The 70,511-nt window shown below is 52.1% G+C and overlaps 1 protein-coding gene across 1 annotated transcript; it reads left to right on the forward strand.

Moving 5' to 3' along the window:
* Positions 1–5,100: 5,100 nt before the first annotated feature.
* Positions 5,101–48,549, forward strand: STK35 (serine/threonine kinase 35). Its single transcript, XM_032419634.1, has 4 exons — positions 5,101–5,594; positions 6,188–6,785; positions 18,878–19,627; positions 43,791–48,549. Exons 1-3 carry the CDS (start codon positions 5,289–5,291, stop codon positions 19,588–19,590), a joined length of 1,617 nt encoding a protein of 538 aa, XP_032275525.1. The 5' UTR covers positions 5,101–5,288; the 3' UTR covers positions 19,591–19,627; positions 43,791–48,549.
* Positions 48,550–70,511: the final 21,962 nt, after the last annotated feature.

Here is a 70,511-nt window from a genome sequence, read left to right on the forward strand (position 1 = left end):
CCATTCCTTCCACACTCCTCCACTCCACCCAACCTTCCCCTCCTGGGCCAGAGCTCCCCATTTTCCCATGGAACCACCCCCATGGCTGCCCCTGGGGTATGTTTCCTCCCCCTGAAATACGGGGATGGGCAGGGAGCATCACCACTCTGCCTTCTCCCTCTGGACAGTTCTCAGAGTAACAACATCTCTGAGCCTCAATTCTCCTGCTCCTTCGCTTTCTGTGGTGCTCCATATATCACAAAGGCTCAGTAAACCCCAAGTCCTCATCACTGCCCACAAGCTGCTGCCTCACCAACAGCCCACCACATCTCTCCCTATGTCCTGCTTGTCTTCCTCCATTCCCTGTGCTCCAGCCACACTGGCCTCCTTTGCACTTGCTCTTCCCTCTGACACAAATGCTCTTCCAGTAGATAGGCATTTGGCTGCCTCTTACTTCTATCAGGTCTCTGCCAACGGTCACCCCCTTGGAGAGGTTTTCCCAAACCACCGTTCTCAAACGGCACCTGCTCTGTCCCTTGCTATCGCTTTACAAACTGCTTTAGTATCCTGTGCACGACTAATGTTATTCAGGACCACGCAATTCCATGACATCTTTAAAAACCTTTTTTTAAAAAAAAAAGATTTTATTTATTTGACAGAGAGAGAGTGAGCAAGAGAGAGCACAAGCAGGGGGAGCAGCAGAGGGTGAGGGAGAAGCAGGCCCCCCGCCGAGCAGGAAGCCCGATGCGGGACTCAATCCCAGGACCCCGGGATCATGACCTGAGCCAAAGGCAGATGCTTAACAACTGAGCAGCCCAGGCGCCCTCCATCACATCTTATGTTCTATGTCAGCCCCTCAAAGGCAGGGGCCTGCTGGAAGGGCATAGACCTCACTGCTGCCCCTCCCTTTTCCTTCATTTCTTCTGTCACTAAATGTTGGGCTCCAGTCATATGTCTGGCACCATCTGAGGCTCCGGGGATATGGAGGCAGGCAGACGTGCCGACAGAGTAAGGCGTGGAAGGCTTGCCATAATTTTCACATAAATGCTTACCCTGGGGAGGGTTGAGCAGGAAAGGTAGAGTGAAGAGTCTGGGGTCTCAGGTCCAATCCTAGCTGGGCAACCTCCTCCCTCCTCAGTCTCTTCATCTATAAAATGGGGCTAATGATAGTAACCACCTCACGGGATTGGCATGAGAATACTTTGTTAATTCCTGGGGCTGACAGACAACTTTAGTAGCTGTTGGCAACTGATTAAAATAAGAAGAGGGTTCCTTCTGTAACTTAAGAAAAGCCATAAAAAAGGGGGGAAAAAAATCAGTCAAGCCACCAACAATGTTTCAAGCAGCCCAGCCCTTCTCACACACACGAAAAGGTTTATCCTCCTTGTGGTTCTCCCAGAACATCAGATCCAACCTCTCTTCTAAGACTCAGGTCGGGGAGTGGGCACCTGGGTGGCTCAGTTGTTAAGCATCTGCCTTCGGCTCAGGTCATGATCCCAGCATCCTGGGATCGAGCCCTGCATCGGGCTCCCTGCTCAGCAGGAAGCCTGCTTCTCCCTCTCCCACTCCCCCTGCTGTGTTCCTTCTCTCTCTTTGTCTCTCTCTGTCAAATAAATAAATAAAATCTTAAAAAAAAGAAAAAAAGACTCCAGTGGGATCACTAGCTGGGAGAAAGACTCCATTGGCCTTGCTCAACTCTGGAGCCAGTAATGGTGGGAACCGGGCCAGCACCCTGCAGCTTTCCATCCTTGGAAGCTCTGAGTAAAGATACAGGTGCTCATGGCATGGCAGGATTTTGGTGGGTTTTTTTTTCACCTTTTAAATCAACTTTATTTGCAGTATAATCTCTGTACAATAAAATTCCATCACCCAGAAAATGCTCTTGTGCCCCTCAGCAGTCAACTCCCACCCCAAAGATAACCACTGATTTGTTTTCTGCCGCCACAGATCAATGTTGCTTGACTTTATATTAATGGAATCATACAGCATGGACTCTTTTTAATCCATTTTTTTACAGCTTTAATGAGGTAAAGCTGTAAAACTGATGTACATAAACTGCACCTATTTAAAGTGTACAGTTTGAGGTGGCTTTAACATATTCCCCAGCCCCGGAAACGATCATGAGATAACTTCAAGATAATAAACATATCCATCAGCCCCAAAAGTTTTCCTCATGTACCTGCCTCCCCACCCCAACTACTAATCTGTTTTCTGTCACTGTAAATTGGTTTGCGTTTTCAAGCACTGTAAACAGAATCATGTAGTCTGTACTCTTCTGTGCCTGGTTTCTTTCATTCAGCATGATTATTTTAATTCAACCATGTTGTTGTATTCCTCCCCATCCCCCCCAACCCCCCATGCCAGCAGCATCTCACCGTATAGGAAGACCCCAGTTTGGTTATCCATGCACTTATTGGTGAACATTAGAGTGTTTTACAGTTTGGGATTCTTATGGAAAAAGCCACTATAAGCATTCTGATGAAAGTGTATTTGTGAAGATAAATTTTCATGTATCTTGGGTAAATACCGAGGCATGGAGGTGCTGGGCCATAGGGTAGATGTATATTTAACTTCATAAGAAACTGCCAAACTTTTTTTTTCCAAAGTGGTTGTACCACTTTACACACTCACCAGCCGGCTGAAGTTGAACATCAAGCTTGTTCCTGTCTCACGGCTTCTATACTTCTTCCTGCTTCCTTAATGCCTTACCACTAGTTTTAGCATGGCTGGCTTCAGGTCCCCCCAAATTCATATGTTGAATTTATAAGCCCCAGTACCTTAGAATGTTACATATTTGGAGATAGGTCTTTAAAGAGATGATGAAGGGGCGCGTGGGTGGTTCAGTCCCTTAAGCCTCTGCCTTCGGCTGGGGGTCTTGATCCCAGGGTTCTGGGATAGAGCCCTGCGTCAGGCTCCCTGCTCAGGGAGGAGTCTGCTTCTACCTCTCCCTCTGTGTGCTTGCTCGATCTCTCTCTCAAATAAATATATAAATCTTAAAAAAAAAAAAAAAAACTAAAGAGATGATTAACACAAGCCCATTAGGGTGGGGCCCTAATGCAATATGACTTGTGTCCTTACAATAAGAGGAAACGATAACCCACACAGAGGAAAGATCTTGTGGGGACACAGTCAGAAGGTAACCACCTTCAGGCCAAGAAGAGAGGTCTCAGGGGTGAAACTAAACCTGCCAACACCTTGATCTTGGACTTCTAGCTTCCAGAACTGTGAGAAAATGAATTTCTGTTAAGCCACCTGGTCTGTAATATTTTGTTATGGTGGCCCTAGCAAACCAACACAGAGGACTTCCCATCACCATTTTGCAACCATTATAGTAATAATTGATTCAGGCAAGAATCATCAACGAACGTAAAACCAGTGGGCAGACAGTGAGATGAAAAACAGGATAGTCTCAAAATATCTTCCCCCAAGATACTTATTAATTACAAAGGGAAAAACAGCAACTTTTCAGTGGAGTACGTCGGCAGACATCATCTTAACTAAATGATCAAAGTTAATATCACTAATTTTGGGACAAACCAAGCCATGTGCCTTCTGATGTGATGCACTCATGACATAAATTTCTTTCAGTGGCATTCTTGCCAAAAATGCATAACCTGAATCTAATCAGGAGAAAATAACAGACAGAGTCAAATTAAGGACATCTACAAAATAACTCACCAGTACTCTTCAAAAATGTCACAGTCATGAAAGACAAAGGCTGAGGAACTAACTGCTTCTCCAGATTAAAGGAAACTAAAAAGACCAGACAGCTAAATGAAACCTGCGATCCTGAGTTGGATCCTGGGGAATGGCTACATTATTGGGACAATTAGCAAAATTTACATATTAAAGGTGTATTAAAAGAATCATATCATTGTTAAAATTCCTGATTTTGATCATTACCCTGAGATTCTGCAAGAGAATGTCCACGTTCTTAGGACATAGACACAAGAAGTACATCAGATAAAGGGGCATAATGTCTGGAAACCCACTCCAAAATTATTTAGGGAAAAAAAGTATATGTACATATTATATACACATACACATACATAAGAGAGACTATGATAATGCAAACATAGCAAAATATAACAACTTGTTATTTTGGTTAAAAGTATATCAGAATTCTTGTGTTCACTTCGGCAGCACATACACTAAAAATTGGAACAGAGATTAGCATGGCCCAAAGTATATGAGAATTCCTTACTATTCTTGTAACTTACATGTTAATTTGAAATTTTATCCCCTCAAAATTACAGCCTTTCAATGACCACACTATCAGAAGGGGCCTGCTCCCAAACCCAAAGCACTTTTTCACTCATTCTTTTTCTCCATCATACTTATCCATGTCAAAAATTATTCTATTTGTTCAGTTAATAGTATCTAACATTTACTGTGTGCAAGGCCCTGTCCTGTTCTAAGTGTTTTAACTGTACAACCACCGTGACTCAACTACTGTTCTTCCCATCTTACAGATGGGAACTAAAAGACACAAGTTAATTAACTTGCACAAGATCACCCATATCATCTGTCTCCTCCAGGGGCGTAGACCCTCAACTAAGGTAGATTGTCTTGTTCACTGCTATTTCCTCAGAGACTCAGAACAGTGCCTAGCACATTATAGGAATTCAATAAATACCCAGATTCAGTTTAAAAACAACGGGTACCTACTAGGCATTGGAGTACAAAGCAGTGAACAAAATAGCACTTTCAGCCTTGCACCCAATTAGCCACTTATTATATATATTCATATATACTTAGCCACTCTTAGTATATGTATTTATATATTTATATATTTATATATTTATATATATATATATATATATATATATATATATATATATATATGTATTTCATTTAGCGCTATTAACACTGGGAGGTTAAGGTCCAATCACCCCTTTTGCAGAACAGAAAACTGAGGCACGGAACCGGACAATGATTTGCCCAGAATCAAAGCGGCTATTGGGAGGCAGGGTGTGGATTCCAGCCCAGTCCGGAAGGTTCCCAGGCACTGCCTATGAATCAATCAAACCGACCAATCCAATCAACCAATCAGTATTTATTAGGCGCCTACTGCGCGCAGCCCCTCTTCACACAGCGAAGGCGAGGAGGGAGGAGGCCGTGGTGGGCAGGCAGGCGCGGAGAGCCGGAGCACGCAGCGGATCGCGGGAATTTGGCGCCTATTTTTTGTTGGCTGCGTGTTCTCGCCTGTGATTGGGCCCCGCGCGGCGTGCCCGGTGCGCCCGGCTGCGGCTGCTCTGTCGACCTTGGCAAGACCCAGGCGGCGCCGTACGCGACCGGCCTCCCGGGGGATGGGCCACCAGGAGCCCCCGCTGGCCCGAGTGCGGGCGGGAGGTGCGGCTTATATAAACAGGTTATGTAAAGGGCTCAGCTGGCGCGAACACGTGGAGAGCCGCGGGAGCCCGGACGCCCGGTTCTCCCCCGCGGGCGCCGCCGCCACCACCCGTGCCGCAGCACGCTCTGAAGCACACTCGGCCCCGGCCGCCGCCTCTCGCGCCGCTCCGTACCGGAGGCAGCCCTGTCCCGGAGCGGACCATCCCCAGCCCGGGGCGCCAGGGGGGAAACGGGCCGCCCGGAAGTGGAGGGGCGCCAGCCAGGTAAGGGCGCAGTCTGCGGAGTCAAAGAGCGCCGAGGCTGGAGCCACCGCCGTCCCCTCGGGCGCTTGAGGAGGGCAGTCGGGCCCCCTGTTTGGCGGGCTCAGGGACGCGGAACTTTTAAGCCAACCTCCTCCACCCGCCGCCCTCGGGGACTTGGGTTGGTCCGCCGAGCACCGCTCAGGCTTAATTCAATGGACTGTTTACACCCGGGAGAACCCAAGGCGGGATGGGGGGAAGGGGACCCCAGGGGGGACCAGGCAGGGAACAAGATGTCCACAGTCAGAGTTGCCTCTTAAGGCAATTTTCTTAAGTCGTAAAGACTGCTGGTCGTTGTTTTTCCTATTCTTGGGCGATAAATTAACTGGGAAGCTGGGGGTGTTTTGCTCTTCTTTCCGGTTCCCCCTCTGAGCCACAGCCTAGTGGTTTCGTCCTTCCCGCTTTTCCCCTCCCCTCCCCCGTTCAGTCAGCGGCGGCGGCTTCCGTCTTAAAGGGGCCGCAGCCGCCGGAGGAGGTGGAGGTGGGGCGTTTTGCGGCCTGCGCTCCTTTCCTCCCCGCTTCGGCCTAGTTGGTTAAACCGATTCTTTCGCCCGCAGGTCACAATCCAAGGTCCCGCCTCTCCGCGTCCCGGGGCCGGACGGAGGGATGAGGCAGGGGGGACCCAGGCAGCGCCGTTGCTGCTCCCCCCGCCGCCCGCAGCCATGGAAACGGGGGAGGAGGACGGCACCCGCAGAGGTACACAAAGCTCCGAGCGGAAAAGGCGAAGCCCAGTGCCGCGGGCGCCCAGCGCGAAGCTGAGGCCGGCGGCGGCCCAGGCCATGGATCCGGTGGCGGCCGAGGCCCCGGGCGAGGCCTACCTGGCGCGGCGGCGGCCAGAGGGCGGCGGCGGGTCGGCACGGCCGCGGTACAGCCTGTTGGCGGAGATCGGGCGCGGCAGTTACGGCGTGGTTTACGAGGCAGTGGCCGGGCGCAGCGGGGCCCGGGTGGCAGTCAAGAAGATCCGCTGCGACGCCCCCGAGAACGTGGAGCTGGCGCTGGCCGAATTCTGGGCCCTGACCAGCCTCAAGCGGCGCCACCAGAACGTCGTGCAGTTTGAGGAGTGCGTCCTGCAGCGCAACGGGCTAGCCCAGCGCATGAGCCACGGCAACAAGAGCTCACAGCTTTACCTGCGCCTGGTGGAGACCTCGCTCAAAGGTAAGAGCGCCGCCGGCCGTCCCGCCCACACGGGGCCTGGACCCGCTGCTCTGGATGGCTCGGCCCCAGCGGACCCCCAGGCCCGTAGGCCCTGGTCCTGGTCCTGTCAGCCTGGGCCCAGACACGCCCTCCTAACCGGGGCCCAGACTAATAGGCCCTCCTCTCATCTCAGGACCCCGGATCAGTCCCTGGCACAGACGGGAGCTGGTATTTTCATAAAAAGGGGCTCATTAAGTGCTCACCATTATTTTAGTTAAGTGCTCAGTAAAGGTGAACTGTTATTATCAAACTTCTAGCACTTTGAGTTTCCACGGGGGGAGTGAGGGGGATTGGGCTGAGTTGGTGGAAGAACTTCAGAGCCCCCTCTCTAGGGCCTCTTCTCTTTCCCTCCTAAAGCAAACAAAAAGAACTTTACTGGACCCACCCACACCCCCTCCCTGTCTGGTTCCAAATGTCCTGACACCCTTCAGCTCCACCCCCAAACTCTTGCTTCCTAGTCTTCCGTTTTCCTCTGAGACCCCCAACCCCAAGGCAGTCAAGCAAACTGGCAGGCTTCCTGGCTAAGTCCTCTGGGGCCTGCTGAATAATACCCCCCCCCGCCCCCTCCCCCCCCGCCGTGGGCCTAGAGCTGTCACATAACATGTAACATCTTTTTTCTTCCTTTCCTCCGTTTTACATACTTCATCTTTTTCTAAACCCCCTGAGGCTGGCTGGCTTGGGTGTTTATAGGGAAGATGGGCCTCAGGGAAGCAAAGGGGCTTTTGCAGTCATGGGAGGGCTTATCCTAATTTCTGGGTTTTAGCTGCAGTTAGGGAGTGAGTTCATCTTGAGTGCCCAGTAGTCGCATGTCTTGTTCAGACTTAAAAGTAGCCAAGGATCTCTAAAGAGAGGAGAGGGCCAGGGGGCTAGAAAGGTCTTAGGAGACTTCCTCAGGGGAGAGGTTACTAATCTGAGTCCCAGCTATGTCCTAGATGTCTTACAGAGTGACTTTAGGTAATAACTTTAAAAGTAAATCCTCTCCTCTATAAATGGAGAAACTAAGGATTAGAGGTAAACAAATATAAGTTGATGAGGTTAATCAGCTTGTAAGGGAAGTTGGGTTTCCTTACAGTTATTCAGAGCTTAAGTGACATAAACCCAGACCTGTCTTGATTCAAGGCCTAGATCCTTTCAAAGGGTAATGATGCCCTCACTTCCCCAATAAACTGGAACTGACCTTTAAGAATGGGTAGGATTTGGGGTGGGGTTGGACAGGGCATTTTGTTTGGAGTTTTTGCCCAATTTTAAACTCCTGCAACCCATCCCAGGAGATACTCCGTCCCATTTCAAGTCAGTTGTTTTGACAGTGGATTGAGGGATATGATCAACATCACCTGGGGTCCTTTTTCAGCCCTGCCTCATCCTTTCGGAAAAGCCCACCCTCTCTCCCCAGGGTGAATAGATTTGCTTTGAAAAGACTTTCCACGAGAGTCTTTGAAGCTTACCTGTGTCCTAAAAGCTCTTCACTCCCATTCTCAGACTGTCTTCTCCACTGTGATTAACGAATAGTCTGGACTTCATAATACATGACTGCCTTGGGATGTGGGAATTCACTTTGCCAATGATCCCCTTCTACCCTCAGTTCATTGAGGCCAATCTTGAAACTTCCACCCAGGTGTGAAGTCTTGGCTTCCCCTCCTTACATATTGTTCAGATTCTCACGTGTGTAGAATTTGTCAGAACTCCACAGTAAACAGTGGCAGGATAGCCTCGTGGTTAATACCATAGGCTTTGCGGTTAGGCTCACTTTAAGTCATGGCTCGTCTGAACTGACTACATGAGGCATGGGACAAGTTGTTTAAAACCTGTGGGGAGCATTCCTTTATCCATAAGATAAGGGTGCCTGTGTGCTCGAGCTGCTGTGCAGCCTGGGAATGCCCCTAAGTGCTCCGATAAGGAGGAACTCAGCAAGTTCAGTCCACATTTGGAGTCCTCTTTCATCATCCCTTTTGAGAATTCACTGTGTTCTTGTTCAAGTTTGACGGTGGAGCACATCCTATTGTCTGGGTTGTCAGTAACACCAGGTTGAGAGAAACACTGGTATTTTCTGCCTCTCTTTGTGAATTAAAACAGGTCTAGGGAAACAAAATAATTTTGCTATAGGCCACATACACTTCAATCGTCCGTTTCAGTTGTTGGGAGTCTTCAAAATACTTGAGCCTCTACTATGGGTCAGGTAATGTTCAGGGCTCAGAGAGGGAGCAATAAAGGAAATGGTGCACAGCCTAGCTGATGAAACTGACATTGAAATTTACATGTCAAATGTTGATTTAGCAAGCAGTAAATAGGCATTGTTTTCTGCTATTAGTATTAAAGTTAAGAACAAAAAGACCCACATTGCTCTTAGGTTAAGTTTTCCTGCCTTCAGCTTCCAGAATTGAGCAGTCTTAATCAGCCCTGGGGCACTGGATTTACAGCATGCTGCTATCACTCAGAAATGTTAGAGCTGGAAGGAATCTTAGAGATAATCTGGTTCAACCCTGTCATTAAACAAACTCCTGTGCAGTCACCTTTTGCCCCGTCTTCTGCAATTTAGAATCATTTTGAAATAGGCCAAAAAAGTGTTAATCTGCCTTAAAGTCTCTTTTGAACTAAATTTACATAGTTACTGAGTCCTCATAGTAGCATTTTGGGCAGGGCGGGGAGGGGGGTGGCCGGCGGGCTGCAGCCTTTCCCCCAAAGGAACTTAATTTGTAAAGTTTGAGGACCTGTGGAAGACTTAAGTGCTCATCAGAGTTATGGGAGGAAAGGCAAGTTGTCTGGTTAACAAGGACTTTCTACAGAGTATTGCACAGGATTCACAAGAATGATAATCTAGAGTTAGCTAGGAATTGGCAGAGAAGATAGGCTTGAAAGAAGGGTGCCTAGGACCATGTAGATAGGTAGAGAAGAAGTGGGATTTATTTTACAATGGGCCAAATAGGGAATAGTTGGGTTTTTTCCCTCTTCGGTATCAGCGCTTTATTGAATATGCAGAAGGCATCTCTATAGTCTTAAGAAATTATTTGACCTGTAAATCCAGTCTCAAAAAGAAAAGAGAAACTTCTTAATGCAGTTCTTAGTCTTATCCAACTTTGATAGGCTTCTAGGTCTCCTGTCCTTCCCTGAACATAGGCCAAGCACATAGAGCATTATGTAGTAAATGGAAGTTTGAGTCAGCAGTGGTCTTAGAAGCCTGATCTGGTCTTCTGTTTCACAGGCAAGGAAACAAGCCTGGGAAAGAGACAGGACTTGTCTCATATGAGTTAGTGGTAGCACTCAAACCAGGCTCCCAGACTTTTTTAAACCAGATTAACAATCCTGTAAATTATTTGGTGGATGCGATGATGTCTTTGTTTAGCTTTTGAGTACTTGTCACAAAAAAACAGGAGTTAGAACATCAACAGTTGGCTTTTATCCCCTTGCTTCCATTGCCAAAGGACCCTGTCCTGAATGCACCTAAAACTAAATTCAAGATTGCTGCCACTTAGAAGACAGCAGGCAAGCCTGAACTCATTGTCAAACTAAACTCAAATTCCTGCGTGCTCTCTAACGCACACACTGATCCTTCTGAGAAACAGCGATGAATAAGGAGTTTATATATATGATATATCATCTCCAGGAGAAACCCAAGGCTCATAAGACCAAATAAGAAGTTTAGAAAAGCTGGGGATCTAGCTTATCCCATCTTGGTAAGACCCTAACTAGTTCTGCTTTACTGACTATTTCATGTTTACTGTGCTCAAGAGATCTTTAGGCGGCTTCACAGGGGTGGGAATCTAGGCCCTTGGTAAGTCTGGTCTGTGCATTTGTGCCCAGTGACGACTGTGAGCCAGGCACTGCGGGAGAGGCTATGGCAAAGTTTCCTCCATGAGGCATGCAGAAGACACAGGCCCAGATGACCACAATTCAAGGTCCCGAGAGGTGGGTAGCCTAGAAAGTGAGGCAGGAGTTAGTGTGGGGAGGGAAACTGGGGTCTTAGCAGTGGACTGGCTATCAGCCTGCACACACACACACCCACCCCAGTCTGTAGGAAAACCTGACGCTCAGAGCTGGCCCACCCCCACCTAGACCCCTAGAAAGCAACTCTGAATTCTCTACTATGCCTTGGGCCTCAGAAAAGCGGAGAGCTGGGGGGTGATGATCGGCTACTTGGACATGATCAGAGGTGTCATTAATGGCCTTGGAAATTAACGGGACACAATAAACAGTGCTAGCATTGACTGGGAGTCCGAAGGTTTGGGTTCCACTGTCACCATTAGTAAGAGCTGCAGCTTACTGATTGCTGTGGGCCAGGTGCTGTTCTAGACTTTATACCCATTAACCGATTCAATCCTCGCAACCCCCTTTTGAAGTCGGTGCTATAATTACCCCTATTTTACAGGTGAGGGGACCCAGGTTAGTGAAATTGCCCCATGTAGAACAGCTAAGCAGATAGCCAAGCTGAGGTCCAAACACAGGCATTTCGGGCTTCAGTCCGCGCTTCCTAACTGCTGTGTTGCACTCTTGGGACAGGTGGCTTAAATTCCGGGTTCTTCTGTTTTTCTTGGTTGTTAAATGGGCATAATCACATTTTACTCAGAAACTAATGGCCACTGTTTATTTTGTAATTAGGTGCTAATCAGTGTTTGGCACTGCCAGTCTGCGGGTGCCTCCCCTGTGTCTCAGCTGCCAGGGACCCTGTTCCTCCTTTCTGGTCTGCCCTTCAGTGTCTTGAGACAACCATGCAGACTTCTCTCTTATTGCTGCCTGCCTGCCTTCTGTGTGCACTGGGGATTTTAGATATCAGCCTCAGGAGACAGGAACAACCCTTGGCTTAAATGAGAATTTTGGCTAATTGGGTTGCACAGGATAGGCTTTTTATAGTGTAAATTTCCAAGAATTGCTTAGCTTCCTATAAAACATCAGTTCACTCTCAACTCCGATTTGGCCTTTGGGTGGGGTCCTTAGTGACCCAAAAATTTTGGATCCTTACCTCGTTGTCTTTAACATACACATTCTACATGCCTACTACTAGAACTTTCCCTGTGTCGTCTTTTTTTTTTTTTTTTAAGCCTCCAGCTCACAGTTCTCCTCTTGTTTCATTTCACCCAATTATTGAGCCCCTGCTATGTGTGAGGCGGACCGAGAGGAGTGCAGAGACTTGGTTTCCTCCCGCAGTGCGCAGGCTCATGGAGGAGACGGACAGAACACAGATGTTACTTCACCGCAGCCTCTGAGAGGTGCTCTAGGGGAACGGTTGCCAGGAATGTGGACTAAGTTGAGGGGAGGGAAGGATGAGTTGTAAAAGGGTAAACAGAAGCAATCCTGGCAAGAGGTAAGGCCTAGATTAAGTGGGAAGGCCCTCGCATGTGGAGAGGAAAATGGGCCAGGGCCGCCAGGGGTTACTTCCCACTCTCTGCTTGGCTGGCAGAGTCTGCATTTTAACAAGACCCCTGTAATGTTCCATTCCTAATAGCTAGGCTCAGTATTTTCATGTTTGTGCTCATTTAATCCCCCATTTGAAGTTGGGTGTTTTCGTAACCTGGTCTTATACAGGAGAAAATCCAGATCCATCAAGGTCAAGTAACTTGTCCAGTACCACCAGTGAAGGGTCAGGCTCCAGATGTACACAGAAGCTCCTTCCAGTTTCCGTGTGCTTGACCTGCTGCTGCCTTATGACTGCCCAAGGGCTGCCCCTGGTGTCCAGACATACGAACATAATTAACACCCAGTAGTTGTATGCTCCGGTGTCCAGGTACCATGCAAAATGCTTCCTGTATCACAATTAGGCCTTAGAGTAGCCCGGTCAGGTAGATGTCTCCCAATTTATGGATAATGAAACAGATTCATAGGGTCTTAAGACCTTCGCCCAGGGTCACATAGCCATGGAAGTGAACAGTGGGGGTGCCAGCCCTGGGCCTGGCAGGCTCCGCAGCCCTTGTCCTGTCTTTTCTGTTAGGCCTGCAGGTTCTTGGCCTCTTGGCCTCTGTAGGACACTGTATCTTGTCTTGGCAGCCACCCTAAGGGGTTGATTGTCTAGTGCACAGTGACATTTGACTAATCTCATGAAGTACTTTGAACACACCCTGTGTGTTGATACTGGACCCAGCCTCTTTATAGTGACAGGACACAGCCCAAGGTCATTGAGACGGGGACCAGGGCTTGGTCTGTGTGCTCATCTTTCTTTGGAAGAAGAGCTTGTCTTGGGAAGGGTCCTTGTCTTCAGCTTCTCAGGACTGATTGTCAGCTGAGCCACTTCTTTAAAATATATATATTAACATATAGCTTTTAACTGATCAAAAACAGGGCTGGCTGTAGTCATAATGAATTCAGAGTTCATTTTTCTAGGTTTTTTTTTTTCCTAACCCTTTTTCTTAAAATTATAATTTTATATTCTACTTTTTTTTCCATTTCACGTTAAACTTGCTTCTGACCTGTTATGTGACCTCCTCTTTTGACTTTTTATTTAAGTAAATTAGAAGTATAACATGGCCCTTTAAAGCATTCAGCCAAGTGGCAATACTGTAATTAACCACTAACTCTTCTTGGACCATTCTTTTCGATCCTTCACTTTTACTTTGTTGTGTAGAATACCCGTTCTGGGTGCTTCGGGGGCTTGCTGTGCCCTTTTTGTTGCTGTCGGTGATAGGGGTCTCGTTCGTTTCTGGTTTTTGTGTTTTTGGTACTCTTCTTAGAATAAATTCCTCGAGTGAGTTTTTTTATGTCCAATGGATTGAGCAATTTTAAGACTTGTGATACATACTGCTGAACTTGGTACATTTAAGTCAAAATCCTAATTAGTGCTCTACTGAAAAATGAACCTGCAGTTCGTGTGATTGGACTATCAACACGAGGGACTTGGTGAACATGAAACTCCTTGGGGGCATATGTCCGTGAACTTAACAAAGAATCTGTGTCAGCGGTGGGCCGTAGAACATCTAGGCTGTAGGCTCATGGTTAGGAATCCAGACTGTAGAGCCTGGGCCCATCTCTTACTAGCTGTGAGACCACAGGCAAGTAATTATTCTTGAGCCTTTGTTTCCTCCCCTGTAAAAGGGGATGTAATTATGTTCTCAGTAGATAGGGGTTTGGAGTAAGAAGAGAGGATTGGCTAGAGTACTCTCTCCATGCTTCCTTCCTGTCACAGAGGACATGTGATGTTACTAAGTTCTATTGATTCAAGATCTCCCCCCGCCCCCCCATCTCTCCCTTGCCAGTCCTCACTTCTTGGGGTTTCCAAAACTCCTGATGAATCTCTCAGCTGCCGGGCTGTCTTCCATCTCTAACTCCTCATGCCTGCAGAGGGAACTTGTAGGAGGGATTCTGAGACCTGCTCTTGCATGTGGCCGCATCTTGGTGATCAGAACCCAGTGTAAGCAGCTGTGTGCGGTAGTGTTCTTAGCAGCCTATTAGCAGTTCTAAGCAGTCTTACTTAAATGGTAGGTCTTAAACTTGGTGACTTAAGACTCTGTAAGCAGGATATCATTCTAAAACATGTCAAGAACTTTTAGTTCCCATTTCTTAGAGCTTAAGCTCAAATCCTTCAGTCTGCCAGACCCCGTTTCTTAGGACCCAACTCCAGCGGCTTCACCTTCAGCCTCCTTTCTGCACATCTCCTGCTACATCTCTTATGTGCTGACCCCAGATGACTTGGGTCCCGAGCTGAGAGCTCACACCCCGTGTGTGGTGTGCTCACTCTCCATCCTGGGAGACACTGCCCAAGGGCCACCCCTGAGTGATCTTCAGCCTGCCTCTCTCCTAACCACCTTGCCCACTCCTTGGGCGGAATTGCACCCTGTTCCTTGTTCTCATCCCTGTGGGCTGTCATTCTGCTTCTAATGACCAGAAACCTGAACGAGGGCAGAGACGACTGCTGATCTCCTCTCTGGTGTCTCACAAGCAGCGTGTGCCCAGGAAGTGTTTAAATGGGATTGACTAGAGTTAGGAAATCCCAGCTTCTGGAGGCAGCTTGGGAATAGGCTCATGAACCCCTGGCTATGTTGTATCCCTTTCTAGGAGGTGCCTTCTGTCCCAAAGCTCACACCGACTCATCCTTCTGCCAAGCCTGCGGGCCTCAAGTTTCTGAACAAAGCAGGCCACATTTTGTTGGGAGACACCTGCTTGACTTGTTTTTTTCCCCCATTTTCTCTGTCTCCCTGTGAACTGTGGCATGGAATGTTTTGAAATAGAGTATAATCTGTGGTCTCCAGGCTGTTGGACTTGAAGGGAAGGTAATCAAACTGTCCTGAAGGTGGGCCTGTCTCTTTAATCACAGTGCATTTCCTAGCCCCCTGGGACCCGGGTGACAGCATCGTGTTGGTGGAAGGACTTGGCAGCGGAGGCCCAGGTCTTACCCAACCAGCCATGGCCGTGATCTTGGGCCAGTTACTTAACCTTCCTTTTAGTTTGCCAACCTGTAAAAGCACGTCCAGAGAGCAGAGACGGCTCACATAGTGAGCCTTTACATAGTGCCTGGAACCCAGTGGCCTCTTAGGTGAATTTACCTGAAATCCTTAACACTTCCAGGGAACACTCCATCTCTCTCTCGCTCTGGGAAGCTAAATCTTTGACTCTTCTCACCTTACAGAACTGTCAGGCTGTACCAAACAAGGGAATTATAAAATTTAATTTTGTTTCTATCCACTCAAAACATTGTAAGCTTCATGTGGGGATTCTGCTCTAGTTGGTGCGTGTGTATTCTGGGTCTCCGTCCTGAAACTGCGGGTAGCCATGGCTGGGCAACTGCCGGGCCGGCTGTGAGATGGATGGACACTGATGCTCCCTGGGACCACCTGACCTTCATGAGCCCCTACTGACCGGTGGACCCCAGGGATGTGTCTGCAGGAATCCGTGTCCTTGCAGGACCATGGTTTGGTGATCCCTGAAAGTTTGAGCACTTTCCCTTCCCCAGTGTGCAGTCACCGTGGTAAATTAGAAGACAAGAGCTGTGGCCAGTCAGAAGAGGGAAGTCACCGGGGAGGTCAGGCGGGCATCAAGTAGGTTGGCGTTTGGGCAGGGGGTGAAGGTACACATTCAGATGCACCAGCAGAAGTGTGGGGAGAGAGAAGGCTTTCTAGGGAGGGAGCACCTCAAAACCGCCTGGTCTGCCTAGAACATGGGCTTAGCTATTTACGGCCTGAGCAATATGATAAAATCATCCACTTTCATTTTCTGATTTCAACGTCCTGTTTCCTAGCGCTTCACTCTGTGACCTACAGCACTGGGCTTATTGGGATCGGTGGCTTCCTCGGACTTGACGGAGGCCCAGTGGAGAGGTTATTGATGGTCGGGATGTCCTTTCCCCAAAGTATCTGAGGCCCTGCAGAATCTGTTTCTTGTCTGTGACTTAACTCCCAGGACTACGTGGTGTCGGTGTCCCTGTGAATGTGGGGGCAGCAGAGGCTCACAGAGCTTCGGCCATCCTTTGCCCAGGGTCCTTCCCGTCGTTTCTGTCTCCCCCATGTTTCCCTTCGAGCTAGGAGCCTACCCAGTTAGCCAGGGCATAGAGTTGTGATCTAACCCCAGACTCGGCACCTTCTCACCTGGGCCCTTCCTGTGACTTCACCCTGGCTGGCTTCTCAGCAGAAACGCATCAGGTGCCACGTGCCCTCCGTCCTACCGTGAGGTAGGCAGGGGCCCAGTGGGCAGTCTGCCAGAAGGAAAGGACTGGAATTGTCGCATGCCTCTCCTGTTTGTGAGTGGGCAGCAGGGGATTCCTGCGTGAAAACCCATGCTGCGGTTTCTGATGAAATGAGCCCACGGCCCTGGCCCGTGCAGGGAAGTGGTTTTTGCCTCTGGGACAAGTGCCGCCTTCCCTGGCTTTCCATTCTGACATGCTCCCTGATGCCGGGTCGGGTTCGGAGCCCGCTTCTTCCTGTCCGGCACTTTGCTCTCAACAGACAGCCCCTGCCTGTAGCATGTCCGGAGCTCAGCTCATTCCCCCCCACTGGAGCAAGCTTTTCAGTCCCTGGCCCATAACCCCCCCCCCCCGCCCGCCCCCAGGGCACTTGTTTACCCTTCTTTTCTTTCCTTGGGTCCTCATAACCTGCACTTACAATGTAGTCTGTTTTGCAGACTTGTTTTCTTTTTACTTTAGTTGCCCTGGTTACCAGCTTTGTATATAAAGTAATCACCATTCCCCACCCTTTATTTCCCCACTGTTTCAGTGAAAAAGTTGCACTGTTTTCTGATGGTAGCCCTTGCAGAAGGAATTTGATGGCTTTTTAAACACTTCCTTTCTGGCTGTACCACCAGCAGACCTTTTCCTGCCCTCGTTTTTACGGGTCTTTACTCTGGCGTCGGGATGGATTTGGGCTTTAGATCACCGCATCATTTCGCAGTGTTTTTAGATAAAGAGCCTCAGCCCACCAGAGCCAGTGACCTAGAAAGAGGATTATGAGATGGGAAAGAGCTAATTTTAAAAAGAAAACGCCCATCTGCCCTAAACGGGTTCTACCTGTGTTGCTTTGATTGTGAGTAATATAAACAAACAAATTATATAATTACAGGGGAAGTGAGGTCTGTCTGATCATGGTCAAAAACCCAGAGCTTTTGCCTTGTCCATCTCTCTTCATCCTGCCTCAACCCAGAACTCCCAAAACAGTGGCTTCTGTAGACTCAGCTTTGGCAGAGGCTATGTAAAGAGATGTAGCTCTTATTTTCCTGGTGGAATGGAGACCCCGTACTAGGGATGAGAGGACTGGTCTTCACGCTCAGTCTTGAATGATCCATATGACCACCCACGGCAGGCCCCGCCTTTTCATCAGCAAGATAAGACTTCTGCCTATTTAGACTTTGGGGGCAGTTATAGTCCTCAGATAACTTCCACAGAAGGACTCCGTGTGCCATTAATTGCTTTATAAAGAACATTGGGATTTGTTTGGAGATGCCAATCACCAGCTCTCCTGGAGTTTCTATTGGTTCAACAAAAGGAAAGACTTCTTGAAAGGCAGAGCTGGAGAGTCAAGCCAACACGACTTGATTCTAACTTCTGTGTCTGCTTTGGACTCCTGTTCCCACCAGACTTTCTTCCTGTTTACACCTCTCCCATGTCCATTATCCATCCCATCTCTCAGCCTAGAATTCTCTTCTTGCTTCTCCCCACTGATCTACTGCCTGTCCTGTAGGTGGAACCCAGGTCCTGCGCCTTCTGACTCCCAGATCTGGCAACTCCTACCCACCCGTCACTGCTCGTTGTAAAAGTTGACCTCGATGCAGATACTTAAGATGCTTGCTGTCTTACATACTTACCTGTTATCTCCTTGAAACTAAGCTTTGTAGAGAGAGGGGCCTGTTACAGACCTAACTTGTGCTAGGCAGATACGGTGGGCGAGCAGCAAACACTGGAATATGCCTCTCGAATGAAACTGTAGTGCCGTGTTCTAGGCGCATCCACAAGAGTCCTGCAAGTTAGGAGAGCGAGGAGGAGAGGTCCTTTGCCTGATAAGGATTAACAGACATTTTTACGGCCTTCTTGCACCCTTGACCTTGTCTCATCAGCAGCCCTGCGAGCCATGGGGGGTGTGATGCTGCTGGTCCGGAGGCACTGGAATGAAACACAGTGGCTTCCCAGTCACATGGATTGGAGTCCCTGGGCTCTTAAGTCTCTGGGAGCCTCAGGTTCTTCATCTTTTAAGATGGGGCTATTTCCGCCCTACCCCCGGGGGGGGAGGGTGAATACCAGCCTGAAGGTCAGAGGCCAGTGTAGGTCTTCTGTGAGTGAGTGCCGTGTGGCTGTGTACAGGTGTGGCGGCAGAAGCAGAGACTTGGAAAGGTGAACTAAGTGCACTTGCCTCCTGGTTATTCATTGAGCCGGTCAGCAGGCAGCGGGTAATTCCAAAGCCAGGTGCTTGACCCCAGTGTCCGCAGCCTGTGTCATTTCTCAGCTTGTTAGCCCTTGATTCATCCCATGTGAGTAGAGCTGGGCCTGCTTCGTGCAGTGTTGGCTCCGTGCGGGGTTTGCTGGTCCTCTCGGATGGGAGCCTGGTCACCACTGTCCCATCGTAAGTCCGCTGTGCTGCATGCGTGTCGTCTGAGAGTGGTGTGGATGTGTCCGTGGCACTCAAGCTCTTTCCGGTCTTCCTTCGATTTAGGAGAAAGGATCCTGGGTTATGCCGAGGAGCCCTGCTATCTCTGGTTTGTCATGGAGTTCTGTGAAGGTGGAGACCTGAATCAGTACGTCCTGTCCCGGAGGCCGGACCCAGCCACCAACAAAAGCTTCATGCTACAGCTCACAAGCGCCATTGCCTTCCTGCACAAAAACCACATCGTGCACAGGGACCTAAAGCCAGACAACATCCTCATCACCGAGCGGTCTGGCACCCCCATCCTCAAGGTGGCAGACTTTGGACTAAGCAAGGTCTGTGCGGGGTTAGCCCCCCGAGGAAAAGAGGGCCATCAAGACAACAAAAATGTGAATGTGAATAAGTACTGGCTGTCCTCAGCCTGCGGCTCAGACTTCTACATGGCCCCCGAAGTCTGGGAGGGACACTACACAGCCAAGGCCGACATCTTTGCCCTGGGCATTATCATCTGGGCAATGATAGAAAGAATCACTTTTATTGACTCTGAGACCAAGAAGGAGCTCCTGGGGACCTATATCAAACAGGGGACCGAAATCGTCCCTGTTGGTGAGGCGCTGCTAGAAAACCCAAAGATGGAGTTGCATATCCCCCAGAAACGCAGGACTTCCATGTCTGAGGGGATCAAGCAGCTCTTGAAAGATATGTTAGCTGCTAACCCACAGGACCGGCCTGATGCCTTTGAACTTGAAACCAGAATGGACCAGGTCACATGTGCTGCTTAAAATTCAGGGCAAAGCATCTTGAGTGTTTTTAAACTAGGTGAGTGTACTCTTTTTGTTCTGCATGCACACTTCCCGGACTGGATTCTTCATCTCGGGCCCTACAGTGGGCCCCATGGAGCTGGGGGGGCGATGGAGGGTTGAAGACAACCGAGTGCTTATTGTGAGAGGACCCGCCTGAGTCTTGAGGAGGAGAGCTTTGGGGGAGTGAGAGCTGAAAAGTCTAGGAAAGTTCTCTGAGGGGACATCGCATTTGAGCAGAGTCTCATGTGTTTTAGAAATACTTTTTCTCGTCAATTAATAAATGCTTACTGGAGAAAATGTGCAAAAGAGATAACGGACAATTTTTTTCAGAGAATAAACATTATCCATAATTGTATCCTTCCTATTCACATGTCCAATTCTGCACAGTTGAGACCGTGCTATATTTAGGTACAGTTTTGTTTCCTGCTCTTTGAATACTCACCTGAGCATCTCCCCATGTGATACTTTGGAAGTTCGGTTTTCAATAATTGATGTCCCATTATATGTACAATTTTCCTATTTTAGATATCTGATGGGTTTCCTTCATTTTAGATAGTGTAAATAATGTGTGAGTGAATATTCTTATATGGAAGTCTTTGCTTATTTAAGAGATTGATTGTGGGCTTCCATTTGTCAAGTGTTGTGCTAGGCTCTGGGGTAACAGCGGTGAGCAAATTCAGAAAATGGCTCCCCCATCCTCATGAATTCTGCAGCTTAGTTGAATTAGTCGGGGAGAGAAACATTGATCGTTATTTGTCATAGGTGCTTTACGACAAAGGAGAAATGATATTAAGGGAAATTAGCCTTTTAGGTGATGGTGCCCTGAGGCAGGAGTAGGGAATTGGGAGCATTCCAGGTAAAAGGAGTAACCTCTGCAAAGGACCTGAAGCTGGAGGGAGCCTAGCACACTTGAGCGCCTCCGCCAGTTTGGGGTAGTGAAGAGAGCAGACCTTTGGTAATCAGACAGTGACCTGTCAGGAGAGTTAGGCAGAGCTGAGGTGGAAAATCCAAAAGTGTGTACCGGGCAGGGCAGTGGTCGTTGAGATGGACCAGAGAGTCTGGGGTGTGAGCAAGGGACATAAGATCAGAAATAAGGTGAAATGGGGACCCTGGAATTTGACCTTAGGAGGCATTTGGGAGCCATGTGCATACCAGAGCAGAAGGGTGCAGCGTTAAGGACTTCCGGTACATGCGAATGGAGTTGAACTGGAGCCTGAGAGACCAGCTGGACCAATGGTTTTATTCCCAGTGCTAGTAAGGCGATGTTGTTGAACCGGAAATTAAGTAGCACTGAGAATGGAGGAGTGCCTGGATCATCATCAAGGCAGGCAGTTGGCAAGACAGCCGGCCAGATGTGGAAGCAGAAGAAAGCAGTACATTGGGAGAGATTGATGGCAATAGATACAAAGGCTGGCTGGTGTATTGGTCAGATTTGACTTGTTTTCAAGTAAGGCAGCCTAGCTTTGTGAGAAGGGACAAGAACATTGACTCCTCCCATATATGCCAGGTGGGTAGTAGCAATTGGTTTCCCCTTTGCCACCCTGCAAGGGGTTAGGTCATTTATCCACTGTCCTTCTAATTTAAGTGCAGGTGTATTTTCCTCATGACCCTCCCCCCATCCTACCTTTTTTCTTAATCTGGCAAGCTGGAAATAAGCTATTCTTATATTTGCTGAAGCCTTGAGATGAGGTGATGAGGGGTGGTGCTAATCCCAGGGGTCACCCTGGGCACAGAGCCGTCCGTCGCCTGGGTGGGTTCTTGGTCTCTTCCTTTCCCCCCATCGCCCTCGGAGTGCTGTTTGCTGTCAGTGAGTGCTGAGTGGAGCCTGGTCACATCTGTAATGTTCTCAGTGAACTTACTTCGGGAGCGAGCCACTAGGTTTAATTCTTCCTTCCCAGAAACATTGAGCACTTTGGCAGATGGCAGGCCAGTTTGCCCTGCTGCCCACTGAGTGAGAGTGTTCTCCAGAGCTCGGTTTGGGGTAGTGCCGTGTTAGAGCCCAGAAAGGGTTGGCTAGACCACGTTTTAGTCATATTTCATGCCACCACTTCTCATTTCCAACTTACCGCTTCCACTTTTAAAAAACCTCTTAGAGGGACACCTGAGTGGCACAGTTGGTTAAGCACCTGACTCTTGGTTTCAGCTCAGTTTGTGATCTCTGGGAGATCCGCTCATCGTGGAGTCTGCCTGAGATTCTCTCCCTCTGCCCTTCCCTCCCCCCCACCCCATAAACGTGCGCGCGCGCTGTCTCTCTAAAATAAATCTTAAAAAAAAAAAAACCTCTTAGAATTCAAGTTTTGTCCTGGGGTAGGATGAAGGTTGTCATTGGGAGAGACCTGAATTTGGGTTAGGATTGTGGGGTTGTCAAAACTTATGAGATCAGGTCTCCATTTGGACAGCCACCGTTGGGATTTGTCCTGGTTTGCAGGGCAAAGTTCTAGCTAAAAGAAGGGTGATTCCTCCAGGTAGGAGAAATAGGTGACGTTGCCATAAGAGAAGATGAGGCACATAGCCCTGCTGAGTGTCCCGGGCTCTGACGGCTAGTGACAGCAATACTTGGTCAGCTGGTGCCTGTTTGATCCGTACCCTAGCCTAGCCTGTCCCGGCCCGGCATTTAGATCTGTGGGCCTGGGCCCAGGTCTGTGTAACCAGGAGCTGACCCTTGTAGTGCCAAAAGCTTCAAATCATTTGCAGTGTCAATGAACTGTGTCTGGCTGGGTAAGGAATCAGAGGCTTGAGTTGGAAAGAGCTATTGTCCAAACTACCCCTGCTCCCCACTTAAGTTTTATAGATAGAGAAGCTAATTTCACATAGTCAACATATTGACACACTATTTGCCAGGAATTATTTTAGTTATACAAGATATTTTAGCGGATAAAATAGACAACAATTTTTGCAGTTGTGGCACTTACATCCTGGTGGGGAGATAGACAATAAACATAGTATGTTTGAAAATGCCAAGTGCTCCGGGGGCCTTAGAGCAGGACAAGGGAGATCAGAATGCTGGGAGGTGGAGGGTGGAGGTGTACTTTTAAATGGAAGAGATCAGGGTGGGTCTCTTGAGACAGTGACCTTTTGAGTAAAGGCTAGGAGTTGAGTGAGTCATGAGGATTTCTGGAAAAAGAGCATCCCAGACAGAGGGAACAGCCAGTATAAAGGCTTGAAAGCTGGATAGAGAGCTGGGAGGGGAGTGTAGTAAGAAAAGAAGCAAGAAAGGTAACTAGGAGTCAATTAGAGTAGGCCTGTAGGCCATTGTAAGGATTTGGGAGTTTGGGCCTGGGTAGGATGGAAAGTCCTGAATGCGTGTTCGTTCAGCTGTGGGATAGCTGATCTTTTGAAAGGATCGGTGTGGCTGCTGTGATAAAAGTAAACTCTAGGGGAACAAGGGAGGGGAAAAGATGGGAGACTACTGTGACAAGCCAGGTGAGAGAGAATGGTGGCTTTGAACAATGGAGCCCGGGAGGGGATAGTAGATTTGGGGTGAATTTTGAAGTCAGCCAACCATTTCCTGCTGGATTGAATGTAAGGTATGACAAAGGAATCAAAGAGGGCTTGGAGGTTTTGGCCTTGGAAGCCCTTGGAAGGATAGAGTTGCCACCAAGTGAGACGGGAGGGACATGGAGAGGAACAGGTTGGGCTGGAGAAGGTTAGGCTTTGCTGCCGTGTGTAAGTTTGCAATGCCTATTTAAAATCCAAGTACAGAGGTGGAGTGGGTAGTTGGGAGTCTGGAGTTCAGGGGAGAGATCTGGTCTAGAGATAGAAATTTAGAGATGGCCAAGGCACCAGAGTAGGGATAGAGAGTTCAAAGAATGACTGGGCTCTGGGCCATCCCACAGTGAGGTTGGGGAGAAGGAAAGGAGCCAGCGAGATAGGAGACCTGGGATATGGTGTCCTGGAAGCAGGTGAAGACACGGTGAGGAGGAAGTAATTGGCCGTGGCCCATGTGCTGGTGGGTTGAGGGAGATGGGGACTGAGGATTGACCTTTGGCTTTAGCCAAAGTCATTGACACTCACGAGCAATTTTGGTGGCACGTAATGAAGAGAACCCCTCAAACCACAGCAGGTTTGAGAGGGAATGAAAGGGAAGAAAATTGAGGCAGTGAGAGTTGACCAGTGATTCTCAGGTTTTTGGTTTAAAAGCCCAGTTACACTTGCGAAATTGAGGACTCTAAAAAGCTTTTGTTTGGGGTTATATCTATGGATACTGGTAATATTAAAAATTAAAACTGAGAAATGTTTTAAATGTTCTTTTCAAACAAAAATTTAGTGAGTAGAGTGGTATTGTTTTATATTCTTGCAAATCTTTTTACTATCTGCCTTAATAGCTGGGTTCTCTTATTTGCTTCTGATTTTAACCTGGTGCCATGTCACTCAGCATGTGACCTCTGGAAAACTCCATTGTACACCTAAGAGAGGATGTGAGAAAGGCAAACATGTCTTAGTGTTACTACGAACAGGGTTGGCTTCATGGAGTCCCGCACTCTAGACTACACTTCCGAGAACCAGTGGTATAGATGACTCTTCCTGAGGCATTTTCTGTGAAGGGGAGCTGCTGAAGTAGGGGACAGCTGGAGATCTAGAAAGAAGGAGTTACTCAAGGTCCCGAATGAAGGGACAGAACTTGTGTGTCCTTACTCCTTGTCAGCGTTCCCATTAGACCTGTTATTGTGGCTCAGATTCCAGCTGCATATAGGCAACACTCTGTGCCTAGCTTGGCATGATGCAGAAAGGTCTCCGTTAATCTGAGATTTTAGATTTCAGAGTAGTGTTCAAATCAGGGCTCACTGGTTTTAGTTTTTTTGCAACAGTGAACAAATGCACTTTGGGTGGGAAACATGGGATTCCTCTGGAAGGAGTGTTGCCTACTGAGCTGTCCAGGACTGAGTGGTTCCATGTTTGGGGCTTACTGGCAAGTTAGTAGTGACCTCAGGCAAGTTATATTACCTCTCTGGGTTTTATCATCCATTAAACGGAGGTAGATCCTGTTTATCTTATTGAGGTTGTTGGAATCACAGGAGGTTATAAAAGTGCCCTATATGACCTGCTAAATGAAACGCTAAATTTTATTTTATTTTATTTATTTTTTAAGATTTTATTTATTTATTTGACAGAGAGTGACACAGCAAGAGAGGAACACAAGCAGGGGGAGTGGGAGAGGGAGAAGCAGGCTTCCCACGGAGCAGGGAGCCCGATGTAGGGCTCGATCCCAGGACCCTGGGATCATGACCTGAGCCAAAGGCAGACGCTTAATGACTGAGCCACCCAGGTGCCCCGAAACGCTAAATTTTAGATACACACTTTGGCTTGAGGTGAAAGTATTGTCCTCTCTTTGTCTTTGAAGACAGTGGTCTTTAGTAGCCTTGCTTCAGAGGATTTACCAGATAGCTTTTTTTTTTTTTTTAAACAAAGCTGGACTCCAGGCAACTGTGGCCAATTGCTTGTTCCAGAAAACTTACCTATTTTTAAAGATTACTCAATGGCGGATTCTATCTCTCCCTTATTTGTCATTTTTAAAAGATGTTTAATAATTCCCAGTGTTTCCCAGCCAGCCACAGACCTTACCCAAAGTGGGTAAGCTAAACTGCTGTTCTAGGTGCCACCGCCCACCTCCGTTGCCAGGGAGGGTGTTGTAAGATGAGGGAGTCTGCGTTCATGGCCAAGTTTGCTGTCTCATAGACGAGCCTCGGTTACTAGGGCCTTTGATAGTCAGGGTCCTTGAATGACATTTATTTGGAGCAGGCAGCTCAGGCCAGCTGAAGGAAATCTAGATGTTGGTGTGGCCTGAAGGGTCGTAGAAAATATTCTTTGTTCCATATGTGATCTTGGTAGCTGCCTAACATCAGGAAAAAAAAATCCAGCCTATTGTTGAGGTAATAAAGGATATATTTATTCTTGGCGTGAGGTCCAAAGATGTGGCTCTGGGCTCATATGCTAGAGGACCTGAGTTGACCCCTTGACCTGGGCTTCAGATTCTTCTTGTTTTTATGAGATTTGAGGTGGAGGTCCCCAACCCACTAGTTGAACCCCTGTTGGTCTCCTGGGGATTCACAAGCTTCAGCTCATCTAACAGGCAACAGCATGTTGGCTCACATTGAAGCTGTAGAAACCAATTCAGAACACTTCTTTACTTTTTGGCAGAATTATACCCCAATTGTGTCACATTATAGGTGTCGAGTTAAAAGTGATACTGGAAACTAAAAAATGGAAAAGAAATTCTTAATGTGGTTCATTTTAAACAGCAAAGTTTTCAAAACAATCCCCGGAGGGTAAACTAGAAATGGGTCTTCCGTGAGAAGTTGGGAGCCTGGGACAAATAGGTAGGTATTCAGGTCCCCTCTCGGTTGAGTGTGACTTCCTTGTCCAGCCATGAGGACAGACGTGAACAAATCCAGGAGCACATAACACATGCCCTTCACTCAGGACCCTGTGGGAGGTGGCCACACTAAACTGAGCTTCTGGGGTGAGACCCCCCCCACCTGGAGCCTCGCCTTGTGTGGGGGAGGGGGCTGAGGGGTTAGGTTTTGAAGGAGAGCGACAGTGCTGAAGATGGCCAAAGATGTTGATAATCACTGCATCCCTGGGGCCACGTGATTTTTGACCATTATTTCAACTTCCCAAAGGTCACAGCCGATAAGGAGCAAAGCGTAGATTTGAACCCAGGTATGAGTCCCTGGTGTCCACTGATATGGGGTAATGCCTCATTGAAACATGTAGAAATCACGTGTTTTTATAACCGAATTCACCGAATAGTTGCGCGCTGAGTGGAGTGTGAGATGAGTAACGTGAGCACGAGGCGCATGGCCATTAGTAGCCTTCTAGTTGGGAGTTTCTTGTACCCCGAAAAGTACAGCGTGCTGAACAGCTAGGTAGCCCAACGGGGGGGGGGGATGAGCAAGGACACCTTCTCCATGAAGCCTTAACCGCCGAAGGGACCAGAGTCGGTTTGATTCCTACACCCCAGAGGCTCATCCCAGTTAGTCTCTGGTGGAATCTTGAACCTTCCAAAGAGGATGAAAGGAGGGAAATGCCGTCCTCGCCCTGAAGCGGATGATTAGATCCTTATGGGATAGGGGTTTTATTTAAAGTTGGAAGATCTTTGGGAGGGGAATGTATTTAGCTGGTGATTATCAATCCTTGGATGCAAGCAGATCTGCAGTCTCTGAGCCTCTTTTGAATTCCTGTCTATAAAATGGATGTCTCAGCCTGGCCTTCCCCATCACCCTAGCACTCCTTAGGGCTAAGAGCGGAGGGGTTGTGCGTGAGGATCCAGAAGGTTTGCTTCTCTTCTCGCTGGGAAATTAAAGCTGTGTCTTCACTCTGAGGACCTGGTGGCCGGAGGTGCCAGCATCCAGGGAGACTGTGGGGCCTGGTCTGTCTCCTCGTGTTTTCTCGGGGCTCCCCCAGGTCAAGAAGGCCAGGCATCTCCCTGGGGGCCGGCTTTTGCTCTTGCCTTTGCCCTCCCCTGACAGCTCTGGCTGTACCCACGGGAGGAAGCTGAGCTGGGGTTATGTAATGGGGCAGGTGGCCCCCAGGGACAGTCTGTCTCTTGAAGCTCTGCAGGACATCAAAGCATCCGTGAGGGGACAGGCCTGCCCCAGGGCTGTTGTGGCTCACATTCTCCTATTCCCTGGCATCCTTGGCTCCTCCTAGCCCAGACGGCATCCCTTTGGGCAAAGCAAAATCGCTTTTGTAATCATGCAGCTGTAAGCAAGGCTGCCTGATGGTTGGGGTCCTTCCAAGTCCCATTTCCTCTCCCCCCCCCCACACACAAACACTTCTACCAACAATAACAGCTCCTGGGTGTAAAAACCTGCTTTGAGGGGCCCCTGACTTGTGCCGAGCAGAGGCTTTGTCCTCTCTCTTCAGCTCTGAATGAAATACTTTCCACACTTTTTAATAGTTGGCACCACGTGTGCAGTTACCACATAGCATCTGCATGACTGCCACCCGCCGGCCTGCTGCAGATGAGGAAGCGGAGAATCCCCTTACTAAGTTTTGAGAGCCGGGATTTAAAACAAGGTATCTGCCCGGAAATTTCACTCTTCCCTTCTGCTTCCTGCAGCCTCTAAAAGCAGCTTTTGATGGGTTCATATTTTCAGGCGGATGGTGGACTCCCCTTCCGAGGAGCACCGTACAGGTGGCCCCGTAGGTATTCGTGTACGGTGCTGCCCGTGGGCATCTCTGAGTCTGACGACTGACCTGGGCACAGGCACAACGGAGCGGGGCCACCGTCCGCTCCTCCAGTGAGGTCACCTGTGTGCGGGTTCCCCTTGGGTCACCCTGATACAGCCTCACACGTGGGCAGGTGAGGCGAGGCTGGGTTAGTGAGGCTCCCACATAACCGGGGGCGGGACACAGCAGGCAGAAGTCTAAGTTACCCAAAGGTTGGAAGGTGGGAGACCAGAAGCCCGCTCCATGTGATGGCCGTCGGGAAAGCGCGGGCACTGAGGGAGTGCCGACAGGCACCGGGCTGAGGAAAGGGCTCCGATGTGACCCAAAGGCAGCCTGCTGTCTCTGTTCCCTCCGCCAGGGATCCTGGCAGAAGCCCCTTCCCAGTGAACATAGCACGGGCCTTTGAGACTGAGGACCCAAAGCAAAATAGCAGTAGTGGCCAGGTTTCTCCCTGACAGATCTCCCAGTTCATTTATGAAATCTTGACTAAAGCGGGGGATTTCGTCATTGGTGCCCATCACTGATGTGGCTGCCCGCAGCCCTGTGTGGAAAGATGCTGGGGCCAAGTCGCATTTGGTGAGCAAGAGCCCTCCTGATACATGGCAGGCACTTGCCTGGAGGTGGTGTTGACAGGCTAGAACCCCCCCCTCCCAGTGTTGTCCTCTAGTCGTTTACCGTGCAGCAACGGGGAGATGACATGGAGACTTAATTGTAGTAGCTGTGGCCCAGGAGAGATACAGGAAGCCTGGAGGGAGCGGAGGGAAAGCTTCAGGGAGGAAGGAGCACCTTGGGCTGGTTCTTGAAGGTCGGTTTAGTGGCACCTTGTAAACCAGGTGATAGCAGGTCACAGTTCAGGGCTCGCCAGAAACTCGCCTTTCGCGCCCTGAGGCTTTGTTGGGTACAGGACCCAGCTCTCCAGGGGAGAGGGTACCACTGTAGTCGTGAAATCCGAACCAGAGATGCCTTCTAGACCCAGGACCTGGGGAGACAGCCCAGGATTCCGTCTTGATAAACTAGGGCAGCGGCATACAAGCTCCCAGCCCCCCCTTTTGTTGCCACTAGTGAGTCCTCGGTGGTATTACAGAACCAAAGGAAATGGAGACCTCCTCCCGCATCTCTAGGATGCAGAAGCATGGCAGGCCTTAAAACTGCCAGCCAAGTTTAAAATAAATCAATACCATAACATACTGCAATGAATTTCCCAACTTTAAAGGAATTTCACTTTCAGTTAGAGGTGCCAGGGGAAAGCTATAACTCAGCCTGCATCATATACAGGTCAGATTTCTGTGTTGTTTCTTTGTAAAAGAAAACAATATCTAGGGACTCGGTGGGGGGAGCTGGATTCGAGCCACCCAGCCACACCACAGGGCATAGTGAGGAAGATGAAAATGCTTCTGGTTTTTCCAGGCTGGAAAAAGGAGCCGGGTATGGGGCCTGGGCAGTAATCTCATGGAGGGGAACCTTGGCTCCTTGTCATCCAAGGCCTGGTACCGTAGCAATGATGGAAGGCAGGTCGGCTTTGGTATATGGTGTTGGATTTTAGCATTGGTCAGCTGTTCCAATGGGAAAGTCACAGAGATGGTGGAGCCAGTTGACTCATCCTGCATTTACTTCCATCCATTTAGAAAAAGGAAACCCTTACATATCGTGGACAGCACCCTTTTGTTTTTTGCCTTTCTGCTTTTTTCAGACATGTCCAAGACATGTCTTTCCTTCCAGAAGGCTCTGGTCTGGGACATGTCTGAAGCATGGGCTTGGAAGCACAGTGCCGTCAGATCTTGGCAGAGTGCATGGGCCTTACCAGCCCAGCCCACCCTTGTACAGACATAAGGAAAACTGGAAGTCACAAGTAAAGACTCATTTGTTGTTAGTAACCAGATTGCATACTTGGATTTGATGAATGGTTTGCATGGGGCAGCAGAAATGAGTGTGAGTAGACCACACCCCAAACAACACAGTGACTCTTACCTTCTAGAAGTTATTTGGGAGTTTAGGCCAGTTGCCTAAACTGAAATCCAGATGTCACTGCCGACGTGATCCAGGTGACCCCTCCCTGCCCTGCCCTCAGATGCTCAGGGCAGAGGCACCAAGCAGGTGTAGCACCAAGAGCCACTGGAGGGCCCATCACTCCATCGCAGTGTTTTGTTTGGAGTCCTGTGGCTGTGGGACAGCTGTTCTGGAACTGTGGCTTCCCACCGACTCATAGAGTGTCACTGAGTTGGGGCTAAGCTTGTGGTGCCATGGGCAGACCCAGATGTGAGTCTTCAGGATCTGCAGCCTGATTATGTGGCCTGGGCACAGTTGAACCAGAGTTCAAAAGACTGCTTCCTTTCTATCAGTGGGAGGAACGGAGGATGTCACGAGTAAGAAGTTTCCTACTTAATAGATCAAGATTCTATCCTGTGAACTTGAAGATGTTGACAAGCTATCACCATACTCCTCCCTGCTCCTCCTCGCTAGCTCCCATCCCCCAACACAGTGTCAGGGACAGACCTTCTCAGAGTGTGGTCCCCAGACTGGCAGCATCACCTGGGAACTTGTCAGAATGCATATCTCTGGTCCCACTTTAGTCCTGCGGAGTCGGAAACCAGGGGAGGGTATTCAGCAAGCCGTCTGGGTGACACTGAGGCACACTCAGGGTCAGGGTTGAGGGCTGCCCTGGCAAAAGAAGGTAAAGGCACACTCTGCCACGTTACCGTCTGTTAAACACACAGCCACATACCTTACCTCTTAACCTTTGGGCCTCAAAAAGCTTAGATCTAGGCTTAAGAGCTAGGAAGAGGGGCCTGCTGGGTCCTAATCCTGTCTCTGCCTTCCATAATTACCTATCATCGGGACTTTGGGCAAGTCACTTCTCTGTGGGCTGTGGTTTTTTTGTCTAGAAAACCAGGGCACCTAAAGGACCACTCTCAGCCCCGCTCTCCCTGCTCCCTCAGCCCGGTCATGTTCGTGGGTTCCACAGTGGATGAGTTTCCAGGAGTCGGGACTCCTGATCCTTGCTTTGTTTCCCCCTCAGTGCATGTGTCCTTAGGATGAGGTGAGGTCCTGCAGCCACCTGCTCCTGGGAAGAGAAAGAAAATAATTGAATTTCTCCATGGGCTTCCCTGGCCCTGGGAGAGAGACTTCTGAGCCATAATAACAATGAGTATCTTGGGATGATCTCCAGCAGAGTACCCTCAGGGGAGTACAGGGCCCTGTGAGGTCCTTGTTGTACGATGGGAGCTCACCCTTCAAGAAAGGGGAACTTGAGAGGCAGCTGGGCATAGGGAATGGGGAAGCAACAGGATGCACAGGTCCGGCTTGGGTCTCCAAGTGGAGTCTTGGACATGGCTTGAATCCTGACTAGAAATCTTCATCTTCACTTGTTCATTCCCCCTGACATGTATTGAGCACCTGCTCTTTGTCCAGCTTGGGCCATGGAGACAAAGATAATCCCTGACCTCAGTCCAGCTAAACCTTAGGCATCTCTCTGAGCCTTGGAGTCCTCATTTATAAAATGGGTTGCTACTAACATTTACCCCATAGGATTTTCATGTGGATTCAATGGAAAATGGATGTAAAGCTAGACCCCATAGCTCTTCGGTTCTGTTGTCTTTTCGTACTAGTTCTTGGCCACCCTGGTGACAGAGCGTGAAGTAGTCTCAGGATGCTTCCCACCCACCCCCATCAATAAAGAAAACACACACGCCAGAGGGGCCCATTACTTTTTTTGGTAGCCTAACCGGTAGGTGCTTGCGGTAGGTACATCGGGGACAGCTCAGACCTGGTCCCCACGCTCCGGGCCCTTTGACCTCAGTTTGAGAGATTGGTCCTAAGAGAAAACTAAATTTCATGCCTGTATGGATGGAGGAAACAGAAAATAGGGGACCCTCCCCAAGGCCGGAGGAGGAGGTGCCATTGAACCTGAGACCTGAAGGATGAGGTGTCTGCCAGGCAGCTGGGCAGTGAATGGGTAGGGGCGAGGTGGGAGAGACTGGGAGGAAGAAGCAGGAGCCTGACGTGCCCGGCGTTGGGGATGGTGGTAAGTCTCAGATCAGCTTCCCCCGTCGGGTTCCGTGTTTACAGGAGCACTCTGGCTCTGCTGCCGGGATTGGAGAGGGCAAGCATGGACCTGGGGGCCCAGCTAGGAAGTCGAGTTCCCCAGGTTAGGGCGGATGGTACATGGGATGGGGCAGAGTGAATTTAAAGTGCATTTGGAGATTGCTGGAGGACTGCAGGTGGACGGAATGAGGGAGATGAAGGCAGAGTGGCTCCATGAATCACTGGGCTGGGGGGCAGAGCCATTTCCGAGACTGTGAACCCTGCAGGAGAGGGGCCTGGTGGGGGGGGGGGGGCGTGGAAAGTACACAGATGTATCTTGGATGTATGGCCATCAACCCATCCTCTCTCCTTTAGACGGGTATTTGGTAAGTGATTATCTGGGTCTTCTTGGGGTGCCGCTGGATCCCAAATTTGGGACTAAGCCTGGGACACCTTCATGAGCCCCAACTGCCTGCCTTAGACCCAGAGCTGCCTTCACAGCCTTCATCTGATGACTGTGCCTTGCTGTGTTTTGTTCTTTCCTTTGTAATCAGCTTCTCATTAGGTGACTGGTGTGTCTGGCTCTTCTCTGTCTTTATTTGCATATGCACTCTGCTGTAATTACGTCCCAAGAACATAGCGTTTTGTTGTTTTTTGTATTTACTTTTGCTTTCCCGAGCTGAAAACCTGTGCAGTGTCCTGTCACATGGGCAGGCTGGTGGTTCTGCCAAAGAGCAGCTTTCTAGCGCCCGCGTCTCCCTCTCCGGGTTTTTTTCATGGTTATATAATATCGAGGCCATGATTGCTGGCTATAAAATTGACTTTGAGGGCCACTTTAATTTGTGAATTGGGAAATACTTTCTATTTTGGGTTAAGGAGAAAACGGGGAGAGGTGCGGAGAGCTCTGTGGTCAGTTGCCTTCAGGCACTTAAAGTGCAAGAGCTGAGGGGCTACCCCAAGGCCTGAACTTGACATCAAGCTAGTGGAAGGGGGCTTCAAGGTCAGTCCTTCAGCCGTCCTCGGACATCTTGGTTTGAACTACATGTGGGGCGTGGGGTAGAAGCTGGCCCTACCTATTCACCACATCTCCTTCCCTGGAGAGTAGTTCCGTGTTTTATACTCATTTACGAGTGCTTACTGGGAGCTTTTGCAGTTTGCTGGCGGGCTTACAGTCACTTTATTTGTTTCTGTGTAGAACAGGCCTGGGGCAGCCTGGAGCCTTTATCATCCTAAGGCATGAGGGCAAGGGGCAGGGTCACTTCCTCTCGGTTAGCTTCTGACTTACTGAGCGCATGCCATGTGCAGACTTCATACTCTCCCCCTCTGTTTCTTACCTCGTCACATCCTCACATGGGTCCTGGGTAGGATGTCCTTCCCACTCCAAAGACAGTAAGTGATGTGCCCCACCAGCCACATGGCCAGGAAGGGCTAGCTCCAGGGCCCTCTGCCACTGGCTTCTGAGGATAGGTCTGTAAGTGGCACCGTGCTTGCTGCTCCCAGGAGCTCAGTGCAGGGAACGTTGGCTTTTGGTTGAAGAAGTCAGTAACGGCAACAAGTAGGACCTGTGACTTAAGATAGCCCTTGAAGAAAAGGCATGCAAGGGTGTTGTAAGCAAGGGACACAGCGTGAGAACATTGAGAATTTGTGTCAAGAGCAGGTCTTCGGGTTGGCTCACACAGAGGTGAAGTGGGAGAGCGAAATGGCACTAAGTTGCCCAGAGCCTTGAATGTCAGCCTAAGGAGGGTGACCTTCACCCTGGGGAAGAAAAAGTGGAGGCGGGTGATGGTGGTGTACAAGGCTGTTCTTTCTGGCAGATGAGTAGGTCACGGTGAGGAGAGAACGGTCAGCTCCCTGGAGGAGGGAGGAGATGTGACACCCAACAGGGCTGGCCTTCAGAAGGTGCGAGACGGCACAGGCGCCCTCCTGAGCACGCGAAGGGAGACAGGGCAGCAGCTGATACGGCCATTGGGAGCCCTGTATTTCCCTGTTGGTGTCAGTAAGAGACTGGCTTCGGAACCTGGCGTGTTGATAAATCTAGGTTTAAATTGCAGCTCTCCCACGGCCCAGCTGGGTGACCTTGGGCAAGTCTCCTAACTTCTCCGGGTCCGCATTTCCTGTCTGCTAAATGATGCTCATTTAACACTGACGTTCACTATCGGCTGGTGTGAAGACCAGATGCACAAGAAATAGGAAGTACCCAGTGCAACTCCACGCACGCGGCGAGAGCTCAGGAACGGGCAGCTCTGTGTGTTGCCTTCGTGCAGTCTGTTTTTGCCAAATCCTTACAGGCCCGTCATTCGTTGCACTAACGATCTGCAGTGCTCTGCTTTTCCCTAAGAGAGCTCCAAGCCTCTTGGCAATGCCCCCCCGTGAGTTCCCTGGGCACACCGGGCTTTGGTCTGGTTGCTGTAACCGAAGTCCATATGGTCCCCTTTTGCACAGACCGCTCTGGGCATGACCTTGTTTGAGTCTTGCCTCTTCTAACCACAGACTGTCCGGTCACCATATGGAAGAGCAACCGCTCCCCTTTAGCTGTGACGGCACCTTAGGCATGCTCCTGGCAAAGGGCCGGGGAGGAGGGTTCTCCCAGGAGCCTAGCCTCTCCCTGGAGCCCTTTGTCTGCTAATCACAGCAGCCACAGCTGAACCTCGGTCTCTTCGGGGACCAGTTGAGGCAGTTGGCAGCTTTTGCTTCATCCCCACTTAATAAGTTGAGGAAGGGAATTAGTTAGGGGGTCCCTGTAGCCGACTGCCAATTACCGGGGCTGTTTCTGCAGACAAAAAGTTCCCCCTTCGTTTGTCTGGAGTGCCAGCCAGTGCCTGTTTCCCGGCGCAGGTGCTTCCCAGCTCCCCGAGGGCCCCCAGACATGACCTCCCAAGGCCAGAGAGACCGGCTTTAAATGGGTCTACGGCCTCAGACCCTGGTGGGATGACTCGGGGTGCAGTCCTGTGGATTGCTGGTCACCAGAGAGCCTTCCAGATCTCAGACTCTGAGGTCTTGCCAGCAATTCTTCCTTTGTTTCGGGGGTTGTTTTTGAAAGATTTTATTTTTAAGCAATCCCTACACCCACCGTGGGGCTCAGGTTCACAACCCAGAGAACAGGAGTCACACGCCCCACTGACGGAGCCAGCCAGGCGCCCCAGCAATTCTTCCTTTTGTGCATTTGGCGAGCTTTTGAATACCAGCATTTGGGGCAGCTCGCTTTGAGAAATCAAAAGGTTTCAAACAGTGTTAGGCAAGGCTGCAATGGCGACGACATGAGCACTGCTGTAATATGACCAGAGTCTCAGAGGCTGCAAGCTTCCATGGTAACTGGCCGCCGCATTTTATGTAGGCGCGTTCACTGCCCTGGCCCAGCTTTGTGACCCAGCGGAGATAAGGCTGGCATCTGTCTGCAGCAGCTCGCCCCCCCTTCTCTCAGTAAACCAGGCCCCGCCGTACAGCCGGCCCGTCAGCTGGGGCTGCAAGAGAGCGTTGTGTCCTCACCATGCTAAGTGGGCCACCGATCGAGCTCAGCTGACTCGGCGTAGAGCCCGTCTCCTCTCCATGGCCTTTGTCTGCTTTAAGAGTCTCAGCTTTGCCTTGAAAATCTGTAAGGAGAGGGACCCTCCACCACCCACCCCCCACCCACCCACCCACCCACCACCACCCCCATCGCACTGGTAGGCAGGGCTCTGGTGCCGTCAGCTACAGCCTGGCTCCTGCGCCCAGCTTGTCCTGCTCCACTGTGCCCCAGGCAACCCCGTGGAGCCCTCCCAGGTTGCTTTCTGGTTAGTCTTTGCCTTGATAGATAAGAGCCTGCCGAGGTGCTCGTGGTTCTTAGATTCCTCAGAAGCTGAGTGTCAGGGCTGTCCCTCCAGAAAAAGGCACGCGACTGATGCACACTGTGGTACTTCATATGCCTTCCGGGCTCTTGCAGGCCCTATGCATCCTTGGAGTTCGAAGGACCCCAGATGGAGAACCCCTGCCCTGGTCCCAAGCGCCCCTCAGTGGCGCAGGGAGAGAGCTAGATGAGACTGGAAACCAGGGTCCCCACCACCAGGCGGGGTCCTTCATCATTTTCCTGCAGTTTACTTCAGTGTCTCTTAGTAGAGGCTAGGTTCCTCTGGTTGCCATCTGCTGTTCCAGCCTGGGCGACAGTCTGCCTTTCAGAATGCATGGGGCGGCCTCCTCCAGACACGCAGAAGCGGGCGAAGGGTGGGCCCCTGGCTGCTCGAGAGCTGGTGTTCAGTTTCTGGGGGGGGGGGCTACCCTGCTGCAGCCCTCACCCCACCTCCACCTCCGATTTCCACGACCAGTGGGCTTCGAATGTGGGGTGCGGAGTCCGCCCTGGCAGGAAGGCCACCACCGCCTCTCGAGCTGTTGGCCCGCTACGGAGCAGTGTTGGGCATCAGAGGTTTTTTTGGGGTCGGTCCTAGAGGAAGGCCGCGTGGGTCTTGAAGATCTGGGGAAGACCACAGAGTTGAAGCCAGAGCCAAGGCTTCCGGTCGCGAGGCCACCGTTCTCATTTGCGTCTTCCTGTGGCTGGCTTTCCCGGGGGGGGGGGGGGGGTGGCCCACTGAAGCCAGACTGGCTCCCGCTGGCCACCCCTGGATTTCAGGCTTCCCTCTCCAGATTGAACAGAAGGCCTTATTTTCTTGCCCTTTGAAAGGCGGCAAGGGAAGGAGGGCCAGAGAGTGGGCGTTGGCCCCAGAGCTGCCTGGTTCTGTAGCGGGTCGGCCGTGTCATGTCCGGGAAACCCTTCGTCCCCGTCCCCGTGTGCCTCCTGTCCCCCACCTAGCACTGCAGGTGTGTTGGGGGGGCAGGGGGACAGCACGGTGTGGCCCGGTAGGAAATGAGCCCGGACGACCTCCCGGCTTGGACAGGCGGCCCGGTTTTCTGAGGTGAGGGTGAGCATCTCTCTCTCCACCTGGCATTGCGTTGCTCAGTGCGAACTCAGCTGTAGGCAGGGATGTTACAACCAGATTTTTGTGTTAAGATCCTGTCATGCTGAATGATTACGTGAAGTTCGTAAATTAATTCTTTTATTGCCACGTGCTAGCTCCCGGGTCCCGTCCATCAGCCAGTATTTGACTCGTGGGCTTGGCGCCCTGAGAGGCTCAAGAGAAGCCCAGGATGTCCTGTCCTTCAGGCAGTTGGGCTTGGGGGGGGCACACGGCATGGCTCGTGGGGGTCTGCTCGCTGGGGCACGGGGGCTGGGGCCCCTGGGAGAAGGCCCGTGGAGGGGGGTCTGGAAGGGTGAGGGGCAGGGGAGGGTGACAACCAGACCAGCGCTTGCTGAGGCCCAAAGCAGAAAGGAGGCTGGCTTGATGCCAAGTCGTCTGGTCTGGAATTTTTGCCTGGGCCAGCCAGGGAGGTGGTGAGGTTTAGGGTTGGGGTGTGATCGAAAGCTGCCATCACCGCATGCTAATCGCCTCCTGTATACCTCAGCGTGCCCCGTACGGATACCGTCGCTGGACGTCACACCCTGCACGGCAGACATGGCCACCTTGTCAGCTGAGACAGCTGAGGCTCAGGGGCCACAACTAGTAACGGGGAGGAGAGCTGGGGTATCGGTTTTAGGTCTCCTACCTCGAGGCCCAGGCCCTTGACAGAGCAGTAGCTCTCCGCCACTCCGTAACCTGATGCTCCGTGAATGACGTTCTCCCCGCGTTCGGGACCTGCTCCCAAACTCCTGCCTTCTTTTGGCCTCCTGGTCAGGGCTCAGAGACCGTCGCGAATGGCGCCCCTGGCCTTTGAGAGCATCGTGGCTGCTGCGGAGCCCCTGTTGGGTGTGCTCTGCTCGGACTCCTGTGCCCTTTTCCCTTCTGTAGACCCAGGCGCTGCTTGTGGCACCGTGGTCCCTAGCTTTGCCCCTGTCTGAGCCCCTGGGGCTAGCAGAGCCTTCGATAAATGGTGTATCAGAAAGCTTGGCTCCCTGGCCTCTGTCCCTCTGACAGATGGGGACAGACAGTAGTACCGGGGCCGCTGAACCCCGGGCCTGGCCGGTCGGTATCTGCGTATGAAAAGCCAGCTGCTTTGGTATATTAGGCAAGCGAGGAAGACTGATTCTGCTTAGGAGAGGCCTGCCCTCTGTGACCCTGACATCGCCTAGCCCCTGTGCCTCCACAGTGTGATACGCAGACAATGAATACCTGAGCCTTGGTTTGCCCATCTGTAAAATAGAGATCATTCCTCCATGCCCCTTTGTTTGGGCAAAGGAAGCATTGCTTTCGAAGCCTTGCATGCTGACTGGCATGTCAAAGGTAGTCTTAACTACAGGAATAATACCTCCACGCAGGAGTGCAGGGAGGACTTACTTTAAGAGTGAGTTCTTGGCTCCCCACCTAGGAATACCACCATTTGAGTTTATATTGTGCTTTAGTCTATGAGCATGCCAACCCAATGACTTCCTTTTCTGTTGAATAGATGAGAGGGATAGAGAACACTGGACTTGAGGTTTGAATCCCAGTTAAGCATTTACGAGTCATTGAACCTTTCCGCATTTTGCTGAGTGTCGAGAGTGTATGCATCACATATGCTTACGGTTGCTTCTTACCTTCACAGCAGGTGGCATGAGCTCAGGTGCTCTGTGCCACCCTGAAACCTGGTATGGGAGCCCTCCTGACACGTGCCAGTGGTCACCTGGGGTACTGGCCCATCCTTTCCACGGGGTAGCTATGACATTCTTGTATAATATCACAGAAAATAGATCCTTGAAGACAGCTAAGTGGTATTTCAGATTTCGGGGCTCGTGGGCTTTAAAAACCCATCCTTAGGCCTGAGCAGGTTGACAGGGGCTGAGGATACCTTTGCCACCATCTGGCTGTCCTTGAGGCATTACAGCAATGGTGTGGCAGAGGCTGCCTTCCAGAGGGCGTATTGGAAGAGCTCCCCCCCGCCCCGCCTTCACCCTACACGTCCATACTGCAGATAAGGACAGAAAGTTCCTGAATTAAGCCTCATCTCTAGATACATTGTACAGTTCGGTCTGAGAACCAGAGTGACCAGTAACACGGTGAACAATGTGATCGATCGTACGGAGTGTCCCGCTCGGTACCAGGTGCTGGGATAGGCAGCTTACTTGAATCCTCACAGCAGCCCCTAAAAGGGTAAAGAGCAGCATCCCCACTTGCTAGCAAGGAAAAGGAGGCTCAGCTGCTATAAGCGGCCGGTAAGTGGCAGAGGCAGAATTTGAACCCAGGACTGTCCCCCACAGCCTGTGCTGTTTCCCCAATAGAGCACTTGAGTGAAGATGCTCAACTGAAACGTAGTGGCGGCTCCCGGGAGATTCTCACACCCTGCGGCTGCCAGACTGACACATTTGGAAGGATGGTACAGTTTGAAAGAAGGAGGCCGAGTAGGAGACGGGGGACCACAAACCATTCCCATTTAGTTTCGTCTCAAAATGACATTTGGCATCAACAAAGTAGGAGGGCCGCACTTGGAGAGTAAAGGATAGCCTTCTCTTCCCTGAGACGGTCCGTGTCTGCAGGCTGGGGGGTCGGGAGGAGGTGGACAGTGGGGGGGGGGGGCCCGTCCATCCCGCCCCTTCGTCCTCACTCCACGCCCCTTCCCCTACTTCCCTTCTCCAAAGTGCTGGTGGTGTTCATGGGAGCACTCTGGTTCCCCCATCTCCTTGATCAGGCAGACAACTGCTTAGCTGGCAGAGGAACTTGCTAGAAGGCTGCTCCCTGCCCGATGGCTCCACATCCTCCGATGTGCTCTAGACACCAGCCTTGTGCAGAGGTACCTAAGCCAAGCCCTCCCTGAACCCTTTTCTGAACGAATGTGTTTATAAATGAAGGGATTAAGTGGGTTTTAAACTCCACTTAAGCTCTTGTCTCTCCAGGAAGGGATTTCCCAGGACAGTTCGATGCTGAAAGCAGGAGCTGTGGGGTGAGACTGACCCAGGCCCAGACCCTTCTCTCGCCCACCCTTTGGCCGTGCAGCCCTTTTCTCTGAGCTTCTCTGGAACTGGGTGACCTAGTGCCTACCTCATAGGGTTGGAGGGGCGAGATGAGGCCGTAGCTGTAACACGCCGGCTCCGTGTGGGGACACAGTGAGGGGGAAGCAGCGGGGAAGAGCTGAAAGTTGCCTTAATGGGTTGTTCCCTACAAAGCCCTTGGAACTTTCGATGCTGGGTGAGCGATTGCTGTGATGATAATTACAGAGAAGGAAGGTCGGACATGCTGAGGGAGCTTTGTCCGAGAGCTGAAAGGAGGGGAAGGATTTGCCAGCACGCCTTCCCGGATCACTGGCCCCTCTCCCCCTCGGGACCGGCGGCAGATGCAGGGTACTGCGGGCAGTGTCAGCAGCGCTGTGGTGTGGGCCGAGCCGCTCCGGCTCTCTGGGCCTGTCCCTTGTTAAAATGGGGCGGTCAGCCTCACCAAATGAGACGATCAGGAAGGCGAATATGGCGGTTAATCACACACCACTGACTCGGCCCTCCGCACAGGGCTCTGTGGTCAGAGGTACGCATTCCACTGGAAAGCGACGAGGCAGGCCCTGGTCCAAGCTGGTCACTGGGCAGCCAGGGAGCCGGGGTGTGACATCTGCTAGGATGAAGTCGGAGGCTCCCAGCCCCTACCCCTGGGCTGGGCCCTTACACCATTTCCCGCCCCAGCAGGTGCCTGGGAGGGTCTGCTGTCGGTCTAACCCAGAACCAGGGGCTCCGAGCCATTCCTGCGGAGCCTGGCTCCCCGTGCACCTGCCACCATTGGCTCCCCAGGGCAGGTGCGCCTTCTGTAATGGGAGGCGGGAGAGGAACCCGAAGCTGAGGTCCTCTCCCTGAAAGAGCTTTCCTTGTCCCTGCCCCCAAGAGAGAAGCAGACGCAGACCTGTAGGCCATCCTGAGGCATCCTCCCGGGAGGAGGGGACCCAGTGCCAAAGCCGGGGGAGGGTGGAGGAGCCTATGGGAAATGTCAGCCTGGCTTCCTGGCAGGGGACCCAGTGATTACAGCGGTCATTACACACTGGTGTCTTGGGAGCTCTTGCAGAGAGCTGTGCTGTTGGTTTGACCTTCTGCGGGCACACTCTGTTCTGCTAGTTTATTATGTAAAAAGGGACTTCTGGCTTCTGAATCTCGGCCTCCTTGACCGCTGCTTTTCTGCTGCCGTGGGCCACCTTCCTGCTGATGGGCATTCCTTTGAGCAGGGTATCCTCAGCTTGGGTCCTGCCAAGGGAGGGAGGAAAGCAGTGTCGAAAAGGTCATAACTGGTCCCGGAGATGAGCTTAGCAGATCACACATTAGCCTACAGTTTCCTGGGCTTTTCTTGTCCTGTTTCACAAGGACTTGGAGTGTCTCGGATGGTGAGGTTCCCACCCCCAGCCCTCCCTCCCCCTGGCTGCTGGTTGCTCTGCTTTGTCTTGAAAGCACAGGGAGAAGGTTGTAGACATGCTGAGTAAAGCCAGAGTTTGAGATGGCTTCTGGGTCATCCCAGGATGTGCTTCTGGTGATTTTATTTTGCCAAGTCAGAAACTGAGATACTAAACCCACCAATGCATTTTTTTGTTGTTGATGGAGCGGACTTCACAGGCAGGGAAACAGAAGTAGCAGAGGAAAAGGTTGAGGCTGAGAAAGCCAGTATTTTCTTCCAGATCAAATACTTTTCCAGCACCTTTATAATTCACCCCCACTCTACTCCCCATACACAGACACTGGGCGCCCCTTCCTCGCCTTGCGCTGGAGGAAGAAACTGCCAGTCTAACCTCACCTGACAGCTTGTGGAAAATTCTCCACTGTCCACTATGTGTGTGAAAGAGCCTGGGTCTGGTCTCTTGGACTGCTCCTCCAGGGACCTTTCTTTGGGGCTGCCAGCTTTTCTTGTCCCTTAGAGTACGCTGGTTTTCCCATTACAAAGTAAAGCATGACAACGTGATGTGTCCTCAATAGTAAGCAGGGGAAGGAGAAAATGCACCCACGACAAGTACAACATTTTCATGTACTCTTGACAGATTTCCTATACGTGGAGGTTTTTGTTTGTTACATGGTTCTGCTCATACCATATGCCGCGGGACATCGTAGGCTGCTTATTTCTCCTTAACCCCGGGAAGTGCTTCTGCCATAACCTGCCTTCTCATTTCCTCTGTACTACATCACTGAGTAAGATGGATCATTTGCTTAAATCTTCTCTTTTTGGGGGCGCCTGGGTGGCTCAGTTGGTTGAGCGACTGCCTTCAGCTCAGGTCATGATCCTGGAGTCCCTGGATCGAGTCCCGCATCGGGCTCCCTACTCAGCAGGGAGTCTGCTTCTCCCTCTGACTCTCCCGACCCTCCCCCCTCTCATGTGCTCTCTCTCTCAGTCTTTCTCTCTCAAATAAATAAATAAAATCTTTAAAAAAAAAAAAAAAAAAAACTTCTCTTTTTGGATTTGTGGGTTGCCTCGTAATGTAGATCATACTTCAACGAGCATCTGTATTCATAAAGTCCTTTTCATATATAAGATGACCAGTCAAGCTGGGTTTCCGGAAGTGGAACCTTAGGGTCTAGAGGTCTGCACACACCTGAGGCCCTGAAAACACAGGCCCGGATTGCTTTCCGGAAGGCGCTGGTACACGTGTCCAGCAGGGTGTGTATCCCTTGCACGCCCCCCTCGCCCAGCTAGGAGCGAGCAGTTTGGGTGGTCCAGTGGCTGCGGACTGCATCCCGTCCAAATCGAACACATTCATCATTGCCGGTTGGGGACGAGGACAGGGTGGGCTCATGGCGTCAGTCAGTTCCTGCTGGGGGCCAGGTACTCTGCAGTCGTTACTCCAGTCAGACCTCAAAGAAGAGTCCGCCGTCTCTCACAGGAGGAGACAGGCTGTCTCATATTGCCAGACCCCACTGCCTCCCGTGAGGACCAGCCAGGCGTCTGTCTCCCTGGGACCTGAGGACGGCAGGCCCGGGTGGTCAGGCTGCAGAGGCAGCAAGTGATGGTGGGGAGGGCGCGGCTCCTCGGGCTACACGGAGCTTACACAAGAGTAAAGCCCTGGGGGTGGGGGTGGATGTGGAGGGATTTCAAGCGTGCCATGAAGGACCCGTCATTCAGGTTGAGAGCAGGCACTCCGAAACCCCAGGGTGAGTCCCTGCGCCGTGCAGAGGGAGGAGCACTGCTGCCTGGGAGGGGGCCCTGCTCAGCTCATCGGGCTGGAGGCAAGTGCTGGCTCAAGGCTGATCGCTTAGGCTCGTGTGTTGCAGGCCTCCACTAAAATGGGTCCCTGAAAGGCCGATGGCTGGTCCTGTTCCCGAGGCCTGGCACCAAGGCAATTCCCAAGCAATAGCTGATCATAATAGGGCCAGGCGCTGTCTCAGCCTAGATGCGTTAGTTCATTTGGTCCTCATAATAACCTGTGATGTGGTGCAGGTGACGAGACCAAGGAGCAGAGGGCTTAAATTCGCCCGTGGTCAAGTGGCAGAACCTCATTCTTAACCCTGGCCCTGAGTCACCCCAGCCCCTGGCTGTGGGGTTCTGGCCTCTCTTGAGACCTGAGAGCTTTGGCTAACTCAGGTTCTCAGGGGGCTGAGCCGCACTTGTCTGTGACACAGGATAAACCCGAGAGCGTGAGCGCGAAACTTCCGTACAGCACAGTTAGAGAGGGCGAGGAGGGACGTGGGCCAGGGTCTGGAGGGACCGATGGCTAGGGTCCTGCGGCATCTTGTCCTAATAGCACAGGGATGGGGGTCATGATGGGATTGGCAGCTGCAGCCAACAAGCCTGCGTTCCCAGCCAGGATTGGCTGCTCCATCAGTGTGATGTTAGTCATGTGTCTTTATTAACAGTGCCTCAGTTTCCCTCTGTGAAAAAGGAGAATAATGTGCCGTGTCTACGGCAGGGTGGTTGTAGCGAAGCTAGATTCACTCCCTGTGAGGTATTCAGAAACCTCTCTGGCCCCCAGCACATCACAGCTCCTGAGGTCCTCGGGGTTGAGTGCTGGCCCCGAGGGGGCATCCGGAGCCTGGAGGTGCGCCGAGCCCACCGGCCCAGTGTCCGCTCATCCCCGGCCTTCTGTCTTCTGTCTTCCAGGTTGATCCTCGGGACCCACAGTCTCATCGTGTCTCCCACAGAGGCCCACCGAGGTGGTGGCTTGGTCGGTTGATGATCTCCCGACAGCTGGATCTCCGGCAATGTGAAGCTTTTGTTTGGGTTTTCCCCCCTCCTTTTAGTTTCGCTTAATTTTTTTTAAATCTTATTTTATTTTTTGTCTTTTTTTTTTTTCCTTCGTTTTTTAATTTAAACGATTAAGACTTCAGAAGAGCAGGAAACTATGCTGTGGAAAAACAACATGGACAAAAGCATATGTATAAATGTCGTTTTTAACTTTTGTAAGGGGTTAGGGAGCTATTTTGTTTCGTTCCTTTATTTTCCCTCTGTCTTCTTTGTTTCACCCATCCTTCAGTTCTGCTTAGAGCACCTCACTTCCCCAGAGAAGGCCTGCCTCTCTGCGGAGAGCCAGGGTGGGTCCCGGCCTGGGGGGGCATGAAGACAGAAGGCAGCCTGTGGGCCACCTCCCCCCACAGACACAGGCGCTGCCGGACTCCGCGGGCCTCCCTCGGGCCTTAGAAATGGTCAGAGGTGAAGAAGGACCTGGAAGAGGAAGACAGGGTTTGGCCCGGAGAACTCAAGAAAGAAAGTCTCAACTGCGGGTTTGTTCTCTCTCAGCTGCCGGAAGCCCTGGGCCACTCCAGGACTCACAGTGGTGGGAGGCCATTCTCTCTTCTGCCCTTTAGAACCCGGAGCGCTGGGCGGGGTGTGGGGGGGCAGACAGAGGTGATATCCCCCACTTCCCGGCGGTCGAGCGCCAGCCCAGCCCAGCTCTACAAGCCTACCTTTCTGTTAGTGGTCTCCCTCCCAGAGGAAGACCCCCACCCCCCCAGGAAAAACAACTGTCGTGCCAAACCTCTGCCTGGGACACGGCCGGGTCTTCGGCGGGCATCTGTCACTCCTGTGAGGTTAGCTCCCGTCACCTCCTGCCTCCTGGATCATCTCCTTCCCACATGTGCCCGCCACGCATCCCGGTTGTCAGAGACGACCTGAGTCCCTGCGATCCGACTGTGACCTGGCCCTAAGAACAGGGTGTCCTGAAACTGGCTGCCACTGTCACCTCCTCGCAGTGAAGGGCATGCCCTGCACGTGGGCCCACGGTGTCCCAGCCGGCGACAGCGTCAAGCGCCGTCTCCCTCACCCCCAGGAATAACTGTTAGGTGCCCTCCCTCCGCGTACACGTGTCTGGTGGGAAAAGAGTGGGCCCACCAAGAGCAGGGAGGGGACGGGCTAGACCCCCCCCGACCCCCCACAGCTGTCAGGTGCCCATGTGTGGCCTGCCACCTTAAAGTTTGCCCCGTGTGACCCTGTTGACCTCAGCACCAGCGTGTGTGTGGCCATCCCACGCTCTCTGCCAGCACGCGGGCAGCTCCCTCGCCTCGGGCTTCTGAACCTGAGGGTTTGCCCCCCCACCCCCCACCTCCCTGGGCGCAGGGGCAGGTCGCTGGCCCCGTGTCGTCCCTCTCACCCGCAAGCTGCTGGGGCTGCTCCAAAGGCTTCCCCCCATTACGACCAAGCAGGACGGGGTCTTGGGGGAAAGGGAAAGAAATTCTTTTGTTTCTTGTTTTCTCTAAACCAGCATAGGATCGATAGGGGAGGTAGTTGGAGGGCATTCAGGTTGGTGTGTGACCAAGGGGGGGCTCTCCTCCTCCCCCCCCCCCCCCCCAGTGGCTGTCCTTTGGCCCTGGGCGTTTGGGAGAGACCAACACGACACCAGCCCAAACTTGCAAACTCACCACACGTTTGCTGGCATTTTCTCGCCTTTTCTCAGGGCCCTCAAATACCAAGGCTGCTGCTTCCTCCTGGGCAGACGGTTGGCCGTGGTGAGCAGGGCTGCAGGTGGGAGCCATGCCCTTCCCTTCCTTGTGAAATCCTTCATGCCCACCCGCCCCATCTCCTCTCTGGCTTCTCAGGCCACCGGAGTGCACCCTGAGCCGCCCCCAGGAGGGTGGGGAGCACAGTGTCCCTGACTGCAGCGCACCCTCCTTCTCTGCCTCCCCTCCCCTCCCCTTGGGGGCAGCTGATGGTGAGAACTAGGGGACTGGTTCTCACCCCACGTTCCCTGGCTGCAGCCCCCGCCCTCAAGTTCTTGGTCAAGGCTCAGGCCTAACCTGAGGCCCTTTGCTTCAACTTCACCTCGGCCCTCCCCCGGTCTCTAACCTCCATCTGGATCAGGTCTCGGAGCTGCAGCGGTCCCCCTTCATTATTTCTCTTGGCATCAATGTAGCCCCCGTAGGTCACAGGATGTCTCTGCCTTTTGGGCAAGGCAGGCAGCCTGGGAGGGCTAGCACTTATCTTGCAGGACTCAGCCTACCCTTGCTTGGTGGCAGGGCCTCCTTCCCAGGCTCACGATGGCCAGCTCGTTAGCCCCAAGTGCCTGTCTCTCCCTCTTGCTCCCCCCACCCCCGCCCCCCCACTTTGTCTACCCCGGGTGCCCAGCCAGCCAGGTGGACGTCAACCCCAAGTGAGCGCCGGCTCGGCCCACAGCCAGTGGACTAGCCTCGGTTGGACCCAGGTAGCCCCCATCCGCTTCTCAGCCACCTTCCCCCTGTTCCCGCTGTGGGTCAGCCCGCTGCCTCTTCTTCCCCCTCTTCATCCTCTTCGCCTGCAGCTGGGGCCTGGCGGCAGCCCTGTGCCACCTCATTCAGCACCACCACGTTCGGAAGGCCTGTGCAAGTTCTAGGAGTTCCAAACCTTGAAATAGCAGTCACTCTCTTCTCCTTGGATCTGTGAAACGGTTAGCCCGCAGGGGGGAGGTTCTGGGCCTGAGACCTGTGGGTCTTGAGCTCAGTGTCCCCCCCCCCCCAGCGAGAGGACTCAGCAAGACAGATCATAGTGCCTTATTCCACTGCCCTCGCTTGACCAGACCTGCTGGCTCCGCTGGAAGTCCGTGGCATCCTTCTCCCTATGTCTGTCTGTCACTTAACCTCTCGCTCCCGCCCACAGAGAGCCATGAGGGAAGCCAGGCCCAGGGCTCCCGCCACCACCCGGACACTAAGCACAGCTATAGCCGAGGACAGAACAACCATGTTTGCACCAGGTGGATGCTCTCTGCCTCTCACTACCCAGCAGGCCCCCTGCCTCTTACCTCTAGCCAGGAGGATGCCGCAGTCTGTCCGTTCAGGACTGGCTCCGTCTGACCCCTTTCTGGGCACCGGGGACGAAAGGCGCAGACCTTAGCCCCCTTTCATCCCGGAAGCATTGGGACAGGAGAGGGGGACTTCTTTCCTCCCACCCAGACGTGGTTTGCCCCCGATTGGCTGCCTTTCTGAGGGAGTGTATTCAATGTTTACTTAAGAAATACCCTGTTTACAGCTAGAGGAGAAACGAGCCCAACACTGGCAGAGATCTGACTCCTGATGGGGCCTGGCCTCCTTTCGGGCACTGCCAGTGGGGGGTCCCAGAGCGAATGAAGGCTGAGCCCGCAGGGGCGCACGCCCTGCACCCCCTCTGCTCCCTGACCCCGCGGTGCTAAGACCACTCACCACCTTCTTCGCAGCCTTCTTGCCCGTGGACATTCCCCACCTCCACCATTCCCTTCCTCCCAGGTTCTCTGCTCCTTGACATATCAGCTGTCTCCTAGAAAACCAGTGTTTGGAGCAATAAGATTATTTTTGCCTGAGTCTTTTTTCGAGAAAAGGTAAAGAGCCGGCATTGTAGGAATGTTCTATCTATGCTGTCGCAGTTTACCTTTTCAGAAGACAGATCTTTGTAGGACGGCTGTCTGGGTTTCAGCCTCAGAGTATCTTTTGGACACTTGGAACAGCAGGAGTTGGGCCTCCACCCCCTAAGAAGGGGACCCCTAACTCTCTGCCCTCACCTTGCTCCATGCTGCCTGGGCTCCTGGCTCTGCCCACCATGTGCGCCTGTCCCCTCTGATCCTCCTTGTGCCCCCTCTCCCCCGTACACACCCATCTGGGGGCACCAGTGGCTCCTGGGTTATTGCTCCCCCCCTGACTCCCTTCCCCTCCCTTGGCCTGCGTGGTGGCCCCCAGACCACAGCGCTACTGGAGTCACCTAGGAACTGACAGCCTGACAACAGCCAAGCCTGGGGCTAAGGCCCGGAGATGGCACTTTGGCCGTCCTCCCACACTGGGCCGAGGCACGGCCTCCGGGACGCCAGGCCCGTCTCTGATCCTGCCTGCCAGGCTCGGAGGTCAGGGACTCCTGTCCAGAGAGATGCCCTCAGAGGGAAAGCGAGGAGGTGGGACAGGAGGGCTGGCGAATGTAAGCCTCCAAGGTCACCATCGAGAGGTGAAGCCACTCCCACTGGTTACCCAGAGGCCCCCACATCTTTTCCCAGGAGGGGCCACACAAAAGGAAGGGAGTTTGTTCAGGAACATTGTAAAGAACTCTTTATGTGCCCCAGGGGGCCTCCTCCATCACAGCCGGGGAGTATGAGGCCACGATTTAACATGCAGGTGGGGACGACTTGGATGTGAGGGAGGCACCGAGTAACCCAGGCGCAAAGTTAGCTTCAGATACTAGTTAATAAATCTATTTTTCTTTATTTTCTTTTTTTGCACAGAAGCTGGTAATCTAGGACCTACGTGTGAACAACTTTATATGAATATTTTTTGTACTTGGTTTACTTGGGTTGGTATGATACATTATATTTAAGTTCCTTGAACACTGTGGATCCCCCTAATGTGTATGAATGACTGAGGCTTTGTAAATTAAGGGACGTTTGTGTGAATAAAGTTATTTGATGGGGTCAAAGAAGCCATATGTGATTTGAAAACGAGTGCTTCGTGGTTTTGTTGGCACCCGTTTGGGGGAGGGAGGAGCCAGGCGGCACCACAGGTCCCAGGCCCCAGGTCCTGGTGGGTGAGCTGCCTGGTGGCCTTCGACCAGCCTTCCAGCCCCACCCGGGGAGCAGGCCCTCAGGAGGAGGAACCTGCCTGTCCTTGGGGCACAGGAATCCACACCTAGCCTGGCCGGCCCATCACAGGGGTTCCAGGGGCTGCAACCAGGCCGTCAAAGGCCCTTCCAGGCCCAGCTCTGCTTCTGCAAGTTCTGCCCTCGGGAGTTTTAACAGAGAGATAAGAGAGGTCTCCGAACCACAGCGGCAGGGGGAAGGGGACAGGGATGTCCCAGGGGGGCGGTGGGCTCCGAGAGGAGCAGGACAGAACGGCTCTGAGCTGAGGGGCTAACACCCATGTCCCGAGAGCAGAGACTGAGCCAGGCTGTGGTGGCTGGCCTGGCCAACAGCAGCCGTTCCATGTCGCATGAGCAATGAGCACTTACTACAAGCCAGGTGCTACCAGCCCGCATGGTAGGTGTGGTGTGTACCCCTCTACCAAGGGGTAAGAAAACTAGGGCCCAGAGTCCCGCGGGGTGCCGGCTGGGTGCTCGGTGCACCGGGAAGAACAAGAACTGCTGCCACCTGTCGCCGGGGACGGGGCACTTAGTCTCGCTGCGCATCCCTTTCCTCAAGCAAAATGGCAGTGGTTGAGGCTAAATAGGAACCTCGTGTTGGGCCCAGCACTTAGTAGGCCTTCAACCAAGGCTCCTATAGTTCCCTTTTCCCAGAGAGCCAGGTTTGGGATGATCCCGGCATCTGCTGGCCGCTGAGCCTGGACTCCCGGGCCTGCACAGCCTCGGGAAAGCTGCTCGCTCTGGAAGGGCTGGTGTTTGACCGGAGGCCCACGGCTCAGGCTTTTCGGAATCGGACCTTGTAGACAGGAATCCTAAAACTGCTGGAGGCCGAGTCAGGCCGCTGGAATGTGTGCCCGAGGAACAGATAAGTCCGCCTTCCTGCCGGTCTGAGAGTGAGCACGCCACATTCCAAGCCCAGGCTTTGGTGTCTGGGGACAAGCCTTCTTGCAAAGGATCCTTCTGTGCTTAGCCTGGGGCTTGGGGAAGGACGACCCACAGGTTCACTTTAATAACTTGGCTGAGATCATTCACCCTTTTGAAGTGTGTACAAGTCAGTGTTTTTTTTTCATACGTTCAGAGTTGTGCAACCATCGCACCGTCCGATTCCAGAACATTCTTACCGCCTCCGAAAAGAAATCACACCCGTTAGCAATCACTTATCCCCTCCCCAAAGCGCACTTCCAGCCCGAGGCAACGGCTAATCTACCTTTTGTCGATGGATCTGCCTATTCTGGGCATTCCGTGTAAATGGAATCACACACTCTGTGGCCTTCGGTGTCCGGCTCCTGTCACCGCACAGTGTTTTCAAGGCCCATCCATGTCCTCGCGTGTGTCAGCGCTTTGTCCCTGTTGATTGTTGAATTGTATTCCATTGTGTGGAAACACCGCGTCCCCTGTATCCGTTCGCGGTCAGTGGACACTGTTTTCCGTTTGGGGGCTCTTAGGAGTAACGCCGCTGTGCACATTTGGGTGCGAGTTTCTGCACAGACCTCTCTGAGCCCCTGGGCACATAACGTGCCTCACAGAATTGCTGGGTCATATGGTAACTACAGTCGTTGAGGAACCGCCAAATTGTTTTCCAAAGACACTGCACCATTTTACATTCCCACCAACGGGGTGCGAGGGTTCTCCTTTCTCCACGTCCTTGCCGACACTTGCTACTGTCCTTTTTTATTGGCCTCCCAGTGGGGGTCATAGACGTCGACACCATCGTACTACTTATTAATGGCAGATGAGGGGAGAAGAGCAAATGGGTACTTGAGACCCAGATGCAGTCACGGATCCAGCAAGTAGTAGGTACCTCGCAGAGTCCAGAGAATGCAGACTGACTGCTTCGCACCGGCTCCCTGGACGCTGAGGCAGATCGCCTCGCTGACTTCATTTTCTCATCTATAAAATAGGGTGGTTGTCAGGACTAAAGGTTGGTCGTGCGGACGACATGGCGGGCACTCCTCAGGGCATTTCCTTGTCCCTGTGTCCTAGGCACCCGGGCTAACTAGGACAGGACTCAGAAATGAGGCTCTAGGGGGGCTCCCAGTGTGTTGGGTTTGGCGTGGGTGATGAGGAACAGGTCACCGTAACACGGGGTCTACTGAGGGCCACACCACACTGAGCAGGGGGATGTGTCATCCAGGCCCTGGGAGGGAGGGAGCTAGGCGTCCGCTCGTCCCTGCTGGGGCCCCAGAGCCTGCAGCGCCCCGACAAATGGCCCGCAGCGGGCGCAGCACCCTCTCTTGCCTGTTGCTGGCCTCTCCACTTGAAGCGTCACAGCGCCTCCCTGGTTTCTGGGAGGTGTTTGCCTCACCACGTCCCATCCTGAGGAGCCAAAGGAGGGTCGATGGCGTTTGAGACCTAGCCCTCAATCCACCCCCCACACCACAGAGCAGGCCAAGGTGCAAGACCATCTGTCCGTCTCCATTGCACGTGGACTATTACCCAGACCCTCTCCTTGGCCTGTAGAAGGCACTTCTCCTCCTTCCCCCTCTCCCCACGCTTACTCCTCAGACCTGCTTGCTACCCAGCGCCCCCAGGCTCTACCCTCTGGCCCGCTGGGCCTTATTGCTGTCCTTTTTTTATTCATTCAGTCAGTCAGTCAGTCATTCTGTTTGGGTTTTTTTGAGAGAGGGAGAGAGGGAGGGGCAGAGGCAGAGGGAGAGAATCTCAAGCAGACCCCCCTCGGGTGCAGAGCCCAACCCAGAGCTCGAAATCACGACCCCAAGATCATGACCTGAGCCAAAATCAAGAGTCAGACACTTCCAGCTGAGCCACCCACGTGCCCCTCTTACTGTCCCTGAAGCACACACGACATTTCCATCTCGGGGCCTTTGTGCTTGCCGCCTTTCCCTCTGCCCAGAGCACATGACTTCTTGCTTCATCTAGGTCTCTGCTCACACACCCAAGAGACCTTCCCTGGCCCCCTTAAAGAAACCTCATCACCATCACTATCTCTTTAACATGCTTTATTTTTCTTTTTAGCACAATCACCAGCAGGAAGTTTTTTGTATAACATACAAATATACAATACATGTAAAAGTGTGTGTATATATGTAAATAATCTCTCCTCTCCTTAAACTGTGCCTGACATGGCCCATAGTAGACATTCGATGCGTATTTAGTAAGTAGATGAATGAGAGCAGGTTACATCAGTAAGAACACAGCCCTCGTGGAAGGAACTTGCTCAGGAGCCCACAGGGGTAGGGGGGAGCCCACGTAGTGTCCATGTGCAGGGTCTATGGTGCACGGCATGGCCCATAACTGATGAGTCCAGCTCAGGGATGAGTCGCCATGTCACGTGTCAGACCCATAGAGGTGATGTTGGTGATGGGGCAAGAACCAGGCCCAGAATTTCTGCCTCATCTCCAGCTGGTCTCTTGGCCACAGCTCCGGGTGCGTGGGAGGGAAGTGCAGGGTAGGGAGATGGACATCGTTCACCATCTGACGTATGTTCATGAACCTAGAAGCCCCAAAGTCTGAAAACCTAATGGGAACAAGAATTAAGAAACCTGGATCCAGATCCAGCTGGTCTCCTGCCGGCTGTGTGGGATGTGGCAAAATCTCTCCTCTCTGGGCCTCATGGTATGGTGGATTCTGGAATCAGACGGGAGGGTTGGATGACTGCTTTACCACGCACAGTCCCATGACCTTGGCATGTTACCCTCTGAGCCTGTCTTCTTACAATACCAGGACCCACTTCATAGATTTTTCTGAGAACGCATGAAACAGTGTGTGTACCAATCATAGCGCAGTGCCTGACGTGAAATAAATTATCCATAAATGGCATCTAGTGATAATATTTTCTAAAGGGAAAAAGACCTCCTTTAAGAATGTTTCTCCAGAAAAAAGTGCTCGGACTGTTAAGGAATGTTGTGTGTCTCATTCCCGCCCCCCATGTCCCAGTGCACGCTAAAGGTCCTGAGAAGGCCTGTATGAGCCCAGTTTCTCAAGCTTCTGGGATCACTGATGCTTCCACATGGAACACCTATTAACATCTCCTGACAGTGGGGTTCTGGGGAAATGCTTTGGGCCCTGCTTCAGAAGCTAACCAAGACCATCTTCGCAGCTCTCAGATCCTAACTCCCCGTCAGGGGACTGTAGCCACCCCAACCTGTTTCACATGGGCCTGGAATGACTTCCCTCTTGCAAAAGCCTCCAATAATTGCCTCCGCTTGGTCTGCTGGTTCCTTGAGGGCAGATCAGAATATGAGGAATTTAATAACCGCGGTCTGGATCCCCTGCCAAAATGCTGTAGGGCCCTGGCCCAGACTCGAATGTGGTGAGAACACGGAGCAGCTCCCCCAGCCAGCAGACCAGGCCACTGCCAAAACCCTGACGCTCCCGGTGCCCATCTGGCAGAGCCCCGCCACTCTGCAGCGAGCCCTGACCCAGCACACCAAGCACTTAGCCTTCTGCTGGGGGGCACCCGCCGTTCGGTAGGTACACATGCAAACCCTACTGCCAGACTTCAGAGCTCAAGTTGCTCTACCTCTTTAGGACTCAGCTTCCTCAAATGAAAAATGGGCATCATAACCACACCCATGTCGGTGAGGATTCGGTATAGCCTGATCGGGAGACCCCAAATAGCAGCAGTGGAAGCAAGAGAGAAGCTGGAGCTCTCTCCCATAAAAGAAGTGTGAGGGGGCACCTGGGTGGCTCAGTTGGTTAAGCGTCTGCCTTCTGCTCGGGTCATGATCTTGGGGTCATGGGATGGAGCCCCTCGTCGGGCTCTCTGCTCAGCGGGGAGTCTGCTTCTCCCTCTCCCTCTCCCTGCCGCTCCCCCTGCTCATGCACTCCCTCTCTCTCTCAAATAAATAAATAAAATCTTAATTAAAAAAAAAAAGGAAGTGTGAGGCTATCAATCCAGGGCCATCCAGGGCTTCACATGTGGGAGATCACTGGAGAACCCATCTCCTGTCTTCGTTTCTGACCTCTTCAGCAAGTGGCTCAAGTTCAGGGTCACTTCCCAGTCCAGGGTAGCTGCCAGAGCTTCGGGCATGTTCTTCCCAGCCCTGACAACATCGAGGAGGGAGGGAGGCAGAGAGCTGGCCCCCTCCTTCCATGGAAGCTTCCCTGAAGTCCCACACCCCCCTTCCACTTACATCGCATTGGCTAGAGCTTAGTATGGCCACATGTGGTGCCAAGGAGGCTGGGAAGCAGAGGGCGCAGCGGTCCTGTTACTAAGGTTGACGGAGTCTGGGTGTCGGGTGGGCAAGCAACCACCTGTGCCGCGAGCGTGCCTCCAGCTCCCTCCAATAAAGGTTAGGTGTTCCCATCATTAATCATAGTCCTGCAGGCCTGGGTTCAAAAGAAACGAAGTAACTAAATTAGCCAGAGGGCCTCTAAGGGGGCTTGTTCAGAGCTGGGACACCAGCCACGGGGTGCAACCAGCAGAAAGTTGTCGACTTGGGTTCATTGGCTGCTGGTATGTCAGCTCTTCAGTAAGTGCGGACTGAGCGCCACCTTCTAGGGCTGGGGGTACAGAGGAGATGACCGAAGAGGCAGTGTCTCATGGTGAGTAAGAGTGGTGTCTGAAATACAGAGCTTGGGGTAGAGTCCCAGGTCTGCCACTTCCTGTGTGATCCTGGGCAGCTCACTTAACCTCTCTGGGCTTTGTTGTCTTCATCTCTAAGATGGAGAGATGGTGATAAACACCAACACAGGATTATTCTGCGGGTCAAAGGAATTAATACAAATAAAGTGCTTTGAACACTGAAAAAAAAAAAAATCCCTCCGATCTCTCCAGTGGACCCACGAGCTTCTCGATACCTACTCTGCTTTCTTCCTGCCCATGCTGAGCATTCACTGAGCATGTTCTCTGCTGCTCACTGGAGACTCCGAGATGAAATACACCCTAAACCTACCTGCATCCCTTCATCATAGGGATGTTTCCTGAGCCCCTACCGTGTGCCAAGCTCCGTGTCACTTCCAGGCGGAGGTGTGGAGTCAGGGGTGGGACACACAGAGGACCCCAGCTCAGACATGGATGGGGGGCTAGGAGACTTGGGGTCCGGCCCCAGCTCTGTTGGTAGTATGCGGCCTGTGGACATCTGTGTCCCGTGATTCTGGACAGGCGGCCCAGCCAGGCCTGTGGATGGGGCCTGGGAAAGGAGGCCACCGATTCCAGCACAGAAAAGTAGTCCTTTATTTTCCTGGGTCATCAGATAAGCAGTAATCTGGGAACAAAAGGTGATTAGCGGTGGATGCCTGCAGAGCTGAGCCAGTTGCCCTCACGCCAGAGCCCAGCCAGTCCTCTGCTCTCAGGGACCCAAGCTCGCTTCCCCTGGACAGTTCCTTTGACCCCTTCCCCACCCCTACCTATTCTTGAAACCCTCCTACCCCTCCCCTGCCAGCTTCGGAGAGCGGTTGAAATAGGGGTTCTGCCCACCTGTGTCAGTTACTAATTCATTGCCCCTCAGTTCCAAATGCTCCTTCAATTATTACTCTATGATGAGCAACAGAATTCCTTTAGGCATTTCTCCTGTAAAGTGAGCACAATTTTAAGACCTCAGTAGAGGACTCTGGGGAGACATTGCAGAAGGAAAAGGCTTCTTGCAATTTCCAGCTTGGCACGTAGGGCTGGAGGGGGGCGGTTACTGAGGAGGGGGTGTCCCACGGTGGATTCTTACCCCTGCCAAGGGCTCAGAGTGTGATCCCCCTGCGACCTTGCAGCCTCGGCCCGGTGATAACCTTTCTACAGCCCTCCTGGAACCAAAGCCCCTCCATGACCTGCATACAGTCACCTGTGGCCTGGAGAGTCTCACAGACACAACAACGCTCTCTCCGCAAGTCCGTGTGCAGCCCAGGTAGTCTGAAGACCCCTGCCCGCCGGCGCCCTGTCTCCCGCTGCCCATGACCATTGGCTGAAGGCCTGCAGCCCCCAACACATACCCACTGAAGGGTGGCCTATTGCTTCCCCTAGAAACTCCAGGCCAGCTCCAGCCTGGCTAGGCATCAAAGTTCTCTGCTGCCCGTGACTGAACTACACCTTTCCTAACAAGGTCTAAACCCCTTGCACGGTGTCCTTCCTTGCACAGGACATTTGTGAAAAACTACAGCTAACATCATACCTAAAGGCAAAAGACAGAATATTCTCCCTCTTAGGTCAGGAACAAGAAAGGATGTCCACTCTTAACCATTCAACATTTACTGGAGTTTCTAGCCAGTGCAAATAGGTGAGAAATACAATTAAAGATAAGGCATGAGATTAGGAAGAGGTTAACTGTCTTGATTAGCACATGACACCACCATCTATGTAGAATATCCAATGGAATCTACAAAAAACCTCCCAGAATTAATTGAGTTTGGCAAGGTTCCAGGATACAAGATCAATATACAACAATCAATTGTATCTTTATATGCCAGCAATGAATAATTGAGAATTGAAACAGGAAAAAAAAAAAACCACAGTATCATTAAAAATGCCGAACTACTTAGGGATAAATCTGGCAAAAGCTATGAAACACTACAAAGCATTGCTAAGAGAAATTAAGGAAAGCCTAAATGAACGGAGAGATAGAAGTCAGTCCTCATTATTTGCAGATTCCACACTTGGAAATTCACCTACTCGCCGAAATGTATCCATAACCCCCGTATCAATAATGGCAGTGCTGTTGCAGTTATTCACAGACATGCACAGAACAGCAGAAAATTGTGAGTAGCCCAACCCACATTGCCAGCTGAGGTCAAACCAGGTGATGCTCTGCCTCCTTGTTTCAGCTCTCATACCATAAGCAAGTGAGCAAGTGTCCTTTTTGCAATCTATTTAGTTAGTGCTATGGTTTTCACACTTGTACTTTTTGTTGGTGATTTTCAAATGGCCACCAAGTATAGTGCTGGAGTGCTATCTGGAGTTCCTTTGTGAAAGAAGGCTGTGATGTGCCTTACTGAGAAAATGTGTGTGTTAAACTTCATTCAGGCATGAGTTATAACGCTGTTGACTGTGAGTTCAATGGCAATAAATCAACCAAAGATATTACATAAGTTCCCTTTAAACAGAAACACATATAAAACAAAGTTGTTTATTGATCAGTTGACAAAAATGTGACTAGAGGCTCTAGGAACCTAACCTTGTATTTCCCCCGGAAACAACAGTTCAGTATTTGCTAATTCAGCATTCACGGAGACTTTATAGACCATACTATTGTGAATAATGAGAGTCAACTGTACTTTGTTCAGGGATGAGAAAACTCAATATTAAGATGGCAATTCTACCCAAACTGATCTATAGGTTCAGTGCAATCCCAACCAAAATCCCAGCAGACTTTCTGTAAAAATTGACAAGCTGATTTTAAAATTCCTATGGAAATAAAAAGGACCTCACGTGGTCAAAACAGAGCTGAGAAAAACAAACTTAGAAGGCTAATACTGTCTGCTTTTAAGAATTATTATGAAGTTATAGTAATCAGAACAGTATGATAGTGACATAAAGATAGACATATAGTTCATAAGACAGAACAGAGTCCAAAAATAGACCCACACACGTTCGGACAACTGATTTTTGACAGTTATGAAAGCAATTCAGTGGAGAAAGATCGCCTTTTTAAAAATGGTGCTGGGAGGCACCTGGCTGACTCAGTCGGTGCATTGTGCGACTCTTGATCTCGGGGTTGTGAGTTCAAACCCCATGTTGGGGATAGAGAGTCCTTAAAAATAAACTCTTTTTTAAAAAAGGTGCTGGAATAACTGGATACACATGTGAAAGAAGAAAAAAAGAATTTCAATGTATGCCTCACACTTGTATACACAAATTAACTCAAAGCGGTTTGTAGACCTGAAGGTAAAACCTAACACAATAAAACTTCTAGAGAAAACGCAGGAGAAAATCTTTGTGGTCTTTGGTTAAGCAGATATGCCACCGAAAGCACAATCCATGAAAGAACAAGTGAAGGAACTGAATTACATCAAGATGTAAAAATTCCACACTTTGAGGGACACATCAGAGAATGCGAAGACAAAGCACAGACCGGGAGAAAATCTTTACAAAGCACATATTTAATAAAGGACTTGTATCCAGAGTATTTAAAGAACTCTCAAAACTGAAGAGTAAGAAAAACAACCCAGTACAAAACTGGCTAAAGATTTCAATAGACATGTAACAATCGAAAATAAACATAGGGCAAATAGCACGTGAAAAGATGCTCAACATCGCTTGTCACTAAGGGAAGTTAAATGTTTTAAGTTTTTTTAAATTTAAATTTAAAAAGGAAAACCCCGGGGAGATATCACTACACACCTAATAGAATGGCTACAGTTCTTTAGACTGACCATGACAGTCTGGGAGAGGATGTGCAGGAACCAGAACTCGGGCGCTGACTGGCAGGAATAGAAAGTGGTACGACCCCCTTGGGCGCATGTTGACAATTTCTTAAAAATTAAATGTACGCCTCCCATATGATCAAGCCATCCCAGTCCTAGGGGTTTACTAGAGAGAAAAAGTAGTCTGTTTTTGCAAAGACTTACACGAACATTCAGAGCGGCTTTATTTGTAATAGCCCCAAACTGGAAATAGCCCAAATGTCCATCACCATATCGACACGTGGACAAATTGTGATGTGTCCATCCAACGGAATGCTACTCAGCCACGAAAGTGATGACGTCTGGGTACCTGTGGTAACAGAGAAGGATCTCAGTGATGATGCTGAGTGGAAGGAAATAACGTGAAGGAGCACAGAACGGTGCTTCCATTTCTAGAATGCAAGCTCATCCACATGACTCCAAGCAGATCCGTGGTGGCCTGGGGATGGTGAAGGGCTGGAGGGGAAGGTGACCAGATGAAGATGGAAATGCACCAGGAAACATTTGGAGGGACGGATATGTTTGCTCTCTTGAACACGGTCATGATTTCATGGGTATAGACATATTGTCAAAACGTATTAATTGTACACTTTAAACATATGCAATTTATTCGATGTCAAGTATGCCTCAATGAAATTATTATTAAAGAAAACATTGGGGCACATAAAGAGTCAGCTGGAAGGGACTTCCACAGGCCAAACTTGGAACAATTTGAACATCAAAAAGAGCAACAGTCATCAGATTTTTAACACGTTGAATAGTAACGTGATAAAACAATCCATAAGTGTGTGGTAATAATACAAAAAGGTGGGGGAGGACTTTTCTTTACTGAGGAACATAGAAGGGTTCATAGAATTAGGAACATCTCCACATCGCGGCCACCAATGCAGTCACTGATTCGGGCAAGGTCTCGGGCAAGGCTGCTGAAATCACTGTGTGAAAATTTGTGGGGGAATTCACACAGGACATTCACACAGTCTCAAACATCATAATTCATTACACAGATGGATTATTATTTACAAAGGGAAAGATTAACTTTACAATGGAGAGATCTGTTGGAACCACTTGAATCGAATGATCACATTTAACATCACTAAAGACAGGACAAGTTGGCATGATGCCCTCCTTATGTAACACATGGCGGGGGTTGGGGAGAGGGGGGACGCGACCTCACCTCCGTAGTGTTGTTGCCCAGAATGTTCCACCCGAACTTAATCACGAGGAAACAATCAGATACGCCCAAATGGAGGGTCATTCAAAACAACTGGGCTGTCTCTTCAAAAATGTCAGTGTCATGAAAGAAAAAAAAAAGGCATCGTGGGTGGTGCAGTGGGCACTGTTCATTCTACATCTGACGCTGAAGGAATGTAACCAGCAAATGAAGTGTCTAATCCTTGATGGAATCCCAGATTGAGGAAAGTCAAAGTGAAACAGCTGTAGAGGACGTGGTGGAGACATTTGGGCTAGATGCTGACAGACTGCACGCTGATGTACGGTACCAACGTCCCATGGCGGTATCGTACAGTGGTCAGCGTTTGGGTTATTTTGGTGTTTTTCTTGTAGAGAGGAACGACCTTATTTTTAGGTGGTAAATGGGTACATGCTGAAGCATTTAGGGATGAAACACTAGGATAGCCATACCTCCCTCTCTCTGGTCTCTAGAGACAGAGAAAGGGAGGGAGGGAGGGGGGAAGGGAGAAGCTCTGGGGCCACATGCTAACAACTGGGGTCAAGGGTATCTGGGTGTGTTCATGGTAGGATTCTTTTAACTCTTCTGTGGGTATGAAAACGCTACAGTTAAAAATGGGAGGAGAGGGGCGCCTGGGTGGCTTAGTTAGTTAAGCGACTGCCTTCGGCTCAGGTTATGATCCCGGAGTCCTGGGATCGAGCCCCACATCGGGTTCCCGGCTCAGCGGGGAGCCTGTTTCTCCCTCTGACCCTCTCCCCTCTCACGCTGTTTCTCTCTCGCTCGCTTTCTTTTTTTTTTTTTAGATTTTATTTATTTATTTGAGAGAGCGAGAATGAGAGAGAGAGAGCATATGAGAGGGAGGAGGGTCAGAGGGAGAAGCAGACTCCCTGCCGAGCAGGGAGCCTGATGCGGGACTCGATCCCGGGACTCCAGGATCATGACCTGAGCCGAAGGCAGTCGCTTAACCAACTGAGCCACCCAGGCGCCCCTCTCTCGCTCGCTTTCTAATAAATAAATAAATACAATCTTTTAAAAAAAAAAATGGGAGGAGAAGCAGTAAGGTAGGTAGCCCACAGGGTCTTTCCAGCTGGAGGGTCGGCTTAGGGCTCAGACCCTTGACCACCAGGCAATACGGGGGCCTCTCCTGACCCACCACCCACCCGGAGGCCTCTTCCTGCCCTCAGCAGCCACAGTCCTGCCCGGTCCTATCAGGCCACTGGTGGCGGGACAGGATGGTTATCCCTTCCTGCCGGGCTCTTCCCTCCCAGAGCTCCGGGGAGCTCAGAGTAAAGCATGGCCGACCTGTGTGTGTTGGTGTTGGGGGGGTGGGCCACAGATGCCCTCAAGAGGTACCAGGCCACCAGCTCCATTTGTGGATGAACAACACTGTGTATGCTTCCGGGGCCAGGTTTGACCCAAGATCCCTTCACTAAAACCCTGCCATGGCTTCCATCTCATGGCGGCTAAGAGCAGAAGTCCTCTCCATCCCTTACAGGCCCTTAGTCGGCCACTGTCCCCATCCTGACTCAAGTACTCTCCTCACCTCCCTCATGCTGTTCCAGCCCCACGCACTTCCCTGTTAGCTTTGAGGACTCACGTCACAGCCACACACGCCTGCCTCAGGGCCTTTGCACTCGTTTGCTCTCCTGAAATTCTTCCCCTCCCGTCCTCCACCTCAACAGCCCCCCAGCTCCCTCACTCCCCTCTTGTCTTTTTTGCTGGCTTTATTTTTATCTTTCTCCTGAGCACCTATCCCCACCTCACACTCCAGGTAGTTGTCATGTTCTTTGTCTGTCTCCCCACCAGAGTGCCAATTCCCCAAGGGCAGCCATCTTTGTCTGTCATGTTCCCTACTGTGTTCCCAGCACCTAGAAGAATGCCTGCTCTCATAGTAGACGCTCAATACAGATTTCTTGAGTGACTGAGTCCAAAGCCAGGTTTCTCCTTTTCTTTTAGACAGTGGGGTGTGTGTGTGTGTGTGTGTGTGTGTGTGTGTGTGTGTGTGTGTCGGGCAGGCTGGGGGCTGGCGAGGCAGGAGCCAGCCGGGTCAGTCTCCTGAGACTCATTTCCTGGGGTGTAGGCAGAGCTCTCAGAGGGTTGGGTGGATGCCCCTCATGGCATCAACATATTACATAACCTGGCACTGGGCAGGGGTGAGGGGCAGGCAGGGCCTTTATTCTGTGTTTGCCCAGAGAAGCCTCCCCAGGCCACATCCCAAGCTGCCAGCCCTTCAGCTTTGTGCCCTCTAATCGCCCCGACAGGGCCCACCGCCCATTCACCCTGCCCACTGGCTCTGAAAGGAGCCTGCACGGACGCCTGGGGCCTGGGAGGAGCGGAGGCCCTGCTCTGTCCCTGACACTGTTGCCTGCGGCCTCAGCCCCGCCCGAGCCTGGAGGACCCTACAAGACCACGCTCACCTGTCCACCTGCTGACACATGCCCGGGGTTCCAGGAGCTCACTCGGGACCCAGCCCGTCTTCCCACTGACCTTTCCTGTGTTGGGACTCCAGGCCTGAGCTGCCTCACTGGGCACCACCCTGTGCCTCAGGCCTCCTCTTACCCACAGAGTGACCCAGGACAGGTCCTGGAACTGACCTCCCAGTGTTACGGGCAGTGATGCCCATCAGGGGCCCGCTCCCGCTTGGAGGGCAGCAAGTGAGAGCCATTGGCATGGTCCCCGTCGCGGAGGGGCCGATCGGGCAGCCGCAGGCTGGCTGCTGGGGAGCCAGAGCCCGTGTGCATTCAGCTTCTGCTTCCTTGGCACTTAGGGCCCAGTGCAGGGAGACAGATACAAACAAAAGTATGCCGCGGGCAGTGAGTGCTTTGAAGAAGAGAAATCAGGGCGATGGGATAGAGAGCGTGAGGGTAGCAGGGACGGCTTCCCTGCAGAGGGGACAAGGCACAGAGGCCTGACTGAAGTGAGGGGCGAGCCAGGCCATGGCTGGGGAGGGGGCACAGCAAGTGCGAAGGCCCTGAGTGCTGGGTGTGGATGGGGCGGGGGCTAGGGTGGCTGCAGTGCGGGGGGATGAGGTGGGAGGTGCCAGACCATGCGGGGCCTGCAGGTCATTGCAAGGTCTCTGGCTTTTCCTCCCTTGGTAGGGGGAGACTTTGGAGGGTCTTGAGCCAAGTGACAGCATCTGGCTTCCATTTTCAAAGGGTCCCTCAGCTGCCATGTTGGCAATAGATTTGGGTGAAGGGCAGGTGGAGAAGCAGGGAGGGGTCCCGAGGACAAGCCCCATAATCCCAGGCCTGGAGGTCTGGGAAGTGGTCAGGGGCTGGGGGGATTCTGAAGGCAGAGCCTCCAGGACTAGCTGACCGATGACAAGATGCATCAATGACATGACAGCCATTGCCATCTTCCCCCTGGCTCTGGGGCATGCCCTGACCGACGGAACCGGCTGTAAGGAACACAGCCCCGGAAAACTGCATGCTGTCCTCATTTTCAAGAGAGAGAAACGGGGGCTAAGTGAGAGGCGGGACGTGAACCCCGGGCGGGGTGGCACTGAGTCATCACTGCCCTCCTTGGAGAGGTTTCCTCTGCAGGGAGGCTGTGGCCCGGGCCACGGCTCGCCCACCTGCAGCCACACACTCTCCCTCCCTCCGGCTGCACACAGCCCTTTGCTCCGGGAGAACGCGGTGGCCCGACACCGGTTCCGCATCTCATTATAGGCTTCCGGAAACCTCCATGCCTTCTGTCCATCTGCACCATGGCCTCCAGCCCAGGGCCCCGCCCGGCACCCCGGTGTTCCCAGACCTCCACTCACCCACCGGAGGGCACCTCCAAGTCCACAGGTTGAAAAGGAGCTGACCTCCCCTCCCACGCTCACCCTCCTCCACCTCCACGCTCCTCTTGCCGTCCCAGGGTGAGTGAGGACCCGGCGCTTCGCTCAGCACTCAGGCAGGTTAGCTCACTCCCTCCTGGCATCTACTCTCGGAGAGAGGTACCAGGGCTGGCCCCATGGTACAGATGACAAAACCAAGGCACAAGGAAGTGAGCTGGCTTGCCTCAACTCAACCAGCTGGTGAGTCGCTGACGTGGGATTTGAACCTGGCAGTCCTACTCCAGAGGCTAACCCTACCCTCGACCATCCACCAGCCAGGACTGGGGAGGCGCTAAGCCTCGAGGGACAGGGAAAGTGCCTGACAAACATCCACTCTCTCCCCCCACCTGCCCTTGTACAAGTTCCTGCCACCTGACGCGGCTCCTTATGACACCCAGTGCCGTGCCCGACTCTGTGATGTGCTGTTATTGTGCCCATTTTACAGATGACAAAACCAAGGTCCAGAGCAGTTGAGGCACGAGCCAATTCCGCATAAGGAGAAAGCGGCAGAACAGGGATTGAATGTGGGTCTGTGTGATGTAGGAGCTCGTGCAGATGTGGAGGAAGGCAGCGTCTTCCATACCTTGCCCAGGAGACAACCGAGTGTGTGTGGAAGGGGGCAGGCGGACAGAAGAGCCAATCGATAGCAGCCCAGGCAGGGGGAGGAGAATCCAAATCCAAGGCTCATTTTACACTTTGGGGTTTTCTGCTGGGTGAAAAAAAGCAGTTCATTATGGAGACGGCCACTGCGCTCCGCCGCCTGAAATGTGGATCGCCAAGGTAATTGGGGTCTTCTGTCTGGTCAATCAGCCCCTGGAAAGAATTTCCAGGTAGATTTCAGCCGGGAGCTCTGAATTCTACTTAGAATGTAAAATGTGTGTGTGAAGTGTTTTCTCTGAAGTGGGAATAGGTAATTGATTTTTTAAAGAAGGCGACCTTTCTGGGCTCTGGAAAGCGCTTTTGGGTCCCTTTCTTATTTTTCTGTGCATAAAGGCAATTATCCCAGGTCAGCACTCCACACAGGAAATGGGACTCGCTAATTTCGCACAACAAATGTTTCACTGTAGCTTTTCCTTACCACAAGAAGGATTATTGTATCAGCTTGTTTCACATCAGAGAGAAAAACCGGGCCCTGCCTTAACTAGGGGGGGCTGAGGCCCGAGATTCCAGAGCAGCTGGAAATCCCGGCTCTGCCTCTACCCACCACGTGCCCCTCCCTGCGAGAGTCACCTTCCTCTCCGACCTTAGTGTCCCGTCTGTGCAAAAGCAATCATCACAGCTCCCGCCTCTAAGAATGCTTCCCGCCGCTGGTAAATGGTGGAAATGGACACACACATACCCCCTCCCTCCGTTCATGCCCTTTGTCGTCCTCCCTTACCTGACCCTGGGCACGGCCTTGCCACTTGCTTTGGCCAATGGGACAAGAGCAACTGTGACACACACAGAGGCCTGCAAATCACTTGCTGCTCTTTGGAACCATGTGATTGAGCCTGAGCCAGGCTGCTGGAGTTTGGGAAACCATCCCGGCTGAGGGCTCCCAGACCAACCAGCCCGTCAACTGCCAGACAGGTGCATGAGGCCAACCTAACCATCGAGCCCCGGATGAGCTGGTCCAGACCAGACGAACTTCCCAATAACCTATGGGATTGTGAAAAATAATTGCCGGTTGTTCCAATCCACTCATTTTCAGGGGGTGTTTTATTCCACAGCAGCTGCTAACTGATACATCAGCAGTTTGTCCTGTATCTGTTAGTCCTTTGGTACTGGGGTAAAAGGAGAATTTACTGGGAGATTACTGAGAATCACAGACTTGGGGGGAGGACCAGGCTTGGAATCAGGCCGGGGCCAGAACAGTCGCTAGCAGCCCCACCATCCCTGCATCCCTGCATCTTTGCATCCTTGCATCCTCGGGAGTCAAAATCCCATGCCGTGGAATGAGGTCACAGGTCCAGCCTGGGCTGTATCAGCACAGTGAGAAGCCCGAGGAAAAGACACCCACAGAGCAGTGATAAAGCGTGAGGCCCCCAGAGCCAGCCTATCTCCGCTCAAATCCCAGTCGGCTCCATAGGAGCACATTCATCTTGGAGCGTGCCTTAGCCCTCTGGAAGTGCGCTGGATGTGCTGAGAAGATGCAGTGAGGTGATGTGTGTAAAGCCCTGAGACCAACACCTGGCATTCAGAAGACACTCGATAACATTAGTTGGTATTATTACTATTATTACATTCTGCAGGGGGAGGGGAGAACTAGAGAAGTTATCTGGAGGGATCTGTCAAATCACTAAGACTCCACGCCACGTGGGAAAGGTGATCCCGCAAAGGGAATCGGGGCACTGTTAGGAAGGGGAGGACGGGCACTGGGTGACCAAGAACGATAAATGTCCCTGTGGGGGATGTTGTGAGGACCCGGCTTCATCATTCCCGATACTGAGCCCAGCGCTGTGCGGAGGGGCGGAGGGGACAGTGACAATGGCGAGGTGGACCCAGTCCCTGCGCCCGGGGCCAGCCTTCTGGCCAGGGGGAGGCTGGCTCTGGACAAGTGAGTTCATAGATAACATGATGATTCCTGAGAGCACCAAGTGCCAAGACGAGTGGGAAAGAAAGGGATGGGGCATGGCTTAGGTCAAGGTCCTGGTGCTCAGGCATTTTATTAGCTGCTGCTTGGTCCGTGCAAAGTCCCTGTGCCCACCATGTTATCTCCCTTCCTCGGGGCAGCCCTGAGGTGGGGGAGGGCGGTAAAAAACCCTGGCTCCTAGTCCAGGCTGTGCTGCCCAAGCAAGCCCCTTGCCCTCTCTGAGCCTCCATTTCCATGCCGATGTGATGAAGGTGCTGGAGGGGTCAGCAAATTTTCAAAAACAGTTTACCTTCCGTTGTTCCGTGTGAGACCCAAAGAAAATGGATGAAAGGGAGGGGGAGTATCAGAGTCCCACTTGTGAGCCCAGTTCCTCTGTCACCTCCCCTCCGAGGCCCCTGAGACACTCCGCAGACACCTGAGCCTCCGAGGAGACCCAGCTGCAAGCTACAAGCATGCATAAGTGCTGCCTTGGAATAGGCAGATGTGGCTGGACTTCACTCCACTGCTTATGCGCTGTGTGGTCTGGGGTCAGTCATTTGACCTCTCTGACCCACCTGTACCATCTCTGCAGCAGGGATGGGAAGTAGAAGGTCGACCCGAGTTCTAGAGCCCGTGCCCACCACTGCCTTGCTCTGTGTCTTTGGCAAGCCCCCTGCCCCCTCCCTTCACTGGTCCCCAAACCTGATGGCAGATTGGGAATCCTCATTCCCGCCTCTCCTGGGTCTGCCTCTCTTATGGAGTCCCTAAGGCACAGCCAGCCCCCTCCTCCCTCTCAGGCTCAATGGAGGAGAGCCATCTAGGAGGCCCCTGGCAGCCCCCACAGCCCAGAAATAGCAGGCCGGCTGGTGGGCGGCTGACCTTGGGACTCGGGGCCTGAGCGGAGGCCTGTTGCCTGGCAACAGGTACCATCACACACCGTGGGTGGCCGGGGGTTCTGGCAGTGGCCCACATCCCAGCCCAGACCAGCTCCGCCCCGGGTGCTGGAGAGGGCAGGCGGAGTGTCCACGGAGGCTTGGAAGCGAAGTTTCCCCCTGCAGGGGCATTTCCATGTGGCCCTCCCCACCTTCACCCTTCTAGCATCTCCTAGAAGCACACAGCTACCACCGTGTGGTCATCATTACCTTTCACCCTGACAAGAACTCAGCAAATAGGGATCATCAGCCCCTCCGGGCAGGTGAGGAAAGTGCCACCCAGCCTGGCCGCGTGTCTCGCCCAGGATCAGATGGTGGAGCAGCAGACGGCCCCTCGACTGGGGCCCGAAGAGAGGGAGGGCAGAGGGGCCCTGGGCAGGAAGTGGGTTTCAGAGCAGGTTTAGTGGCGGCGGTGAAAGATGAGGTGAAGAGAGATGGCGTCTGTGGGCCAATCCCTGCCAAGCCCTGGTGAGGTAAGGTCCGGGGTGTGAGCACGGGAGCGGTGGCCGCCCCCAGCGGTGAGCGGTCAACGCCCTGAGCTACTTGGGGGGCCCGGGCTGGCATGGCCCCTGGGCCCTGGCTCGGGGACGCACACAGGACCACGCGCCAGGAGCACGGAGCCTCTGGGTACTGCTCCCTTTCTGCAGACAGCACTTCACCCCTTCCTTGGCCCATCCAGCTTGGCCCTTTAGGGAGTGCTTGCGGGTACGGGACGCTGACCCCTAGACTCCGCATGGCATAGACTCGAGCTCCGGCTGTCCTCGCCACCCTCCCCAGATGAGTGCACCCTTCTGGGGTTGGGCGGATTTCCCCTGAGACTACCTCGTCATGGGTGTCCTTATCCTTATTCCACAGTCCAAGACACCGAGCCCCAAAGAGGTGAAGCCGCTGCTAAGGGCAGAGCTGGGGTGCAAGCTCATTCGTCTCAGTTATCTGTTGCCGTGTGACCCTCATGACTTAAAACAACAACGCTGTGTGTGACTGGGTGACATGGCCAGGGTGCGGCGGACACCAGCACCCCTGCTCCTGTCGCCATTAGCTGGGGGAGCTCGGAGGCTGGGGCTGCAATCTGCCTGCTTCACTCGTGCGTGGGGTATTGGTGGTGGCCGGTGGTGGTGACTTCGGCTGAGTGGCCCTCTGCGTGGCCTGGGCTTTCTCATGACACAGAGCCGGGGTTCGAGAGTTAAGTCATGTGAGTCTGTCTCCAAAGTCTGTGTTCTTCCCCAGGAAGGACCGAAGGAGTGGGGAATACAGCTCTGGGCGGTGGGGAGCTTGGATCCCCAGCAGGATCCAAGCAGAATGTTCTGTCCTGGAAGGCTGGGCCTGGGGAAGCCTCTCTCCCAAAGGCAGAGGAGGGAGGAGGGCCTGGAGGAGCGGCGGCTGCCCACCACCACCCTGCCCCAGCCCGAGGTCTGAGCTGGTCAGAGGAGCCAGGGAGCCCAGACCTGAGGCAGAAACAGTCCTTTAAAATGCAAAGCTGCCCGGGACTCAGCTGCCCCCCACGTAGGAGTCCAGCTGGGTCCAGGCGAAGAACCAGGGGGACCCTTGCTTTCTCCTCTTGCCCCACAGTCAGCACCCCTCTGAAGTGCATGAGTCCAGGCCCTTCTCCTCAGCTCCACAGCCACAGCCGGGGCCTAGCCGCGGTCGCTCTCGCCTGGACCATTGCAGTAGCCTCCTCACCGTCTAAGCGCTGCTCAGTTCCGAGTCATGTTCCACTCAGCGGCCAGAGAGCCTTCAAACTGTAACCCAAACATCCTATCATTCCCCTCTTTAAAGTCTGAGGACCTTCTGTCTTAGACAACAATCCAAACTGTTCAAACTCGGACTCATACACACACCCGTCAGCCCTTTGCCCTCTTTGCTCCCTCTGCTGAGAACAATCTCTTGCAGCTTTGCTTGGCAGATTCCTCCTAGTCCTTCTGGTCTCAGCTCCAATGCCACCTCCTTGGTGGGGGCGCTGTCTGACCTCCTGGTCCAAATGCATCACCATCTTCCACCTGAGGCCATCTTCATCACCCTCTGATGTCACTCTAGTTGTTTGCCTGCTTTTTTTCTTTGTTTCCCCTCCACCCAGCCTGGTCTCATGAGAGCAGGGACCACATCCATCTGGCTCACTGCTGTGTCCTCAGCATCTAGAGCGGGGCTTGGCGCAGGATAGATACTTAATTAAACACTTGTGAATGAGTGAGAGAGGCAAATGAATAAATGCACCCATAGACACACACGTTCTCACTCCGGGCACTCAATCACATGCTCAGACCCTCTCTCACACTTGCAAACACACACACTCATCCACACCTGGCTCACACGTTCCGACACTCCCAGGTGCATCCTGCCAGAGAAAACTCTGGAGATGCTCAGGTGCCTGTAACCAGGGATGCTGCCGCCCCCTGCTGGACATATCGGGGAAGTGCAGGCAGGGTCTTGCCGCCCACCTGAGGCTAACCCTAACTTGACTTCCTTGCAGACACCAACCCGGGCGTTCCTGCCCGCTGTCCCCTCCCAGGCGGGTCTCTGTATCATTTCTGAGCCTTCCCTCCCTACCCTGGCATTTGGCCCAGGCCCTGGACCTCAGGATGTTCTAACCAAGGGTGCAGAAGGAAGGGGGGAAAGTCAGAGAGCTCACCTCTTTGACATTTCCAAGCCAAGTTTCAGGGTCATTGTCACGGGCCTGGAAGGGCAGGTGTGCAGCCAATGTCCATGCTCTCATAGGTTTGGAATAAAATGTGAATGGCTTCGAACACTGGGAGGAAGGCCTGGGTTTTATCCCTTAGTTCATAAGGAGCCTCCGTGAGTTTCTGAGCAAGAGAGGGACAGGGAGCAGAACTGTCCTTCACAAAGATAAAGCAGACCATGTGCATTCACTTGTTCATTCATTCATTCATTCATCTAACAGGCTCTGGGAATCCAGCAGTACCAAACAGAGGTGAGGTTGGCCTTCATGGCACATGGTCTAGGGTAACATATGCGGGAGGGGGGATTTGGACACAGAGGGACATCACCCCAGTCCTGGGTCTGTTGAGTCCTGGGGTAAGGTGAGGCTCACATAAGAGCCTCAGCTCCCGCCCGGGTAAGCCCTGTAAGTAGAGCAGAGGAGAGGGTCTGCTCAGCCACTGATTGAGTGCAGACCCAGGGGCAGGGCCAAGCTGGGCTCTCCTCCAGCGCTTTCCAGCCAGCCTGCCTTAAGGGCTGCATCTGTTGAGTTTTTTCCCCAGTTTAATCAAACAGATGCAAATAGAATGCAAATGTATGCAAGAGGTCCTAACTCAGGGTATGTTAAATAAATGTATTATGGTCTGCTTGCTGCAATTATAGTCAAACTCAGCATTTAGGATGTGACCGACATGAAATAAGGAACTGATTTTACTATCAGACAGGATAATCACTTTGGAGACAAAATGAAGCAGAGGCCCAGGGACCCAGACACGCCATATGGTGAGATGCACCTGCAACGCTCAGGTGTTTATAGAAGATTCACTGTGTTCGGGAGGTGAGGAAAGAGGAAGGAGCACATTTCACTCTCAGCCCGGACTGGCACTTCAAGCCCTTCTTTCTTTTCTTTTTTTTTTTTTTTTTTAAAGATTTTATTTATTTATTTGACAGAGAGAGACATAGTGAGAGCAGAAACACAAGCAGGGGGAGTAGGAGAGGGAGAAGCAGGCTTCCCGCCGAGCAGGGAGCCTGATGTGGGACTCGATCCCAGGACCCTGGGATCATGACCTGAGCCGAAGGCAGACGCTTAACGACTGAGCCACCCAGGCGCCCCTCAAGCCCTTCTTTCGAAGGACAGCAGATGAGGAGTTAGAAGTCCTGGGTACTAGTCCTACCTGCGCTGCTTGGCGGCATAACAGCTTCCAACTAGTCCCTTCCTGACCCGTTTTCTCTTCTCTTCCCTTTCTCTTCTCTTCCCTCTCTCTGTACCATGACAGCGAAGCATGAAGGGGACCACAGAAGGTGCCTGAGGTTAGGGTTCCCAGAAGTTGACCCTGAGACAAGGATTCCTACGAAAGCAAAGAAAGAATTCCATGTAATATGATGTAAT

This window comes from Phoca vitulina, unplaced genomic scaffold, assembly GCF_004348235.1.
Source record: "Phoca vitulina isolate PV1807 unplaced genomic scaffold, GSC_HSeal_1.0 scaffold22, whole genome shotgun sequence".
Lineage (NCBI taxonomy): Eukaryota > Metazoa > Chordata > Mammalia > Carnivora > Phocidae > Phoca > Phoca vitulina.

What these genes read in the sequence shown, in the direction of transcription:
- STK35 (XM_032419634.1), top strand. Translation starts at nt 5,289, where the DNA reads ATGGGCCACCAGGAGCCCCCGCTGGCCCGAGTGCGGGCGGGAGGTGCG. An exon ending in AGTGGAGGGGCGCCAGCCAG is followed by an intron (nt 5,595 to 6,187) that starts GTAAGGGCGCAG and finishes TTTCGCCCGCAG; the next exon opens with GTCACAATCCAAGGTCCCGC. An exon ending in GGTGGAGACCTCGCTCAAAG is followed by an intron (nt 6,786 to 18,877) that starts GTAAGAGCGCCG and finishes CCTTCGATTTAG; the next exon opens with GAGAAAGGATCCTGGGTTAT.